Source organism: Melospiza melodia, chromosome 3, assembly GCF_035770615.1.
Source record: "Melospiza melodia melodia isolate bMelMel2 chromosome 3, bMelMel2.pri, whole genome shotgun sequence".
Taxonomy (NCBI): domain Eukaryota; kingdom Metazoa; phylum Chordata; class Aves; order Passeriformes; family Passerellidae; genus Melospiza; species Melospiza melodia.
The window spans coordinates 40,659,755-40,716,994 of NC_086196.1; the positions used below are offsets into that span (position 1 = coordinate 40,659,755).

General features: G+C 42.4%; 1 protein-coding gene across 1 annotated transcript; it reads left to right on the forward strand.

Moving 5' to 3' along the window:
• The first annotated feature begins 14,108 nt into the window (after positions 1-14,108).
• TXLNB (taxilin beta) lies at positions 14,109-50,687 on the forward strand. The gene is made up of 10 exons (XM_063151425.1): positions 14,109-14,304; positions 19,203-19,619; positions 21,550-21,641; positions 25,645-25,815; positions 31,374-31,568; positions 33,106-33,225; positions 38,195-38,269; positions 43,442-43,534; positions 44,656-44,751; positions 45,839-50,687. The coding sequence occupies exons 2-10, from the start codon at positions 19,217-19,219 to the stop codon at positions 46,646-46,648; spliced, it is 2,055 nt and encodes a 684-aa protein (XP_063007495.1). The 5' UTR covers positions 14,109-14,304; positions 19,203-19,216; the 3' UTR covers positions 46,649-50,687.
• The last annotated feature ends 6,553 nt before the right edge of the window (positions 50,688-57,240 follow it).

Below are 57,240 nucleotides of genomic sequence, written 5' to 3' on the forward strand. Positions count from 1 at the left end.
TGCGGGCCCTAGCGAAACTTCTCGGTGCGGATTTGGAAAAGAAGCACACAAACCTGGTGAAAGCATGCCTGTTGGTCTCAGGTTTTATTAAAAAAATTTTTAAAAGAAAAAAAAAGAAAAGTTATATAAACAAGGATTATCCCCTGCTTATCTTGTCTTGCGAGGGGGATTGGAAAATTCCAACATCTGGATTTGCGGAGTTCCTTTCATTTGTTTCATTTTTTAGTCACTCTTTTTTTTTCTTTTTCACTTTTTCCCCAGGGAGATGTTTTCCACACTCAGTTGGATACAAAGCCCTGCGCATCGCTGGTGTTTAGCCAAAGGCTTGTGTCTGTGGAGCCCCACAGAAGTAGTTCATCAGGGCATAGGTGACTTCTGCATCAACATCTGGCTATAGGAGTCGTCCTATTCCGACCTTGTTCCTGCCCTCTTCCTCCTGTCCTCTGCCTCTGTTTCCTCCCGACTGTGTGGGACACCAGGGCTTAACGTGTGAGCTGGTACCCAAGGGGACAATACACCCTTGTATCAGAAACCCCAGCAAAATCGTGGGTCACAAGAACTGAGCAGAGGGAAATGAAGTCAGAAAAAGCAGTTCTTGTCCCTGACCCTACTGCTGTCCCTTTTGAAGCCTTCATTTCTTCAAAAATACTTTGGCTTTACTGCAGACAGGAATAAGAAATGCCAGTGTTATGGATCTGGGCTACACACACCGACCTTAGCCAGATCTATTTCTGTATCATCACTCACAGGGATAGCAGTGTGAACAAGGACTAGGTAACATTGACAGGAGCTGTTTAAATGATAAGACAAAGTATTTTTTAAATAGTCTGGCAGATATATTTGTCAGATAACAGTGCACGTGCAATAAAACTCAGATGAGGAATCAGAGGAATCTGGAACCCGAGGCAGCAGCATTTTCTCAGGATTTCATGTATTCTAAGTGCATCATTTTGTCAGTAAAGAGGAGGTGTTTTACATAGTTTATGAAAATATATTTACACATTTCAATATGGTGTCACTATTGTGCTCACGCACAAGATAAAGCTGAGTCTCAGTAACTGCAACAATAAAGAGATACATCAAGTGACTGAACAGATGAGCTGCTGTTATGGTAGGTTCCCCATTACTCTCTTTGCCTCATTTTAGAAAAAAATTGCAACACCAGGTTTTTAATAGAGTTGGTTCAGTCCCTTTCCATCTGCTGTGCCTCTCCCCCTCTTAAAAAATTACAGAGAGCCAATTTGATCACAGGCCTGAAACAGATTTTGAAAGACTTATTTACCATATAAAAACCAAGCAAAACATTTTCCGCCTTATCAGTCTTCGTGAAATGCTAACTGCTTTTCACACCTTTTTCTTTCACTGGACCATTTTGTTATCTGTCTCTATTGGAGTGTTCATTTGGCAACATATTGCCCATTTTATAAGCAGTGAAGTAAAATAAAAGAAACTTTCAGAATTGTGAAGTTCCTAAAACTGTGTCTGAAGTTATTAGTGCCACTACACAGCCTTTCCTAAGCTCAAAAGCTAATTATTGAGCAGATGCTCATTGTGAGATGAGCATAAGATGCTAAGGGCAGTTTTGACCAAGAGCCTCCTAAGAATTGCCTCATGAGTTTTCTGCTGCAGGCTGCTTTGCTAGCAATAGTGTACTGTGCAGGAGATGGGGACATTTCTGAGAGTATATAAAATGTCTTATCTGCTGCTATTCAAACACAAGTAACACAGGGTATTTCAGATTTCACTCACTCTCTCTGCCAGGATATGTATTTAAAGGCTTGATAGTCGAAATCTTTTCTATTTACTTCAAGTTACATTATTTGATCTAATAAGTGATATTATCTCTGTCTACAAACCTCATACACTTATATGCCCTCCATCAACTTTACATGAAGTAGAGTATGTATTTGAAGACAGAAATGAATTCCTAGGATTTCCCAATGATGGGGAAAGACACCAAGCTTTTGCACACATCTGCTTTGTACAGAAACTAAATAGCTATATTTAGGTTCCTTATAGGATTATAAGGGTTATATAACTATATTTTGGGTTGCTTATCAGCAGGCTGCACTAAGGCTAGTGTGTGATCCAATGAGGAGATGAAGGGTAATGTTCAAATCCAAAGTCTTTCTAAGTAGCAGGCTGAAAAAAATTGGTGACCAGGACACAGAAAGTTTTAGGGAAAAGGTCTGAAGACCAGTAAAGCCTTAACACATGCTATGAACTGGTGCCTATCAGTGGAGTGGTCAGGACAGGCTGGTTTTGCTCATCATGTCTGATGGGGCATAACACTGTATGCCAGAAAAGTGGAAAATTCAGGAAAACATGAGGCATTGACATGTTAACCTTCTTCACAGACCATTATTTACAAGAAAAACCTGAATTTTCTTAGGTGAATATAAGTGAGCAAAGCTGCTGCTGGATGGAGCCAATGAAGCCTGCAGTTTTGAGCACCAGCTTCTCTGCTCTTGAGGGTGGACACAGGATGCATGTCCCTGCTGCTGGACTGTGAGCAGGGAGCAGTCCTGTTCCCATCAGTTGTCACACTGGAAACTGTTGTAGCCAAAGGATGGGCTTGAAGCCTGTGCCCAGTGCTGCTTCTAAAAACCACCTCCTCTCTTCCTAAATCCCCTGTAATACACTATCTCAGCTTTGTCTGGTGGGGCTCTTTCAGGGGCCAGGAAACACCACAGGCCTTGTGCTTCCTCATGTCCTCACCCCAGTTTAATCAGGGCAAACGTAACCACTGGAAGTACTTGGGGCAGCAGCGTGTTTGCTTTGGGATGCACAGCCAGCCATGCAGTGCAACAGTGCCCTGGGATGGTGGTGGGGGGACAACTGGTCTGTCACAAGTCACCGTGTGACTTTGCCCTATAAGGAAAAGAGCAGCCTCTGACAGGGATCTTGCCCTGCCCCTGGCTCCGCAGAGAGGGACCTGCTGCAGGGCAGCCCGCCATCCCATCGTGTCACTTCTTGGTCTCCATCTGAGCTGTTGCCTTTGAGACCTTGCCTGACATTTTTAATTAAGCATTTTATGTGAAAGATGCCAATGTACAGATAATCAGACAGATTTTACAAGGAGTTGTTTAAATTGTTGATACTTACTTGGAGGTGCTTAGTTTCAATTCACAGTTTCTGTATTGAAGCAGAGTCAGTCATTTACCACGACAGATAAAGCCTTGCTGTCACAGTGCTGCGGGAGAGGCTGCAGTACTGGGAGCTTGTAGCTAGGTGTAGCTGAAGCCCTGCCTTTCTTATTGATTAAAGTATTTAAAAGAGCAGTCTTTTAATTTGATTTATTGTATACATTTTAACTGAATGAATCTAGTCAGAATGAGTAGTGATGGATGCTCGTGGAGCAGAGCCTTTACCTACTGCGAGAATTGCTTCTTGGCAATCCCACAATGCCTTCACAAAAATTAGATTAATACACACAGCAACTCTACTAGACTGATTCCTTTAGCCCAAAGCTCTTAGTCCAGGGGTCTTTTTGACATGGTTTTACACGTAAATATTGCAAGCAATTAAGTCCTTTATTAGAGGACTGTGTTGTTTTCCCCCAAGCTCTGTTACCAAGGTGTGTGTTTAAAGGGCGAGATTGGGTCCACAGGAATCAGTGAAGCGCAGCACTTCTAAATTCCAAAGCTGAGCTCTCAGTATTTTGGCCTGAGGAAGAAACAGAGACTACTTTTCTTCCTTGACTCTCTTTCAGATCTCTCCAGCTCTTACTGTACATAACAGCTTTGCCCTGAATGGCATTCTTATAACTGTGATTGTAGATAAGGCAAAGTTCAGGAGTTACAGGAGTTACATTCTATTCTCTCTCTCTTAGGGTTTTTTTTTGTATGTTTGTTTGGGGTTTCCTTGTTTTTGTGGGGGGCTTTTTGTTGTTTTTTGTTTGTTTGTTTTGGGTTTTTTGTGGGGTTTTTTTGTTTGTAGTTGATTTTGGTTTTAGGTTTTTATGCTTAGCTTTCAAAAGACAGTGGTCTTGAATTGTAAAGATTAACATGACTTAACTTTATTATTCACCTATGATTTTTTCTAGATACGCTTTATAACCAAAATCTAGATCAGTGATCTTTGGGTCCAGTTCTGACCTAGGCAACTGCTTGGTCAGTGAAGTCCAAGTCAAAAACCAAGGCCTGACTAATGGCTTATCCAGTATAGCCACAGCCTTGGGATCCTTTTTGGAGAGCAGGCAGTACTTTATGCCAAAACTACACAGCATATTCTTAGTCTAATGCAGCTACTTCAGCTCCCCCAAAGTCACCCCACCAGAATCAGTGGGCCTAAAAGTGCTCAGAGCACATTATTCATTTTAGGAGGACTATATGTTGCTTGGTCAGGTTATACCATAGTGGTGTAAATTAGTCTTGGGTCTTTTCAGTCCATCTTGAGAGTCTGGAGTGGTGTTGCTGGAGATACTGCTGGATCAATTAAAGTGTGGATTGAGCACAGCACTGCAGATGCAGACAGGAACCATCCTCTCTAACTCCAACACCTCATGTGACAGTGGTAATTTCAGGTTGGATTACATCAGAATTCACAATCACTGTGATGATTGAGAGTCTATCTGATATTCTCATTAACTTAATTCAAATATGGTGTCACATATTTGAGTATAACCTTAAAGTGTTTGGGTCAAGAATGGATTAGAGAATGTTCTGATCCATATTTTGCTCTGACATTAACTTACTGGGGTTTATTACTGTTAAAATCATTCTGATAAAGAACTGCTGTGACCTTATGACAGCAGTTTTTTAACTTATGACCTTTTTCCTCAGCCTAAAGTGAAAAAATCTTGAAAATGCCTTCTTTCTTAGTTTTGAGGGTTTTGTATCACCCTGGTAGCAGGTGGTCTTTAACTGCTGAGAAGAAAGGAAAGTAGATGGAAATGTGATTGACTAATATTTTCCTAAATTTTTTTTCTCCCTCACAAAAATGAGCATCTCCAAAGTGCTTGTCAGTGGCTTTGGTCAGCCTCTTTCATTGTGAGGAAATTGCATGTTGCTTTTTAAGGAAGCTTAACAACATTCATGAATCACTTTCGTGTATGTCACAGCTATGGGGTATAGAAACTTCTGGTTTTTGGTGGTTCTGCTAAAAAAGTAAAGACATAGGTGTATATAATATTTAACATCCAAACCAATACCCACTGCGAGTAAAGTATCCATTGTTATCAGGGAGATTTTGTACTTTCCTTTAGAAAGGCAAGTTGCCAGCTTAGGCCTGCTTGTGCCAAGAGTTACCAGATTCATGACTCCTCAGTGTTTGTTGCCTGAGGTGGGTGATCATGCTGAAATGCTGCATGACTTTCTTCTTCCACTTTGTTGATGAAAGTTATGTAGAAGATTGATGATCTCTGGGTATCCTTGACACCTGATGGTCTATGAAGGAACTGGGTCATGGAACAGGACTTAGAAATTGATAGAGCCTCACAAGGACCCAGCTAGTCAAACCTTAGTTGGTGACATAAAAGGAAAGAGAATACAGAGAAAACGAGACTCACAAGAATTGTATTTTCTCCTTGCTTGCTGTTGGCTGGCACACAGGATGTTTCTGAGGGCCTTAATGACTGGTGTGCCCTTCAAAAGCTTTTCCTCTTTGTAACTGGCAAATAATTGAGAAAGGACAGGACTAAAGACTGATTTTTTTTTTTTCCTATTTTGTGGTTGGTAAAACAGTCCACAGTCATATGAATTGTGACTGTCCTTCTTGCCTGCTCTGCTAGCTGATCTAGAGAGAAAAGATTATGGCACAGAAGCCAACACTGAGAAGCCTGGAGGTGCAACCAGACAGTAGGAGCCTGCTGCACCAAGAAAGCACAATCATATAACAGAATGGTGGCTCTGGTGATTTACTCACTGTCTATCTTACAAGACAGGGAAGACAGAGGAAAGATCAAATGATGGGGGGAAGGAAAACAAACCGAAAAAAGGTAATATTTATTAGTCATTAGAATAATGATATTAGAGTCCTGTGATTTTATTTGCATTCTCCTGTGTGGGTTGTCGCTGTCATAACCTCTGAAATTTCTCTGAGATCTCACAGATTTTTTTTTTTAATTTAATGAAAATCAAAATTACTCATTTCCCTGATCATGTGGACTACAGTTCCTTTGTACAGGAATAGATTTGATTGGTTAACATTTAGGCCCTGCAGTCCTATATTTACCTAACAGCCCTCCTTTGTTAAAAGCAATGTGGGTTTTAGACCATCTTTGCTCAAGCTGGCTGGGCTGGTCATATGAATTTTTCAACCTATGTGAACCCTTTGCAGAAAGTGAAGGCACATCAAGCACACAAAAACACAGAACATTTTTGTGAGGAGGACTTCCCTTTCACTCTAAGTATACAACTCTGGTCCTCCTGTATTAAGCAAGCATGCCACAATTAAAGTAGAAAAGAATCTGAGCACATCTTGTTCCCATCTGCATGACCTTGGGTAGGTCCTTATTTATTGTGCATTAACATGTAATGCTTTGTGTGTCAGTTTACCCTTTCAAATAATGAGTACAGTGTGCTTTTTGCAGTTCACTGCTGCTTGATCTTGAAGTTACTGAATAGGTTATATTACAATCTTGCATGCAAGCTACTACACAACTGGAAAACACTGGAAACCACAGAAGCAAACAGTAATTAGTGATATATCTTGCAATGCTATAGAAGCACGGACAATATTACAGATTGCCTGCTGATGAGTTTCCAAGCAAACTAGAATTGTTCTCTCTGATTCCAGGTGGGGGGCTAAATAGTTAATTTTCTTCCCTTAGTTCAGCAATTCCCCATACTCCAAATAGTTCGAGAGTCTCAAATTACATAACTGCTCTGAGGCTATTGAAAAGCAGTGAGATCTGACCCATCCTCTCCTTTAGCATGCTGTTAGAGGAAAAACAACTCTTTAAATTCATAGTAATAGAGTTTTGGAGACACATCTGAAGATACCTAAGGCTAAATATTATGTATGTATCTCTCTGTATACTCCTATTCAAGTCCAGGATCTAAATTAGAGACCAAATTGCCTTTCCCAATAAATATGACTTGCATAGGCTTTTTATGTACACAGAATGAAGATTTACTATATTCTAACAAGTTGGGGACATTGGTGCCGCCTCCTGTATTTGTCTTTCAGCTTAGTAAAATACGAAGCTCACTCTCACTGCTCTTTTCTTTATTCATCCTTTCATCTCTTGGGTTCTCTTTTCTTCTGTATTAATTAGGTCCCACAAATGTTATGATTAATAAGGTGCTTCTGCATAGCTAGAAAACCCTTATAAAAAATCCAGTTGACACCATTTCACAGTTCTGGTCTGCCAGTGCCAATATACCTCTTGCATCCTTTTGCATTCTCCATGTAGTGATTCTCCTTCCATGCATGCCCTAAAATAGGTCATTGGTGTTTACATCAGCAGCAGTTTTAGCCATCACAGGCTTGTGCTGCCAGTTCTGCTGATCACAGGATCATTCCTTCTGAACTAACAGTCCATTGTCCACCCTGTCATTATCCTATAAAATAAGATCCTTATTAGGACTTATTTCACCATCAGTGTCTCTTAATTTTCCCACTTCTTTCTACAGATCTTTATCTTTCACTACAAATGTTCCCTGATTTCCAAGCATCATTTATCTCAATCTGTCATTTTCATTGTGTCAGGCCCTAATCTTTCCTCCGGTATTCCTAGACAGGCTAGTCATAACCTCAGTGTTGTTCAGCCCCCTGCCCCTCTCAGCTTCCTTATGATTATCAGCAGAATTTGGACTTTTCCAGAGAAAGATGCTTGGCTCCAATTATGAGATGCTTTCCTGGCCATATATAGCTCATACAGCTGAGAGATTCAAGCCTTCAATTTCTAATTTGCTTTATTCTCTCTGCTGCTCACAAGCAGGTGCTGTTTGGGAAATCAGTGAGAGCTCCACACATGAAGCAGCTGCAGGACTGAGCCTTTAATGAGTCTTTCCCATTTCTGATTTTTATAAGCCAGTTCTAGCAGCAATCTAAAATAAACTATACATATTGATAATGAAACTGATGCAAGTGAACATTACTAGCAAATGGGAGGATTTAGAAAAGGGAGGAAAAGACAAAGACAAGTACCTTTTACAAAATAATTGTCTACATTTTCATGCCGTAATAATAATTTCTTCTCTATAACTCACCTTTGACCGACATACCACTGGCATTTAAAAGACTTCCCAATTACATTTGATATGTGATTTACAGCATGATCACATCTGAATTGGGCCCAGAGATTTCCCCTGGCAGGCTCAGAAAATGTCTGGGGTTGATGGTTGACTTGGCCCAACTCTGTTCCCATTGTGTCTTGATAGAAGATGATTTTAAGCTGGAGGAGTATAATTTAAAAATGAAATTACATGACAAAAATAGATTGTTTCAGGATTCAGTACCTTTTTTGAAGTTTCATGCTAGATTTGTGCTCACTTATAATGGTGTAAATCAGCAGTAACTTCACTGCAGTACCAGAATAAGAGCAGTATTAGCTGTTTCACTAGAAACAGCTAATACTGCTGTTTCCTTTCCCAATAAATTTCCTTTATATATGGAGAAGAGTTATTTTCAAACTGCTAATATGCATTCAGGTGTGACTGCATGCCTCACCTGAGTGTTTTCTTTACCTTTTGTGTGATTTTTCAAGTGGAGCTATTCTTGACTCTGCCAAATTCTCCAAGTAGCACATAGCATAATGTATGTATGTAGAGTCTGTCTCCTGGGCAAGCTGAAGCGGTGGAAATTGCCTGGAGAAAATTGAAACCCTGATAATTGATTTTGCTAGCTCTTAAAGTTTCAAAAGACTTGAATCTTTCCAAGAATAAATCAAAAACTGTTCAGTAGCAGACCATGGGTATTCCCTCCAGATTCTTAGAGTGGTTTCCTTGCTACACTGCAGAAATTATATTCTTACTGATGTAGATTAAGAATTAAATTATTTGCTTAAAATAGTTAAGTCTGTTGCCTGTTGGGGTTTTCTGTGTCAGCTAATTTGGCTGCATTATTAAGTGCCATTGGTAGTCAGGATCTTTAAGCTCTGGAAGAAAAAAACATGGCAAACATTAGGTATATGACAAACTCTTCAGGCCATAAAATCTTATTAGAAGGCAAATCCCAACCTTCCAACCTTTTTGAGATTGATGTGGAGCTAGGAAATCTGTAGAAAATTGATACAGTGTGGAATGCAAATATATTATTCCCCCTCCCCTCCTTTTTTTCGTATTAACAGAGGACTAAACAGGAGAGAAATTATTCCCAAGAGACCACTATAGAAAATGCCCTATTGGTCCTGGTGTTCACAACGTTTCTATGCAAGTAAATTAAACCCAGTGGAGATTGGTCTTGGCAAACTTTTTATTGGAAAATCATAGAACTCTCCCTATACTGGTTTAGTTGTCGGTGCCAATGGCAGAAAAGACTGCCAGACTGAGCAGCCTTCTGACTTTTAGACCATTCTTCACATGTCACTGTGCTTCTGTGTCTCAAGAGCCATTATGAGAGCTCTTTCTAAATTCAAATTATATGTTTTATGTTTATAGGCATTTCTAAATTTTTCATCAACACTATACTTTCATTATGTATTTTACATACCTGCTTGTTACTGTATATTATCATGTTATAAGTATATTAAATTATTATGTTATGACAAAAGTATATTATGGTCATATTTAAACAGAACAGATCATTGTTATTTCATAGAATCACAGAATCATAGAATCATAGAATGGTTTAGGTTGGAAGGGACCATCTAGTTCCAACCTCCCTGGCACAGGCAGGGACTCCTTCCACTAGACTAGGTTGCTGGAAACCCCATCCAGACTGGCCTTGAACACTTCCAGGAATGGGGCATTTACAGCTTCTCTGGGCAACCTGTTCCAATGCCTCACCAACCTCACAGTAAAGAATTTCTTCCTCATATCTTATCTAGATCTACCATCTCTCAGTTTGAAGTAATTGCCCCTTATCCTGTCATTATCTGTCCATGTAAAAAGTCGCTCTTTCTCATTTATAAGCTCCCTGTAAGTACTGGAAGGTTGCTATAAGGTTTCCCCAGATCTTCCCTTCTCCAAGCTCAACAACCCCAATTCTCTTAATATTTTTTCATATGAGAGGTCCTCCTACTTTTTGTGGCCCTGCTCTGGACTTGCTCCAACAGGTCCACACCTTTTTTGTGCTGAGCTGGGGAGGTGAGGTCTAACAAGGGCAGAATAGAGAAGAATCACCTTCCTTGACCTGCTGGCCATGCTGCTTTTGATGCAGCCCAGGATGTGTTTGGCCTTCTAATGATGTTTATAAAATAACTGACTGAAATAGTGGTATTACAGCAAGTGGTTCTGTCACTGCACACTATAATTTGAAAAACCTGTATCTGTCAAAAAATAAACCAAAAACTGTTCAGGAGGAAAGCCATGAAAAACTCATTCAAATTCTTAGAGAAGTTCCTGCACAAGAATAAAAAATGATACTCTCACCAATACAGAACTGGCACTGAAGTAGCAGACCATGGCAGTCCACTGACGTCTGCATCCCTGTGTGCGACAGGACTGTAAATGCTAGTCTCCAAATTTCCTTCTGCTGCTGGCTAGGGTCATGGAGAAGAGCAGCTAGAAGTTGCAGAGGGGTGCAGACAGCCCTTTCCTGCCAGTGCAGAAGGCAGGAGAACCTCTGCAGCCTCTTTGCCTTCTGTCAAAAGACTGGCCTGCAGGACAAAACAGTCTCTATGGCTTCCAGGGGATATTAGGGCTTCTGCAGAAACTAAGTGTTTGTGTAGGTGGTAGAACAACTAAGGCTTGCCATTGCTTGTGGTGAAAAATAAACCCTCAAAACTTTTTCAAGTAGTTTTATCCAACACAGTACTGCCTTCATTGTTGGCATTTTTTAAAGCCTTTGAGTATTTGAGAGAGAGACTCTAAACAGGAACCATCAGTCTTTCACCTAAACTATCCCACGGAACACAGAAGGAACACACAAAACTCTCAAAAGCAATATTAGCACTGGAGGGAGTGAGGAGAGGAGGGAGCAGGTGAGAGGTGAATGTTGAAGCTGTGGAAAATGGCCTAGACAAAGAAGGAAAAAGGTATTCAGAGGTAGATAGGAAGGAAACCCAAAAGCTTCAATAACATTGACTTAATGATGAACTTGTCCTTCCATTTGGTAAGGCTGAACACGTTCTCTATTATATAGAGCAAATGACCAATACAGGTGGAAGTTTTTTCCTCCCCTGGGAAGTCTATCCTTCAATAGATTTATGCTGCTGATGATTATGTTTAATCCAGAAATAGACAGTTTGTTTATGATATTCCCCATGACCCCCGTGGAAATGCCACTGTGCAACAAAAATCACCATTGATATGCAATCCAGCTCATAGCTGAACACATCTGTAAAATAAACTCAGTTTTGTTCCTGCAAATTCTCAAGGAGTCATCTAGCTTTAATGTGAGGAAGGTACATTTCTCCTCTTTCTCATGTATTAGGGAATGATTTCTTTCTCTTCCCCAAAACAGGGACATGAAATGCCTAAAACATTGCAAAAGCTGAGACCTCACACACTGTGCAGACTCCACAGAAAGCACTTTCAGTCCACTCTCTCCTGAGCTTGTCAGATGTAACCATCCTAGCATGCAGAATCCAAGTGCCAGTCAGTTGGTTGTCCTCAGCATGTAAATTGCCTGCATGGCAGTTTCAACACACTCCTCTAATTTTTTCTCTCTGAGTTTTCCTTTCCATTTCCAAGACAGTTATTTCAGTTCACAACCCAGAATCCAGCAGATCCCTTTTAATCTTCTGAAGCTACACCCACATACTCCCCACAAACTAAGTAATACTGATTTTATCTGTGTTTTTCTATTTCCTGACTCTACCACAAACTGCTTTATTTACTTGCATATTTAGGAACAACTCAGAATGTGTGGCTTTGTACTACTTGTAGCTGACTTTTATAATGATGGCCCCAACTAATTTCCCGTTATCAGTGCACTCTGATGTCTCAGGGACATGACCAAGTCCCCAGTGCCCAGTGAATCCCATAATTTCATTTGACCCATGATAAGGGCTCCCATACATGCTGTGAGGCTGTTGCAAAGAAGAGCTGACACTCGTTTTTGTCATAGCTTTAACCCCAGTGAAAGAGAGCAAAGCTGAACCTGTCTTGCCTTGTGTTTGCCAAGGAGTGAAACTATGCCAGAGTGAGTTTCTACAACTCAGCTGTTGCTTAGCTCCTTGGTACTCAGTTGTGCATTTTGATCTCAGAGCTGATTTTATTTCAAAAGAAAAATGAACAGGGACTGGAACAGGAAAATTCTTCAGTCAAATCAGCAGGAGCGCAAAGAGTCCATACAAACATTCTTATTTTCACTGGTATTCTGATCTCTCACACTGCCCTGTCACAAACATCCCCAGAGTTTTATCTTCTCTCAAAATATATCCAGCCAGTTTCCAACCCTCTCCAAAATATTTTCTACAGAAGCCCTTGACCTTGCAAGCTCATGCCTTTTCTTTGCCCCTAAATCAGTGACTTCCTCAGGAATTCTACCAAGCCACCACCAGTGTCTGCAGAAAATTGGAAGAACTGATTTTCCCTGAAGCCATAACACCCGTGCATACCCAGATTGTAGGAGCTGCCTTTTCAAAGTAGAGAAATAAGACTAATGAGAAACCACCTCAAACATGAACTTTTTGCCCCACCATCTCCACAAACATAGCAAGACTTTAGTCCTCTCCAGTAAAAGTCTGAGATGCTGCTAACATACAGACTATTTCTGAGCTGGTAGTTCTTGATATTGAGCTGCCCCGTACTGCTTTCTCTGACATCCCCTGTAAATCAGGCACAAAGCATTTCTGGCTCTTCTGTTGCCATGGATCAGTCTGAAGCTTACTCCAAATCATTATAGTTTTGCCACCCTTTGTTCTGAGCCTCTTTGTTTTTAAGTGGAGACCAAGTCCCATTTCTCTTCTCACAGCCCAGGCTGCCACTTCAGTACCAGCCTATCATTTCTCCATTGTTAATGCATATCTGTGCATTAAACTGACCTACATCTCCTTCTAGGAAGTGGGTAGCAGATGGTGCTTAGGTGATATGGCATCTCAAGATGGTGTTTGAGTGGCTTGTGGGTCACAGAAGTGGGGAATGCTGGTTGCTGCATAAGCAGCATGCAGCTGAGTTCCCTGGTGAGCATTCTGCTTGCTTGTATCAACAACTTTGGGCCAACGTGATCCAGCACAGTCACATGCAGAAAGTGGGTCAGGCAGGTTATCTTGGCTACAATATTTGTTTGGGAGCTGCTGGGACTGGGGGCAGCTACACCACTAACCTCTTTTAGCATCGCTGCCTTAATGGAAAAGTTGATCAATTCAACAGAGGAGCACCATGGTGGCTGGCACTGGAGCACTTGTCCTGTCAAGAGAGGTTGGATGTTCAGCCTGGAAAAGGGACAGCTTTGGAGGAGATTATCAAGAAGATAGAGACAATCTTTATAGGAGTGTATAGCAGGAAGACAAGAGGTAACAGGCACAAGCCAGAACAAGGGAAGTTAAGGCTAGGTAGAAAGAGAAACTTTTTCAGTGCCATGACAGTCAAGCCAGATAACAGGCTTCCCAGGGAGGTCATGCAGTCTCCATCCACAGAGGTTTTAAAGAGCAATTTAAAACCCTGAGAAACCTAGTCTGAGATCACAGCTGAACTTCCTTCAAGCAAGAGCTTAAACTAAAGACGTCCTGTGGTTTCTTCCAGACAGTGAGTGTATGATTAAGAATCAGTCTGTTTTTTTTTTTAAATGCCCAAATCCCAGGCTGCAAAGGGCAGTCACAGCTGGGAGTTCACATTATGGAAATCTATCCCAGTCTTTGTGGTAGACACAGAAAAATTCAACCAAGTTCGACCAATCCATTGTCAATACAAATTTCACACAGCACAACGCCTCAAGTCATTGAGGGGTTAAGACTTAAATTTGAAGGGTAGCAGCTGTGTAAGTATCCTTCCTTTCTTTTTGGGCCCTCTTTCTGAGGGCCCAAGTCTCTAATCTCTCGTGCTATCTCTGTCAGAGCAGGGAATAGCCAACATAGCTGGCTCGTGCTGCCAGCCAGCAGGCAGCTTCCCCTGCACCTATCAGAGACAGTCCCTGCACAGTGCGCACTCAGCCCCTGCACTGTTTGCTCCTCCTGTGTCACTCTGTCCTTCCCGCCTCACTCCGTCTTCCTCTCTTTCCTCAGTGCCAGGAGTACAGAACCTGTTGCTGGAGTGCCCTTGTCTGAGTTTCTGCCTGGCTTTTTTCCTCTGCTCAGATCTTCTCTTTGCTGCGGTAAGTCTGATGAACAGCTTCCTTGCTGTCACTGCTTGGTGACATGGCACAAGGGCTTTAATGCAAGTACTTCCCTTTGGGAGCGTCAACCTGCATTTTCTAGGAACAGCCCTAGGAAAGTCTGGGCACCCTGTGACATCTGAGGAAAACAGGGGGGTATCCAAGGCTGCTAGTTAAAGAAGAAGTAAGAAATTCTTGTCTCAAGAGTGATCGGAGAAATTACTTTGGTGGCGCCTGTATTGAATTGAGATTGGGGGCCATGAGTGGTTGGCTACAACAGTGGTCAAGGTTCAGGTGCCATGTGAAAGGTGAGGCAGGAGGCTTCAGAAAGCCTCCAAGTCTGGTTCTGAGCCTGTATGGAAAACTGCCACAAAACCTCCAAACTTTTGTTCAGTTTTGTACTAGGAAATGGCACGTAAACCATAAAGCTATTCAAATGCAGTGGGTAGCTGATACAGCTGGTTTTATCTCTGCTTTCTAAAGTAACACATAGGGCACTGTCTATCTAGACTGTAAAAAGGTACTTGTATTTTTCTGGAGGGTGATCAGAGCTACAGTAGCAGGGGCAATTCCAGAGTTTAATGTTTGCTGCTTTGAGGTGTCACTGCAGATCAATCTGGTGTTATATAAAGATAAAAAATCATCATTTCATGTGTTTGCTGCTGCAAATATACGTAAAGCTTTGTTTTAGAGAAATGTGTGTGTATGTGAACTTTGAGCATAAAATGCTAAATACCATCACCTATTTTAGAAGAGCTTAAAATAGCTCCTGGCTGCAGAGCAGGTGCCATGTGTCCTTCTGCTGAATATAGGGGGATGCAAAAGCTAAATATAGACCAGTCTGTAAACCCTCTAGAAGTTAAAGCTGCAAGGAAATCAGGAAGCAAATCCCATAAGAAGGAAGGGGAAGCACACTGTTTATAAAAGATAAACAAAACTTTGTGACAGTCTTCAAGGCAGCCTGTAAGACAAGCTAAGAAGAAGATGCTTAATTTGTGTTTTGGTCATGCCAGGAGGGTGCCTGGGCAGCAATGCCAGCTCCCAGCAGTGAGAGGTGGGCTGGCACACCCCAGCACAGGAGCAGTTTTCCCAGCAGCAGTGGGATGGCTATTTCAGCTCTGCTAAGTCAGTCATTGGGCCTTGCCTACTGACCTTTTACTTTGGAAATACAAAGCACAGTGAAGGCAAATTGTGCTGTAAATGTGAAATATTGAGGGATATAATTGCAGACAAACAAACTGAGCATGTAACCAGACTGATATGAGGCATGCATCTCTTGCTGTTGCCTCTGGATGCAGCTGTGGCTAGGCTGTGTGCTCAGCTATGCTGAAAGCTCCATTTCTGTCCTGAGTCTTCCCAAGTTCTTAACAGATGAAGGAGAAGGGAGAAGAGTCTTCCTCACAGTGGGGAGGCAGCAGCACCCTCTGGCTCTTGGGGGTGTTCCCCACTGAAGGAGAGGAGAACCACAATGACTATTTGTAGGCAGCAACCACAAGTGTCAAGTTTCCATCCAAAACACCAGAGCCAAGAAAGGTGCTGATCTCACAGCTGTGGAACAGGTCCAGGATTTGGGAATGCAGGAGAAAAAGAGTAAACAAGATGCAATGCTCAGACTCAGTCAGAGTAGCCAGTCCTCCCCCTTTCCATAAAACAAGATAAGGCTGTGTTGGAAATTCAGTGCCTGGAGGCAACAGTAATGCTAGTAGGAGTTGCAAAACTGAAAAAGTGGCCAGTATAAAATTGGGCAAGTCTGAAAAACCAAGGAATTCCTCTTCTGGACTCTGTCACCTAATTTTTAGGCATTACTGTGTTTAAGATAGAGTATAATGTAAACACTTTGGGTCTTGCTGAAATTGGCACCAAAAGTCTTTTATGGCCTGATAAGGGAGAATTCCTTGTGTACATCAAGGTTAAGCAGGCTGGGGTACAAGGGAGAACTGGGGCCAACTGCAGTAAAAACTCCCAGCATCAAAGGCTGTAAGTAGGCAACTCCCAGATGCTGTGACTCCCTCAACATAAACTGCAGCACTGTGGAAGCTGTTGTGCAAAACAAGGTACAGAAGTCTTCACAGGCATTGTGTTTGTGCTGGAAAGCAGTTATCAGACCTCTGGTTTAGTCTGAGGAAGAACAAAATGAAACATTAGGATATTTATTGTGTGTGTAAATGCAACTGCTGGTACGACCCAGTGGGTGGGCACCTTTGGGTTAGAAGTTCATTGCTGTGTATTTCTGGGGTTCCTGCCTGCTCACCGTTCTGGGGTGGCGGATGGAAACTCAGCAGTTGTGAATTGCCATGGTTTCAGACTGATTATAGCTAATCCCTTTCTAGCCAGGAATGTATGTTAGGGAAGATTTCCTGCAAGGCCAGCTTGTAAGCATCTTGTGTCCTTGATTCTAATAATCCAGTTTCTGTTTCATTCACCCATGTTTTTCTATTGTTACTGAGACACATCATGGACAGATCAATTGCCACAGTGTATTTAAAGCCTACAGTATTTGGAGACATGCTTTGTGATTCACATTAGAGGAAACCTTTAGCCAGAGAGTGCTACAACATGAGTGATGAAGTTGGGAGGCAGCCAAGGGGAGAGTCGGAGTACAGAGAGAACATCGGCTTGAGCCTTCGTACAAAGAGGGAGAGATAGAAAAGAAATTAATATTTGGAAATGGAGCATTTTGCAGTCCTGCTCTCCCTCTGTGATGAACATATAACAAAAATAGCTGTTTTGAAATGGGATATATAAATATAACAAATATAATAAAACTTTCTGAGTTTTATTCTGCCTAAACAAGAGCTGGTAGTCCTGGACTTTCTAGCTGATTGATTGCCAACTGCCAATTAGCTCAAATTAATGATTGCAACAGTAAACACTAGCCTGAACATGTCAGAGATAAACACATATTTTGTGGAGTGTCTAGTTTAGCCTTTACAACACTCTTACTGACCTTGAATTAGTTGGCAGTCAATTAACTCTAGTTTAAAAAGATCACAAACAGGAGGCTAACATTTGTGCTATCTGGAATTATTTACTTAAATTGCGCATATAGGGTCTAATTTTTCAACGTCAATTAAACTCGATATGACATCAAATCAGATCACTATAATTTTACAGTAATTTTGCACTGATATAGTGACTATGGCACAAGGAGTGAGGAAAGAATGGGACATGACTGTGTGACAGATTTGTGAGACCAGGTCCAGATGCATTCCTAAACCAATTCTGCTGGCAAGTTGTATCTATGGGTGCACTGCAGGGGCATGGATTTACAGCTAACAGCTTTCAAGCACTTCCTGAGCCCACTCAAAGCTTTCAATTATTTGCTTGAGAGATGATAACTCATTTGACTATCTTATCTGCAAGCCTGGTCATATAGCTAGAAAATCAAATCTTCAGAAATGTTGCCTTAGTGATGGCCATCACTGCACTTCCAAACATCACTTTGACTGGGGAGAATTTAAGAACACTGAGTCATTTATTACAGTAAACGACATCTCTCTTATCATATAATACCTTTGGTCATGTTATTTACAGTTTTGAAAGCTGTAGAAATTTAGACACTATAGAAAACATATGTTGCAGCCTGTTTGAGCAGGGAATAAAATGATTTCCAGTTAGCTCCATGTTTTCAAAATCTATTAAAAATAAGAAAGCAATCACTTCACATGCTGGAAAGAACCAACCAAGTAAGTTTCTTCCCCTCTTCCCCACTGCCACCATTATAAATTATATTATTAAGGAGAGGAACAACAATCAGTCTGGAAAAGAGAGAGAAGGAGTCGTGGCTGGAAAGAGTACAAGAGTCTGCAGTCAAGCAGTAGTGGGGGCTAGTTGCAGGTCAAGGTGCAGCTGTGCATTACTTCATGAGGGCAATGCAGAGGTGCCTCTGCATTACTTCATGAGGGCAATGCAGAGGTGCCAGCAGCCTCTCCCTCTAAGGGGAAGGGCCTTCACTACTCTGAGTTTTCCTGGTGCCCAGCATGCTCTTGCTGACAACTTCATTACCAGGTCCTGGGTAAGCCAGAGCAGGAGCACAGCTATGTTGGGGGCTCTGTATTTGCAAACTGGCTGCGTGCAGCTGCTCAAATACCTGAGAAAACAAAAGATTCCCTTTGCAAACTGGGAACAAATTAGCTGAAATTCACTCCACAAAAGACCATGGACTATCCAGCTGTGTTATGTGTGGTTGGGTTTATTTCATTGTGATTTATTCTGCAGTCAAAGAAGCTGTCAGCAGCATGCAGCAAGTACAAGAGAAGGGTGGTTTATAGCTGCTAATCTTATTCTTTGCTGTTATTGTGATGGTACCAAACCACGTCTCTTGTAGATCAAGCACCATGTTGGGCTTTCCAAGGGCACAATGCAATTTTCAGTTGCACTGAAAATATAAATAGTAAAACATTAAAAATATTAAAATATTTTTTGTGATTATTGACTCAAGATGTGTCAACAGGAGAGAAACAGGAAATGAAACTAATGCAGCTCTGAAGTGAAGCTGCCTATATCGGAACCAGTGTTGCAAGTAAACAAATCAAGAAAAGTAAACATGTGGCAAATATTTTATTCAAGGAGGAAAATGGTATAAGTGACTGGGGTGTCATTTCATGTGTCATTGCTGGCAGTGGGAATAAGAGGTTTTCATTTTTAAGTGTTAGATTTGGGTAGGCTTTTCTCTTGGAAAGTATATGATTTGCCTTTTTCCTTGCAGGCAAATTACCTTGGTTATTTATCTAAGTGTGACATATTTGTCAAGCCAGAACCAATGGATAAGCTGCCATCCCAAATTTCACACTAAATCACTCACACGCTGGCCAAGCTTTGAGAACAGCTTGATGGCTAATTCTTTGTATGGCTGGTTCTATGCCTTTAAATTAACCCTCCATTTGTTTTTCTGTCAGGTGCTGCACTAAGCATGGAGAGAGACCAGTCTTCCACCTCACCTGGGCAGGACATCCAGGGGCAGAGCGGGGACAGACCTGCCCCTGGCCTGCCATCCCCTGCTCCAGCCCCCATGGAGCAGCCAGGCAGCTGGCCCCAAGCAGCCGTGTGTGACATCTCGGAGGAGCTGAGCCGGCAGCTGGAGGACATCATCAAAACCTACGGGTCTGCCACCAGCCTGATGGAGAAGGAAAGCGCTGCTGCAGGAACAGACAGGCCTGAGAAGGGAGAGCCAGGCAGCTTGGAGGATGCAGAGTATGAAGATGGAAATGAAGAGAGTGAGAAAGAGAAGCTGGCTCCTGGGGATGCCTCCAAAGCAAAGGAGCCCAGCGGCAACAAGGAGCAGAAGCTGGAGAAGAAAATCCTGAAGGGACTAGGTAGGTATTTACATACTCACACAGCCCTTCTGCAAACACAAGTGAGAACTCCCTGGTCCTTGCTCTTTACCATGTTAAGTTTCTGGTATGGATGATAGGGGCCTCCAGCTACCACTGAAAATTATAGTGATCATTACAATTTTTCTGTAACTGATAATTACTTTTGGCACTACCCAACATGTAGGCTATATCAGATATTAGTTCTTTAAAGAAAAGAGTTGTATCACACAGTACTGATGTACTTCTGAGCCACCCACATTGGTTAGCCAGAGCTGTCAGTCCAATGACACACTGCACAAAGTCACTTAGAAGAAGGAAAACCTAGCCTCTCATCTGTACCTTGGTGCATGTTTTCTGCTCCTGTCTGCTCAGATATGGCTACTCACTGGTCACAACAGGAATAATGGTGCTACTGTGTGGCATGGGGACCTGCAGAATAAATTTACTGTCATGCCCAGGTTATTTTTCATTTAATAAACCCCTTGACTAATCATATAATATAGATGAAATAAGCCAATACATTTGTTCTCTAACACGTCAGCCCTGGCAGAGCTGTCAGCTGAGCTAGAAAGAAGTCTTAGCAAGTTTTTGAATACATGTACTTTCTGCTGGGCAGCCACTAGAGAGCAATGTAGTTACATTCTAATCTAATATAGATGTAAATTATTTCCCTTCCTACATTTAATTCCAGCCAGTCTTCGACCCTCCCCTTTGCATGAGAATCCAAACCCAAATGCAGACTAAGCCTGTAAATTAATCACCATAGACATTCTCACAGACAAGGAACTAAGCATAGGACACAGCATGGATTTTTTCCCTCAGAAATTCTTTGAATGTCCAGAAGAAAATTCCTCAGTTTCTACTGCCTTGGCTTTGGTGCTGTTACTGTACTTCATCAAGCTCTGTGAAAACCCTACCAACACACAATGCTCCATCTGCCCTTGTGACAGTTCACACCAGGATTTGATTTTAGCTCCACTTATTTATGCTGATGCTGTAGAGAGAATTTAGTGTGAAATAAAGGATTTTCTCCAGAGACAGTACTCCTGGCCTGCACTAGAACTGAAAATGTAGAAAATGTCCAGCCCAAAGCAGAAAGCAGATTTTGTCTAACAGTCTCAGGAAGGAGGAGCATTTGGAAAAGCATGTCCAAGCCCCTGGGACCACAGGAAACCTTATCTCCAGGGATGTCAGAGACACTTTGTATTTCATGGACAGCAGTGTTCAAGTCCCAGCTCATACCTGGGGCTGAAATGAAAACCAAGAGGTGTCAGAGGGGCAGCAATACCTGAATGGCTGTGCAGTGATTTGGCTTTGCATGCCCAGGGAGTTATTAGACTCCCTCTGGAATACAAACTTTCTCCACCAAGTCAGTGAAGTGATTTACACAAGTGTCACATAGCCCAGACCTGGCTGGCAGCACCTACCACCCTCTGATTGTTTACTGCCACAACATAGTCTCTATATCTGACTTAATATTCTTGATGTCTTGTGTGGGTCTATCAGCAAAGGAGCTGAATACACCAGACTTGATCCATTTTCACTTACAAAGAGAGCTGTTCCTGAGCCTCTGGGGTCCAGGCCCTTTCTGTCCTATTTCAGTCAAACGTGCCACGTGTCTGACCTAATCATCTTGCAAAGACATTGAATGGAAATAGGATTACACAGGACAAAAGCATCTCACAGACAATGTTATTGTTAGAAAAAAGCCCATTACTGAGGTGTGAAATGGAGGAAATTCCTAGCATGTTTGTTCTCATGGGGCAAAGAAAAACTCAGAAATTTACAGTAAAATTGTTCCTTTCCTTCCAAAATGCCTCATTTCAGCCTGTGTTCTTACAGGCCCAACCAATTTCAAACAGCCAATTTCATAACAGGACATCAACTACAAAATATATAGCATCAAATCTCTGCTTCCTCTTTTTCTAAGGAAAAGAAGCCACCCTACTGATGCAAAGTTTGAATAAGCTGAGTACTCCAGAAGAGAAGCTGGACCTGTTGTTTAAGAAGTATGCTGAGCTGGTGAGTACAGTGTTGGCTCTTTTCTGTACAAACTGCCTACACAAGAAGGTATAAAAAATACATGACATGCAGCATGGTCAAACCTCACATACCAGCAGTGTCTGTACTCATAAATGAGTCCCAATACAGTTGTCATAGTCACATAATTATGGGTAAAAAAAGAGAAAAAAAGTAAAAAGTGAGGAAAACAAGATTTGGGACAGAAAGTTGATGAGGCAGAATATTTGTACTTAAAAGCAAGTCTACCAAACTGACCCACACTGGAGACTGGTGTCTAGGCTCCTGCCTTCACCTCCTGCAAGGAGTTTTGCATGTTTCTGTCCCAGGTATTGCTTTAAATTATGCATTGGTGATTTCATCCAAATGAAAATAATACAGGATTTAGAATAAAGCTTCCTGTATTAGGAAGCAGACAATAGACAACTGAGACTAATTGTAAGAGAAGCCAAAGCACAATGAAATGAAGAGTCAAAGCCCCTGCCACCATAATGTCACTCCTGTAACAGTGCCACCTACCTGACTGTTCTTTCCACACTTAAGATGGGTTATTTTCAGATGAAGGGATATTTTCCTTTGTAGTCAAAGGACTGCATGACCATAAGCTGTGGAAATCTTACAAATGACAAGGCTGCAGCATTTTACACTTTGTGGAGTGCTGAAAAACGTGTGAAGCAGAACACTGACTTTTTAATTGATTTTATGCACAGATGTGTCCATGTCTCATAATAATGTGAAGTGAAATTTAGCTTTCCATTTTTCATGTAAAATCCTCTGATTTCATAAATTGGGTTCAGGCTGTTTATAGCCTATCTCATGCTTAAAGGGACTTCATGCTCTCAGATTAGCTGAAATAGGTCTTCTTCCTCTACAAAGTACTCTCCACCGCATTCAAATGGCATTGCAGCACTGTGTAAAACAGGGGCTGGATTGCCAGTGGCCCATTCAGGAGAAAGGTGCTAAAACAAAAGTACTGAACACTTGTTTCTGACATACTGTGCAATGTCACTGAAATAAATCATTCCTTAAATACAACAAAAACCTTGTTGGAGACAGGCTCACCCTGCTCACTTGAAGTGGCTGAGGGGCATGTGGTGATTAATGGCTTGTCAGCAGTTGGCTGTAGCTGTGACCGCTCTCCCTGCTCCCTCTTGTCCATCCCCATCACACACTTGGGATCATGTCTTGCTTTTGCTGAGCTGTTTTCCAGCCAGATCAGCTCCCTGGTCTGGTGGGCCATGTGGTGACACAAGCACTTGTTGCAGCACAGCTCAGGGGAAGGTGTAGCCATGTGATAGATGGAGCTGGCTGCTTGGCAGTGCTTCCCTCGCTTCAAATAGCTGGAGAGGCCGCCCAGCAATGTTATGTCCCTGCCAGCCCATGCCCTGGCACAGTCTGTACAACTGTGGGCACACTGCAGGCCGGAGCATGGGCTGGAGAAGGTAGAAGCCATGCCAGAGGGGATGGGGAAGCAGGACAGGCATTTGGGCACAAGCTCTGCCTCTACTCACCAACAGAGAACATCTCATTCACTAAATCCGGTGTGTTGGGTTAGCAAAGCAGACTGTGGTTTACAACAACTTTAGCTTACAAACAACTGTCACAGAATTGTTTATAACTGGATTATTTTCAGAGGTCCTGCGATTCTCACAAGTGCTGGGTGCAAGAACAATATGCTAAAAAATAAATACAAGCTCAGACATTGTCTGCAGTGGGATCAAGATAAAACTTCTCTTTCCTAAATTGACTGTTTCTCTAGGACAGCTTTCAAAAGTCAAAATTGCTTATATTTGCAGTTAATTTTAGCTTCTACTTCATTAATTATTCATTAAAAATTATAATTGGGGACCATTTTGGCATTCCTATTTACCAGTGAATTGCCTTTTTCATTGCAAAAGTAACATCATGTCTTAGCTATTCCTGAGAACTTTGAGATATAAGTTTCTAGTGCAAGTAACATTAATGGGGGAAAAAAGAAAAAAAAACATGGAAGACTTCTCATGTCAAGATTAATAACAACTTTATTCTGAGACCCCTAACTCAAGCACAGTTTGAGTGAATTGTGAAATTTGGATAAATCAGTATCCACTGAGCACAGGGTGTGCATGCCAAACGTGAAGCAAAAAGAACACTTTTTTGTGTTTTTCAGCAGAAAAGGGATGTTGTCATCTTATTGCAAAGCTCCCATACCTTCTCGCACACAGCTCCTCACAGCACTGACTCCTTCTTCACAGCACAACCAACAAACTCCAACTCTTTTCACAGCACAGCCAACAAACTACAGCTCCCTTCTCACCCAGCTAACCCACTCTGCTGTAGCACTCTCCTCATTGGACACAGCTGTGTCCTGTTAAGGGCAGGCCTGTTCCTAATCTCTGGTGATTAGTACAGCTGCAACTCCTCGGGGGTGAGATACCTTCTGCACTATCTTTATTTTCTTACATTCTATCCCTCCACAAAGGGAAGGGGACAAAAACAAACTTATGAAGGAAAAAATCTCAGCCTTAATTACAGAAATTTCTTTTCCTACAGTACTAGAAAAATTATTTCAGCTAGTGCAGCTTGACTAGATGCAAAAGAAAGCCGGTATTGTGATCTACAGAAGCAAAAATAGACAATACATGTGTTAAAAGTTGGACATAAACTGTAAATATACTCCAAGCTGGTGGAGAGCATTGTTTTGTGGTACAATTAGCTGTGATTTGATTAATAATACATAGACCTCTCTACTGTAAGCATAAATTACTGAACATCTACAGAAAACACATGAAAGTGTAAAATATGATAATGTTGACTGTCTTGTTTGAGCTGCACATCATTCCCCAGTGCTCACAGATTTTCCCAGTCATACTGGGGCTAATTAGTACAATTGATACCATATTATTAGATAATGTAGTCCTAACAGCAACTGTTATTATTAAGGTTTGCATGTTTAAGCTCATGTGCTACTGTTTTTCAATCAGAAAACATCTGGATTTCAGAAATACCTTGCAATGTATGCACATCTGTGATACAGTGAGGAGGGTTATTGTGTGTTGGAACAGGAGATGAAATCATTAAAAGCTTCAGAGGTGAAAGACTTCTTTGACCTCACTGTTAGGGTGTTAATTTAGGGTACAGGAATTTTTTTCAAAACATCCAGTGATGGACACGCATCTAAAGAAATAACCAGACTGTGCAGGGGTTACTATTAGGAATTAAGTTGCTGGTCCTCTTTGCCCCCTCCAAATCCACCCTGCTCCCTACCAGCCTTCCAGGGAAGGCAGGAGTCATGCACCCACAGAACAGCAGTCTCCCAAGGGAACAGCAGGGACTGTCCCTGTTTCCTCCAGGAATTATATGGAGACAAAGAGCCTAAAAGACGTGTGTTTGGTGTGCCATGACCCACCCCCAGTGATGGCAGGACCTTCAGAAACTCAACTGACAGGAGCCTGGCAAGAGGAGGTGCCGCATTTTGGGAAACTCTTCTCTGAAGAGAATTCTTCTCCATCAGCAACAAAGCCCCCACATGAACAACATTCCTGGTCTCCAACTCCTCTTCTGTTGTTTTGTCCAGCAGGTTCCTGCATATTTAGGAAACTGCTTCTTTTTCAGGAAACTGAAAAATAAAATAGAATTAGCAACCACTGTATCACCTCATGATCTGGAGAAATCTCACCACATAAAGCACTACTGATTGCTCTAGTTCCAAATGTTGAAACAAAAAAAAAAAAAAATCACAGATGTCCTTCAAAGAAATTCAAACCAAAGAAGGAAGAGCTAAAATTGTTAAAAATTATGTTCACCCAACCGCAGTACAGTGCACTTGGGACTGTCGCAGCAAGCAGGCTTGGGAATCTCCAGGTTCTTCTCTCCTATCACATTAGTGCTGGTAAATACAAAAGATTTCCTAAGAGGTTAAAAAAGTTCGAAGACTTTCCCCAGAACAAAAGAACCTATTTTCTTTTCCATCCCACTTGTTTCATTTTAATCAATGTTTCCCTGTTTTAATCCCCGTTTTGCCCAGCTTGAAGAACATCGTGCTGAGCAGAAGAAGCTGAAGTACCTACAGAAGAGGCAGGCCCAGATCACCAAGGAGAAGGACCAGCTGCAGAGTGAGCACAGCCGAGCCATCCTCGCCCGCAGCAAGCTCGAGAGCCTGTGCCGGGAGCTCCAGAGGCACAACAAGAACCTCAAGGTGAGCGGGAGCCTGAGCACAGTACCCAGCAGGGAGGGAAAGGTGATGTTGACACCTTGCCATCTCCCTCTAGTACCAAATCAAAGGCACTTTTGCATCTGCACATGCAATAATAATAATTATATATACACTCTGACCTTGAGGTCCGTTTACACCAAGATCTCTTTGTTTCTCATTTGGAAATATCCCAGCACTTTTGGACACTGGGTTTGCCCACACTGGCTCTAAGACTTCCTTGCATTACTAGGGAGCTTAGTGCAGAGAAGAGCAGTGGGACTAACAGACCATGTCCCTCAGAGTGCAGATGCAAATGCACGTGCATGGACAGAACCACAGGAACACCAGCTTTGCTCCAGTGGACTCACAGGAGGCTGGTGGGTGCTTTCATGTAATTCAAGCACTTGGACTTTTCAAGTGATTTGTGAGGATCAGTCATTCAGGACATTTGTCTAAAGACACAAAACATCAAGACAGGAAGAATGCCAACATTATTTGTGGAAGTTGTTTGGATTACCAGAATCAGTTAAAAGAGAAAATTTTTAGGAATGTCAAAATGCTGGGATCCATACACCATGTCTGCCAATTGCTTGGTGCATCACGCCATTTAAATGTGAAATTTATAATATGATTATTCTCCCAGAAAAAAAAGTATGTTCAAGAAGAATATTTCTGTTGTGATCATCCTTTTTTTTCTGAGTGCATGTTAGTGATAGTGTTGGTATTAGTATACAAAAAGCCTCTGCTTTGATCTATTCAAGCCCTTTCTTTATGGGGATATAGTTATGTATAGAATTACACATAGGAATTGTCAGCAGCAAGAATTCCATCTGATACAACCTCTATTACTGGTAATGCATTTTCATTCACTTCCACCGGCTCAGGAGTTGGCCTTCAGGGTCTTGCTCTGACTTTCCTTGTGTCTGGTAAGAATACAGCTGGGAGAGGGAATAGTCACTCATACACTCAAACTAGTGTGTGCCCTAGTAGAAGGATAAAAGCAGTTTAACACATAGGGAAGCTAGAAGCAAATCTCTCTGTGCTCAGTTATAGTCGCAAAGAACTGCTAGTGAAAATTAAATTTGTGCCTGTCATTTGTTGTAGACCTGAGCCATTCCTCAGTATTGATCCACAGTGATTTACCAGGCCACCTGTGGGTAAAATCTTTCAAAAGAAATACGAGCCAGTTTTAAAGTGAATTAAGGATACAGTGCTTTGCATAGCCTTAACGGATGTTCCTAAGCAAATCGTATCAGTGGAACAAATCAGTGAAGACTGGGGCATTGAGAAAAACTAATTCTATTTGAAAAACATATTTGGAACAAATTTGTTGAATTCCTCATACAGTTTCACAGCTACTTTATGCTTATTAATCTTCCTACTAGAAAGCATGATTTTTTCATTCTCTTTGTATACAAATACCTCTTTGCACATTTCATCTTTACAATTAGGAAAGTCTCTTTTCAACATTTTTTTACCTGTTGGACTGCTTTACTTTGTGACTAGGTTCTCTAAATAAAGCTATCAATTTCAGGCTCATTTCTTATTTTTATTGTGTATCTTTGGCAGGTGAGCCAGGGAATATGCCTGAGGTGATCTGGTATTAGGAAGAAGTGTTTGTATTTTCATCACTTCTTTCTAAGAATTTTGAGATCTTTTAAGAAACCCAGAATACTATCTTTCCTCAGGTTCCCATGCTATCAGCGTAGAAAAAAACCCAAAATTAAATAAGACAGTAAGACAAAATACACTTGCAGAATGCATAAGAAGTAAAGTAATAAAAAAAAACATTTGTTATCTTTATCCAGTTTTGTCTCTCTAAGAATTTTAGCATAGTTCTTGGAATATTTGCCATTATGCTTTAGCTCCTAGATATCTGTGAATGTCCAGAAACTCATGTTCTATTTATTTAAATGAGTGCAATTTTCTTTCACTCATGACTGTAATGAGAGGGCTCAGAACCAGAAAATCTATCAAACTGTATTTTTAAAATCTTATGCTTAAATATTTTTATTTTGGTTTTGGCAGGACAGAGATTCATAACTTTTAGTGCTTGGGATTAGCAGTTTGATTATGTTTCAAAACGTGGAAAATAGAAGCTAGGAGGCTGTGTCATTTCAATAGCAAAGGAGAAAGCTGGCCTGCCCAGATCAGAAACCCCCTCTGACTTGCCATGTGGTACATTATATGCACATCATGTCATGTAAATGTCATCTTCACTCATCTGGTGTGTGGAATTCCCATTAACTGCACATCCGTGCAGCCAAGTGGTGATGAATATGTATTCAATGCAGAGCTGCATTGAAAATCCACAGGGCAGATCAGAGAAAGAAAATTTCTGCTTAGTATTGGATACCAGCCTCAAATTTTCACTTACATATAGTCCAGCTACTCTGATTATTTCCTTGCAGTTACACAGATGTTTAACTCTCCCTCCAAGAAAAGCAGAATAAAGGTTTGTGAAATAGTGGAATGTGTTCCCACTGCAATAAAGAGCAGCTCTGCTGAGAGCAACAGCAACTCATTTCTCTGCATGGAGTTCATGTTCTGCCAATTATCTGACAGTTTGGTAGCTACTTAGCATCTTGTAGTGACATGAACATCTCAGGTCCCTCATCCTCCCTGCCACCAGGCATTAAGCAATGACTTTCATAGAAATGTCACAAAAGTCAACAGCTTTTGCTATGGGCTCAGCTCCAAACTGGCTCAGACCGTGGTGCCTGGGAATAAAGAGCACAGTTCATTGAAAAAAGGATTCCTCACTCATATCATCTTGGCTGATACGGCTTCAGCAGACCAACAGTGCCCCAGAGAGGCATGAGAACAACTCCAGTATCAATCACACTCTTCTGTTCACAAATGATCTCACATTCCTGCGCTAAATCCCAAACTGCAAAATATCCTGTCTTAATTTTAACAAGGTTTTACATTCTTACATTCTTGGCAGCAAAACATGAGAGCAAAAGCAGTATTGCACTAGGACAAGAACATATGTTTGAAAGGGTAAACAGGGAGTGCAAAGGTTCAGAAAGGGCAGAGAAAAGAGAACTAGAGTTTCTGTCTGGTCTCTGGTCAGTGCTTTAGCCACACTGTTGTCCTTCTGCTCAGCTCAGGATTACCTTCCCTTTAATCTGTGACTGGGATCTCAAGGATTTAACAAATGAGGGCCTCTGAGGAGCTCCCCAGGACACACACCAGCCCCCATCCCCCAGCAAATATCCTTCTCAAGTATATTTTTCTCCAAAGCAGAACAGATACAGAGAAATCCTGCATCCTGCAAATAAATGCTTGCTGGCTCAGTGTCTTTAACCATGAATCTTTGTATTGTCTCTGTGCTTTGTATTGTATCATTTTTCTACCCCAGAGGAGCAGGAAATAAGATCTTCTGAGTAACACATATGCAGAGGGTTGGTTTTTTTACATTTTCATGATTGGTAGTCTCAGGATGTCTCCTTTCACCTTGTAACAGAACTGTTTGGTGTGACATATGAGCAATCCACATTTTTTGGTTTATATTCATATAGACTTATTACTCTGGAGAGCTTTAAATCACAGCAGTGACATGTTATAAGGCTACCTGCATTAGAACAATAAAGTGTTTTTGAGGAAGGATGTTTTGAAGCCACAGAGAGACAACTTCAGACATGCAAGTTCAATTTCTCACTCTGACTTCTGGAAGTGAAGCACCTTCCCTCTTCTGCCTGCTCAGGGCTGCACCTATGTAATGGAGAACTAAAAGACATGAGGAGTTTTTTAAACAGTTTATCAGAGATAAAACAGAATTCTAACTTAATTAAAACTACCTAGGAATTCAAGTCAAATTTGGAAAAAGTTTCAAATAAAAATAAAAAGGATGACATTGTTTGTAAACATGCCCTATCAAAAGAAAATTAGATGTTTCCTTTTGGGAATGCTAAATCAATAGATCTAAAACATCTTTTGAGCAGCATTTTTAACTCTGCTTTGGAAGGTCATTCTTCTGCTAAAAGGATTGAACCAAAAAATATCTACAAACAGCTCTATTGCTGGTTAAGCAAAATGTTTCAAAATAATTCTCACCAACTGAGAGAAAAAAAAATTGGAGAGCTTCTCTTTCATCTTGACGCAAATTTTCTGTATGTTTCATTTCTAAGCCAGGTACTGAACCAGGATCCAACCCCCAGGTCATTTGCCCAGTTCCACATGAAATTTTTCCTTCCTATTAGTAGAGAGAGTCCTTCTGGGTTCACACTTTGTATTACTCTTTATGAATACACACACAGGTTCTTGGGTGAACTGCAGAGCACAGCAGGGCTCTGTGCACCAGGGTATTTTTAATTTCTGTGCACCAGGGTATTATTAATGGCTCCATTGCTTTCCTCCCATCATCCAAGGTGTTGGCATCCCTATTGCTCCCTGGACAGCAAAAGGACAAACATGCCCTACCTTGAACAGCAGCTGTCCTAGATCAAGCTCGTGCTGTGCATGCTAAGCAGAAATGGGGTCATTTGGTATTCACTTTACTTTATGAGCAGGGCCCAAATCAACGCCTGCTATGTCACATTCATGATACAAATTATACCTTATTAGAGTCAGCCAAGGCTTTATTCAAATATATTTATAGAAAATATCCATATGCAGTGTTACCAGAGATTTTTATGCAAATTACTATGATAGTTGAAACCTTATTAGAGTATGCCATTTGCATTCTGTGGAGGGAGTTTTCAGCGTGGTCCTGGCCTGATTTGTAAATACAGCAGACATGGTCTAGCAACTCTATATCAGGATTACCTTCCCCAGAAGGGCAGACTGCCCTGGAAGAAAATGAGGAAGGAATAAAAATAGTCTGTATTACTGGATCCAAAGCAATGAATCCAGATTCTTTCTGCATTGCCTTTTATATAAACAAATCTAAAACAGAAGTTCAATAATAGGGAAACAAATTAAATCTGAATGTCTGCTTTAATTCTGTAGGAAACAACTTAAAAGCTTTCCTTGAATTCACTAGCTAGTAAATTAGTGCAAATATTTATGTCAGTTAAAAAATTAGGGAAGGAAAATTGGGAGGGGATTGGAAGGGATTCTTCAGCAAGTGATGGATTTCTCTTAAAAATTTAAATCCCAAAGGCCGTGACTTTGATATGAAGATTCCTTGTTAAATCGAGGCATTGTAAAAGGTGATTTTTTAATTCAGTCAAAGAGAATTTCAATAAAAGAGCTTTCAACTGTTTCCACTAAATATCTTTTTCTAAAGAAGAAGGTGTGATGCAGTATCGTGAATCAAGACATGCATGTATGTCCTCTCCTTCAGGCTTGCTTTGACCTGAAGCTCTGCTCTACATCCATCTTTATAAATGCAAATTCTTAGTTCCCTAATTTTTTTCAAGGCCGCTGTGTAATTGGCTCTGTAAATTTAGAATCTTGCCTAATGCTGGAGCAGATGAAAGCAAGAAAATCTCCAAAGAGGAATGCAAACACGTATAATCCTTCAAAGAGAAACCTTATGCTACTCTGAAACAGTATTTTTTGGGAGCTGCTTATTATGCCTCTCACTTACTGTGTTCTCTCCCATTTAACAACAGGAGGAAACAATCCAGCGGGCACGGGAGGAAGATGAGAAGAGGAAAGAAATAACTAATCACTTCCAGGGCACGCTGAGTGAAATCCAGGCTCAGATCGAGCAGCAGAGTGAGAGGAACATGAAGCTCTGCCAGGAGAACACGGAGCTGGCCGAGAAGCTGAAGAGCATCATTGACCAGTACGAGCTGCGGGAAGAGGTGAGCGGTGCCCCGGCCGCTGCCGGGGATGGCAGCACGCTGTCCGGCTGTCCCGGGGGACCAGGAAGCGCTGCCGGCAGCCTGGCCATCGTTCGGCTGTCTCACGGGGTGGCCCCCATGTGCTTTGCCCTCCGAGCAGGGCCGGGCCTGCAGCAAGGCCTCTGCGGTGTGGGGCTGCGCGGGACAGCGCCCCGCCCGTGGAGCCGCGGCTGCCTTGCTGTGAGGGAGAGGGCTGAGGAGCCAGAGGTGCCAGCTGTCTGCTGAGCTGCCCCAGCCCCGTCACAGCTCCCCCAGACCCCTGGGGACCTCCCCCAGCATCCCTTTCCTCCTCCCCACTAAGCTCCCTCTGGGTACACCCCAGCTCCCTTTCCTTTAGCAGCGTGTTCTGCAGTGTCAACAAAGATATTTTGTTCCCTCCAGAAGCAGGTTGCTGAGAAGGGCTCTGATGTAAACTATTTGACCCTTTCCCAAAAGCAGAAAATTAGGATGACAGATGAAGGAGACCCTTTGAATTTAAATAGATTGGTTTTTTTTTTAATTTTGACGCCAGAAAAAAATCCTCCAGTAAAATCCCAAACTACCTTTTTTTTTTCATATTTTATGACAAACATCAACAAATATCACAATGGGTCTTTTTATAGTTTCTAAATACATTTACTGTGAGCCTCAGTGCAATCAGACAACATTATCATACTGAATAAAACATAAGTTATCTATCTTTACAATCTGGAATGACTGATACAATACCTGCTTTTCCAAATCTGTTGAATCATGTATGAATTTCTATACTGAATGAAGGAAATGTACACTCCTCTCTTGTGGTGTCTATGAGAAGAAAATGTAAACCAGAGGGACACACGCAGAATAATTGCTCCTATGAATTTTATCTAAGTGAATGAAGAGTGAAGAAGGCTATCAGCAACATTTATCTCCTGAAAGTCACCATGGAGGCAGACAATTTACAGGCTGGAGGAGGCCTCTGGTTTGTTTGGTCTTATCTCCAGATCCCCACTCATGTCCTGTCACCCAGGCCCTCCATTGCGCAGGTGTGTCCAGACCAAAGGGGATGTGCTGGGCTTGTATTTACTCAGAGGCTGTCATGGGCTGTGCACATGCTCCCAGTACTGCAGGTGCAAGGTGTCTACACCATCATCCACACTGTGGCCATTTAACAGCTAAAAAAAGTGTGTCCTCAGCACTTTTATTATTGGTGAGCAATTATTTGATCTTCAGTCATACTAGATTGTACTGATCACTGCATATGTAGACCATAGAACTGGCAAAGATGCTAAGGCTTTTTTTTTTCATATAATAAATCAAAATTGATAATGTACACCAGCTTCTCTTCCCATGTTAATTCTGGCACAGTTTATTCTTATCACAGCTGTAACGTTTCAGTAATTGCAATAGGAGTGTCTTCTTGTTTTGCAATGATTTTGTCTTTTAAGTGTTCCAGTAAATACAGTACATGTATAAGCATGAAGGTCTGTGTAGATAATTAAACCTGCACATTCAGCAGATTTTTTTTTTTTTACAGCACCTTGACAAAATATTTAAGCACAGAGAACTTCAACAGAAACTGGTGGATGCCAAGTTGGAACAGTCTCAGGAAATGATGAAGGAAGCCGAGGAGCGACACCAGAAAGAGAAGGAATATGTATGTGCCTATCCTTCTAATTTGTCTGTCTTTCATCTAGCTTTAGGCCAAAACAAGCCCTGCATGCTATTTCACGAATATATTCAGGTCCAATCTGGGGTACAGTAGCAGAGAAGTTTTTATAGCTACCATCAGTGCTCAATGCAAAGGAACAGCCTCTGAAAGGCTGCTTTCTTTGTAATTTACAGTTTTAGAGGCACACTACAGAGCAGTGGGTTAGAGCCCAGACTGTTTCAGCTAAATCACTGTCACTGTGCAGTTGGTCCATGGTGATGTTGTGTCAGGTGATGCCATTGGTTTCCATTTGTCTCTGGTACTTGATACTGCATCTCCCCCCACAATATGAATGCACGCAGCTAAACCATCAGAGAGGAGACCAAGAACGTGGGATTGAAGTGAAATGGCTGAAGGCTGCTATTCCCCCAGGTTCCAGGCTCCCCAGGCATGCTGCTATGGATCCACTTTTGCCATGGAGGAATCCACAGGAGGCACTTGCTCTTACAAAGCCTCCCCTTCACTGCTTCCCTCCTTATACTGGTTTGCCAGTGCCTCTGTCAGGCAGGGTCTGGATCTGTTTAGCAGCTTTGTCTGCTCTGTCTCCCTTTCTGGAGGCAAGGACATCTCTAGCAGGGGGACAAGGAAAAGTAGGAGACATGTCCTCTGCAGGCACAGCGGGGATGGAAGGAGGACACTCCTCCATCTGTAGTCTGACACATTTGTGACTCAATCTGACTAAAATTAATTTTCTCAGACTGCCTGGTATTTTCACAGCAATCCTCACATCCACAAAGGATCAGAGTTCAATGCAGGCACGTGGTCCCTCTTCTCAGTGGAGGCAGCAGCTCTCAGAGGGAGTGACAGGTTCTCATCAGCTGCAAGAAAGCTTTAGTTTTCACCAGTCCTCCAGCTAACTCAGGAGCAGCATGAGAGATTTCTATAGAGAGAACATTTATCCCTTCCCCATATCTGGAAACAGATATATTAGCACAAGCATGGCTTTAATGGGTATCTTAAAATACTCAAAATAGATGAAAATATGGGGCTCTAAGACTTGTTGTTAGAGCCCAAAGGAAACACAGCATACACCTCTTACCAAAAACAGCCCATAAGAGCATTTTTCCTCTTTCTCTGAACTTATCTCTCAGCTGGAACACCCACTCCTGCTCAGGTTTACTCCCTGCTAAAGAGTGAGGATAAAAATGAGCTGGGGCTTCTCGCTGCAAATCTGCATATCACTGCATGACTATCTGTAGTCTAGCTGACTTATTCTCCTTCACTCTGAAACCCACATAAAGCCAAACCCCAAAATTTCATTCATGACCATCGATTCTTGGCAGATTTAAACTCCAAAAATCTCCAGATGTCCAAGAAATCACTTACAATGGCAAAGCAAATATGGGCTTACTTTACTGAAGTCACTGGGAGTTCTGCTAATGAGTACCAGATTTCAAATACTGAGGGGGAAAAAACCCTCAGAACAGGAGATATAAAAGACCAAGCATTGGCTCTGTGGGAAACTGGCATATACAGCCTTGTGTCAAAGAGCTTTCATGCTGCACCTCTCAGAACATGAATTTTAGGGCTGCTTGTCATCTGTGACTGTCCCTGTTTTAGCCAAAACTTCTTTGCATGTATTATCCAGAACTGGTATGCACAGATTTTGTATTTTCATTTCTTTTAAAGCACTGAAAGTCATCACTGTCTACAATTGGGAGTGGAAGATTTTCTTTTGGGCTTTGCTGTGTGCAAAAATTAACAGGTTTGAAAACAAGCTACAAAACCTTTACGCAGTGGGTGTATAATGGTATGCACAGTGTACAAAGAATATTTTTCCCATTGTCCAAATGAATTCTTAAAAATCCTGTCCCTGAGGGAGGCTGGTGATGTGGGGCTAACATCACCTCCAAGCAAGGTAGATTTAGCTGCAGAAATGAAGGCCAAAAGCCATGCAATGAGTCAAGGCTTAATTAGGCATGTCACGATGCATCACGGGCAGCCCAGCACCAGAGAGCTGGCCTACACTCGGCTCGCACCTCCATCCTATTGATGTGCTCTTAGTCCCACCCACCCAGCCATTGTGCTAGTGTCTGTGGGAGTAATGTATATACATGTATGTGTGAAACCAAGGTGCCTTTGATGGAGTTCCCTCACTTAGCTGTAACTCTCTCCAGCTCAGTAATGTGCAAAGTTAGAACAGCTTTCAGAATGTTTCTCTCCATAGAATTTTCTCATCCCTGTGCATGACCTTTGCTGCAGGATTTTGCAAGTGTTCTTAAATGAAAATTATTGTATGCTTTTATCTATCTGATCACTCTTTGAAGGCTCACTTTGATGCCTTCCCATGCACTTCTTCCATGTGGGAATCTTTGCCCCTGTGCAAAACTTCTTTACCTCAGACAATGAGAGGTGTTCCCTCTTGCAGGGCGTGTGCACCTCAGAAGGAGGTCATCTCATTGCTTGCACAGTTCACTCTACACATTCACCAAAGAATGCAATTCCCTGTTGAAGCAGCTAGTGGTTCCTAATGTGTGGTTTTCACAAAGGGACAGTTTGACCTAAGGATGCTATTTTATCACCATCCCACAACTGGTCAGCATGACATAATTGGAATTTACAGAGTCTGACAGCAAAAAGAGAAGTTTAATTTTCACTAAACCAGCCCCTGTGACTGTCTGGGCCTCCAGCAGCTACCATAGCTCTAATAATAGAGTGTAGCATCACCACCCTTCACTAAAGTGCTGCTCTGTAAACATCACATGCAATATTTATTCGTTTCTTAATACTTCAGCCTCCTTGTTACCACTTCACAGTCTATTAATAAATGTATCAGTTCTGATTCATTTTCTCCCAGCCTGGTGTTTGCAGATGACCTCAGGCTGCATAAGAACATGTGCTAATTTGAGCAAACCTCTCTGTGGCTTCCAATACAGAAGACTTTATTAACGCTTGGATTTTTGTTGACTGCAGAAGTTATGTGGGTCAATAAGAAAGAGGGATTTCATTAAGAGGCAAAAGAAGCAACTTTTCTTTGCCTTCTCTGTCCATCTGTTGTGCTGTGGCTGAAGACATGGTGCAGGAGGTGGGACCTTTTCATTATTCCAGTGACATTGGGTATGGAGGTAACCCCAGCTGAGATTGAAGCAATTCAGATAAAAGTCCAGTCCTTGAAAGTAATGACTGGCCTAGGGACTGAGTAGCTCTGAAGGTTTTTGAAGCACATTTCATTAAATCATTCAAGCCCTATAAATTCTAAAAGACACTCTAAAAATTAGATATCAAAGAAAGGTGAAATTTAAAACTCCAAATTTCATCCAGACTTTTAAAAAATTTATTTCATTTTTTGTACATGAAAAGCATACCCTCTTCTGAGAAAATAAATGCACAAACTGATGCTCATTTAACCCATGCCAACTCTTTTTACTGGCCAGGGCTTATACTATTTGAAATTTTAATCAACAAGACCTGAATTAAAGAACTTGATTTATCTCCATGGAATCAAATTAAATTCTCAAAATAAATATTGAGGCAGATATAAAATAAGTACAACACAATTTCTTCATAATTGAGCTGTAAAACATTCTTGTCTAGGAAACTTTAGATGTTAAAAATTCAGTGGGTCCAAATTAAAGGGCTGAATTGATGAAATATTTTTCTAGAGCCAATATACAAATGTTTATATATGCAGCAAATCTAATTCAGATAGTCTCTGTGCCACAAACAGCTGGAGACCGTCAGCATTTTAGGGTTCATCTTCAGCTCTTTTACCAGGTGGTATTTGCATAGTTTACATGTGTTATTTCCAATAAAATGGTTAGAATAAAAGTTTTTACTGGGGATCAAATACATTTTCAGCATGTGCTTCTACTTGCCTTTCACTTCCAGTATAAGATCCCCTGACATACACAGTCCTTTTAATTATCAATATATTTTCAGAGCCCAGCTGTGCTATTTTAAATACAATTTACAGTACAATTTAAGTTCAATTTAGTCCAACAGAGCAAAATCCTGTGGTAAAATAACTTCTTTATGTCTCATTTCTCAAGCTATCATTAGCATTCATTTTCTAAAATATATTTGGCCTGACTAATAAAACACTTTATAAATGTTTGGTAGACGACAGGGACATTTCTTTAACACCCTGGTAAATGTTTCCTGCTTTTAGATTAAACCATTTGCTGAAATATTACTGTGTACTTTGGAAGTGCTGACTCAGAACTGTAGCCAGGAAAGGTCTCTGCAAACCTCATTCCTATGGTTCGTTCAGCCTTGACCAATCCTCCACCTGTTTTATCTGCAGCCTGCAGATCAGAATGTGATTTTGCCAAGCACCTTGGAGTAGGGAAGCACACCTTCCCAGGAGAAGCCAGGGAAGAAATTGCAGTCAAGCTCCTCCTGGGCTGCCTACTTAACCTGAGACATTTATCACCCTGAGCTGGAATTCTCCGCTTGCCAGGGCAAACAGAGCCCAAAGATAACAGACAGCAGTAAATGTATGACATTTGCTATGCACTGGATTGCTGAAAACTCCCAGATTTTTTGATGCAGGTCTGACTGTGACCATCCCCACATAGTAACTCAGGGTCGTTAATGTGACAGGAAATTTGCCATTCACTGACAGCAGGAATTTGGCTGGAGCTGTGCTGAAATGAATGTGCCAGAAAGTACCATAACCATTCTCTAGAAGTCTGGTGAAGATGTGGTTAAATACTGCACTTTTTATAGCCCACTGTACTGCACACTTAATTCCAAGTAGGTTTTGAACTCCTATTCAATATGCCTTTGGAATGCAAATAGCCTGTCCCATGTCTCAGGATAACAGTAAATAGTCTGCCTTACCTAACTGCTCTAACTGTATTCACCTGAAAGTTAGGCCACTCCTTATCACAGTAACATGAGGAGCTGGAGCATGAGGATTTCCAACTGATAATCTAGGGACCTAACAATTTTTTCTCTGTTGCCCAAAACACAGCTCCTGAACCAAGCTGCAGAATGGAAGCTCCAGGCCAAAATGTTAAAGGAGCAAGAGACTGTCCTGCAGGCACAGGTGACGTAGGAGAGGTGATTGCATGGTGTGCCTTTGTTTGCCAGTTTTTAACCCATGAGGCACATCCCAGGTAAAGTATCCAAACTGCTTTCTGTGTATTCCTTCTAGCCTCATTCTACATCTCATAGACTATTGCAAAGGAAGCAGGTTATTTTCGAGCCAACTGTAAGGTAATGCCCACACTGCAAATCATACTCTGACATGTGGGTTGTTTAGTCTAAAGAAGAGAAGAGGCCCTTTTTGCAAATTTTTGGTATAAAAGAGGCTTACAAAGATGGAGAGAGATTTTTTGCCAGGGCATGTGATAGGACAAAAGGTAACAGTTTTAAAGTGAAAGAGGAGAGACTTCTTTTACATATGAGGAATAAATGCTTTGCTGTGGGATGGTGGGACACTGGAAAAGGTTGCCCACAGAGAAGTTGTGGATGCCCTGTGCCTGGTAGTGTTCAAGACTGGCTGGATGGGGTTTGAAGTAACCTGGTCAGTGGGAAGTGTCCCTGCCTAAGGCAGAAGGATTGGACTAGCTGATCTTTAAAGGTTCCTTCTGACTCTAATAATTCTAAAGTGCTGATTTATGAGTATTTACAGCGCTCAACCACAGAACAATGTGTGTGCCTTGATTATTCACCATAACTACCCTTCAGGCAGGTCACTCTTACAGCAAAGCACTGGAGTACATACACATCAGGAAACAAGTTTACCAAACTGGAGCTGCTGTGCCCATATGCTTTTCTGAACTGGGGTGCAAAGGCAGCATTTTAATTAAATTTAATAGGAATTCTGTCTACTAAGGGCTTATAGAGAGGGGTCTCTAGGATTTCAGTGCTTAACTGTAATTTGAAACTTTCAATAAAATAAAATTACTTGCCAAAATTACGCCAGGAGTCAAGCTGGAGTGAAAGGCAGTAAAACCAAGCCATAGGCAGAATATGGGAGCAATTTGGGAGCAATGCAATAATCACCTTGAATATTCAAGTGAGGCCTTGAATCAATGAGTGAGAACACTAGATGACACCAGAAAGAGAGAGTATCAGTAAATTTTTCTAGATTTAAGAAACAATTACATAGATTCTTTGACCTGTCTGTGAGAAAGATTTCCCCAAGCAGAACCTTGAGGGGGGTGCTGTCAGTCTGTCAGTCCCTCTTGCAGCTGCCCATCTCCTCTTCCATCAGAAGTGCCGCCCAGCCCTTGCTCACAGTTAATCATACAGGCAAGTTGTCCCAGCTTTTTCTTTGCAGATGATCTAATTGCTGCCTCTTGAGACCTCAATAAATTTCAGTGTTAAACTGATAACCTGGACACCTGCTAAAAGGGGTTTAATTTTTAGTGTGTTTTTTCAGAGGCTGAGATAAGCCAGTGGCACACCAAAGAACATCATATAAACTGCTGCTGACAATAGTTTGACAGGTTCTGCAATGAAACCTCCAAGGCCTCCAACTGAGTCTGTCCTGTCTGCAAACCTGCTCCCAATTTTCTCAGAGTGGTTTTAACTAAACTTTTATGATCAACCAGAAGAAAAAAATTATGCAGGCAGACCTCGGTAGCCATCTTAATGAAGCTGGAGTTATTGATAAAAAAATAGAATACTTGAAAGAGAAAAGGTGTTTTTAGAAAACACCAGTCAAGTCTGTGAAAGCATTGAGAATACATGTGCTCCTCCCAGGCTTGTGCAGACAAAAATTTTATTTGCTTCCTGAAATGAAATATGCAGTTAAGTGTGTTGCTCAAGTGTGAGAGCTCTGTCACTTACATACCAGCCTTCATTTGGAATTACCAGGGATAATAACATTATTAATATTATTTTAAAAATTTTTTATTATTTCCAGTATGGTAGCACCAAAGGACCTCCCTCATGGGCCAGATGCTGTAATGCAAGGTGTTGTGCAAGTGCAGAACAGAAAGAGCATAAAGGGCTCATTGACACAAACAACACAAAGCAATAAACAGATATTATGTCCATCCCTGGAAGTGTTCTAGGAGAGGTTGGATGTGCCTTTGAGCAACCTGGTCTAGTGGAAGGTGTCCCTGCCAGTCTTTGGGGTCCCTTCTAACACAAGTCTTTCTATGATTCTGTGATTAACAGAGGAACTGCTGCATGGAAATTTTTGAGAAGATGTTGGGTCAGTGAGACAGGGAGAAGCCATAATACAACCTTCACAGTGAGATATCACTCTGCTTCAGAGGAGGTGATGAACACCCACTTCTTCCTTGAGCTGGAAGGAACTGGGGACATCATATTCATGCCAGCCGGTCTCTGGATGGCCAATGTGGCAGTGACAGCCAAATCTGGGACTCCAAATGGTGACAGGGGTCTGGCACCAGCTGAGGAGGCACACCCAAACTGTGGTGGTGCTTCCCAGGATGCTGCATGCTCTCCCCAGGCATGATGCTTAGGCAGACTATTTTAGCTTCACGCATTGAAACCAAATAAAAAGATAGAAGCTGGCCAAGACCTTTAATGTTTGGTAGCCAGCACAGGGCAACCACTAAACCATGGCAACCAAGAAGAACACAACAAGGCCAAAGAGGTGTCCCCATGGTAGCACCCTCTCAGCATGGCAGTGCTGAGGAGCCCCCACTTCCCACAGCCTTGCACTCACAGCAGTGCTGCCTCTGTCCTCCCTTCCCACACAGTACTGCTGGATGCAGCAAGGCAATCCTCGTCTCCCTGATCTTGGAGCACAAGTGCATGGTCCCAGTGAGTGACATCTCTCACAGCCTGTTCCCAGCCACTGTGAAAACATTCATTTATTATTCAGTTTAAATTGCAGATGCTATTCTTAGTGCTGTGGTGCTCCTCAGGGACCCCGCTGAGGTCACAGCTTGCCCTGTGCAAATGGGAAATGTTTTTGACCTAATTAAACAATTCGCAAAAATTGGAAGGAAAAGCAGAGACAGAATTGAGGTGAGCTTTCTTAAAACAGATCTGGGCTAGGAGGCTCAGTTCGCTGACTCCCACCTCTGCTCCATCACCTGGCTTTGGGAAGCTCAGGCATTTCTCTTTAGAGCTGTGACATCTCTTCCAAATGTCAACATTCCACTACTACACCCGGTAGCAGTGTCCCACCTAGGCTGTGGAACTTGGGCTGCTAAAACAAATCCCTCTGAGTTTTTGTTTGTGCCTAGGTCACAGCTCTGGCTACAGCCTTGTATAAACACAAACATGCAAGCTTCATGTCAGCTAGCTCTGACAGTGGCACCACGGAGTGCTCTGTATGGGTTAACATCCCGCATCTTCACCCAGCTCGGTGGGGAAGGGCTGCAGCCTGTGCCCTCCTCTCAGCCTCCCAGGCCCTTCCAGCCCAGGTTATACCTGCTTGGAGCCCTGCTTTTGTGGCTGTGGCAAGGGGCACCATAGCATAACAACCACCTAGAACAAGCATGATACATAACATAACTGTACTCGATGTCAAAGTCAGAATGAAACCCACCCCACTATTAGCAACGTTTCCTAAATCTTCTTTCCCTCAGTGACTTCACAGAAGTATCAGGGGTGAGTTGCCTACACCCCCTCTACACTAAAGAAAATTTCCTAGGTAATCCATTTTCCAGCTCTCTGCTGGTATGGAGAAAGAAGGAAACCTGCTTCCACCCACTGGAATACTGCAGGCTGCTCTTGACCCTCCCAGAGCTCTGCAGCCACCCTGCCTCAGCCACCACATGTGACACCATGTGACACTTTTCCTAAGAGCTGCCAGGGTGGACAGATGAAATGTCTGATGACCTAAATATTTCTAGGGATGTTCTGGCACCAGAAGGAATGGAACAAGCTGGAGCTGGTCTTCTTTTCCAAAAGGAAAAAAAACAGCAAACAAACAAACAGACAAACAAACAAACAAACAAACAAAAACCAACAAAAAAAAAAAGTACAACAACAAAAACCAAACCATGCAGGAAAAGCTGAAAATGAGAAAATCTTACAGAAACACTAAACTCAGATCTTTAGAACATTTGTTCCTCCAAAACCATCTGATGATTTTAGATACAAAAAATTGTAATAATGAAAAAATACAGCCACAGATAAACTTAGACATGGCCAGGTATAAACTGATAGCAAAATATGGAGCCCTGGTAGTCTGAAATGCTGGCACACTGCAAGAGAATTTTATTCTGCTCTGCTCCTCAGAGTGAAGTGAAACTGGCAAAAGAGGCTGGCTGGGGATGGCTTGCTCTGTCTTTGCTGGCCTTGCCTACAGCTGCAGTCCAAAACAGAGCTGACAAGGTCTCAGCTGGCTCAAGCTGTGGTGCAGGGATGCATCCTGAAGGAATCCAGTGCAGATTCACAGCAGTGTGAAAGTGAAGGGTGGGCTTTGTTTGCATGCCAGTTAACACAGAAAGTGAGCAGTGACACTCCTCTCCAACAGGGGAGTGCAGTGAAGCACATCAAGCACTGCCTGTGCAGCTCCTGGCCAAGCCTGAGCCACCAGGTGGAAAGATGGAAGAAGGGAAACCACGACTGCAGCGTGGTGTGGGGATGCCTCTCCCCCAGCTCACTTGGACATCCAAAGCATCCTAGCCAGGGCAGCACCCAGGTCCCAGCCTGGCTGGAAGAGTGCTCAGAGAAATCCCCAAGGCAGGTGAACAGCCAGGCAGCCACGCAGTATTGACCTCCTCTGCCAGGGCTGAAACCCCCAGGTTAAAGCTGGGAGTTGGTGACATCTGTGAGGTGAAGCAAGGCTTGGAGCTCAGGCACAGCTCTGCTCATGCTGGCTCTCACCTTGAGTTAATCACACTGAATGGTCCTGCACAGCATCAGTGCTTGGACCAGCTCAGGTTAGTCCTTGCCCATGGAGATGGGCCAGGGATCAAAGCAAGGGGAATGTTTTCACAAATCTTGATATCTACAGAATTACTTTTCTTCTGGACACCCTGTATAGGGATACCACAGCTGCAACATTCAGGAGAGGAGGGCATCCATAACTCCAAAGTCTTTTTAAAATCACTTGCCTGACTCTTTCTATTCTTACTCATCTTTCTGCAATGGAGGAATCATAATAGTTTGCAACCATAAAAAGTTGCAAAGAGTTTCTGTGCTTTTATGGTCTCCAAACAGAAACTAATTTCCATGCCCAAAAATAATATTTATTTTATTATCTTCTACCAAAGTAGAAGTTTGCCATCCTGGATGTATTGAAATTAGTGAGGTTTTTTTTCTCTCTCTGTTAATACAGATCACTCTCTACTCTGAAAGATTTGAAGAATTTCAGAAAACCTTGGCCAAAAGCAATGAAGTGTTTGCCACATTCAAACAGGAGATGGAAAAAGTGAGTAGGAGCTCATGCCTGAACTCTGTAATTGATACGTTCCTTTTAGATTTTGATATTTCTCACTCTAATAATTCTACCTGAGATGGGACCATCTCTGCACATTTTGAAGAATATTTTCATCAACATTCAAATAAGATTTAGGACACACTCAGCCACGACTGACAGCAGGTTGGATTTCAGCTTTGCAAGCTGAACAGCAGAAAGGAGAGTAGAAAACTCCATTTCAGCTAAAACTGAAAGTGCCTGGAAGAATAAATATTTTATTTAAAATACACTGTGGTGGTTGGGTACAGATCCCTGAGACATACCAGAGGGGGAGTCTGGAGCCACATTTATCAGACCATGTTCCCAGGAGTGCATAGAACCTTCTGGGTGACTGACACTGGTACAGACAGTTTGACATAGGCTACATAACTTTTACTAGAGTGTGTAGGCAGAGCTGAAGCCCACCAACCCCTTTACACCATGTGGAAACCATCCAAGAGACTGTTTCCTTGCAGCTGGGGTTCTTATTTCCTGTAATGAATGGGAGTTAAAAACCAAACACATCTGCATATTGTACATATTTGTAATAAAAAATGTTCTGCTCTGCCACCAAGGCTCAAAATCCTCATGCCCTGATCCAGGCAGCACCTAATAATTCTTCACAGAGAGTCCTGCCTGCACAAAATCATCAGGAAAAATGGTGCTATTTAGCTAGTGGTGTGTTCTGGGGGTAGTATAGAGGGGTGAGTCGTCCAGGGGGAATTTCCCTGGCCTTGAGGGCTCAGAAGAGCCCCTCTTTAACTTCCCAGCAGTCTAACACTGTAGTCTGGTAAAGAGACAAACAGAATCCACCAAATTCTTTGCCTTTTGTTTTTGTGGTAGTTTGTATGCTGGAAGTTGGCTATAATCAACTGGTCCTATTGTTGGGACTACAGACTAGAGGCTGAAAGTGATATAGCAGCTACTTCAAATGAAATCCATCCCTCAACATAAATTATTACTTAGCACAGACACTACAGCTGCTGGTAGCAGAGCTCTGAGCAGGGCCAAAGACTTGAATAAAGGGGCTGCCCTAATTTCATCTTTAGCTTGGAATTTCTGTTGTGATGTAGCTTTTCTTCCTAATTCTGTAGATGACAAAGAAAATGAAGAAGTTAGAAAAAGATACTGCTACATGGAAATCCAGGTTTGAGAACTGTAACAGAGCATTACTGGACATGATTGAAGAGGTGAGCAGTCTTTCCCATCTCAAGATGCATCCTTTTCCCCACGTAAAACTTTAATTAGGAGATGAGATAATCCCAGAAATCAGTAAAAAAATTCTTCTTGAATCTAAGGGTCTTTCTTTCAAGCTACCTTGATAATTGGATGTCTTTAGAGAAAAAGACAATCCCAGCTGGTAGTGCTTTTAGATTGTGCAGGCATCCACTACATCCATGAGAAACTGAATTATGTAACTCTGAATTTTAAGTGCTCTAAAAATGGGTGATTCTCAATGCTCTCCCATACAAGCAAATTGGCATTAGTTCACTTCATGCTACTTTCTGCATAAGAGCATCCACCCAGGGAATTAACGTGTTCTAGCTAATGAACTTTAAAATCATGCCTTTCATGAACTTCCTGTGTAGTCAGACTCTAAGAGTCAAAAGCAAGTACTGTGTCTCTCCATACTTTTAAATGTGCTGTCCCAGGGGCATTGCAAAGGAAGTTCATAAGCACATTGGAACTCATTCAAAGAAGATAAGAGGCTGCCTGAAGTTTCACCCCAAATATAAATTGAACTGAGACCAGCTCTTTCTGGTTAGCTTTGTAGCTCTGTGCTATTGCTATTTCTATTTTTATGGATTTCTGTATCTCTTGTTTCCTCACTGGGTGTAGAAAATGTTCCAATTCAGGATGCTCTTACAGAGCCCAGAAACAAGATAAACAAATAAAAAAAAATGCAGCTCATTTGCTTCCAAATTCACACCCACACCAACCAAAAGTCTAAGCAGGCTTTGGGTTGCTTGTCTGCATGGACATCCACTATACTTTTCCATTTTTCCAGAGCATCAGCAGGTACTCCTGCAAATATATTTGAGTGAAATTGATCTGAATATGTATCCAGAATGTTAATACATTGTAGTTACAGGGATGAATTTCCTCTTGAATCTTTGGTCCAAAACACCATAGTTATTGAAGAGCAGTTGGTGAAAGCCAGCCACCTGGCAGCATCCTCTGAAGGCTGCTCAAATAATTTCCTAATTGCCAGTTCCACTAATGAATTGTATGCACTCGAACTGAGCCTGTACCTTTGCCTGATGTCTTTGACTACAGAAAGCCATGAGGTCCAAGGAATATGAGTGCTTTGTGCTGAAAATCCAGAGACTAGAGAACCTCTGCCGTGCTCTGCAGGAAGAGAGAAATGAATTGTACAAAAAAATAAAGCAAGCACAGTTCCCAGAAGAGGTGAATGGAAATGGCATCTTAGAAGAAGAAGAAGAAGATGATGAAGAAGATGATACTAAAACAACACCTTCCCCCTCTGAGCGGGAGAGCATTGAGCTGCATGAGAGTGACAAGAGGATGCTGAAGCAGCTGGCTGAAGCTTTCAGGGTGTCCCACAGGGCAGAGGAGTCCCTCCCAAGCAACAGCAGCAATCCAGAGCCCTGTGACACTCAAACATGTAATGCCATCCTGGTGCCAGAACCTCCTGCTCCTCTCACTCCTCATTCAGAGGCTGGGAAAACCTGTGAGCAGCCCAGCACGAGCACACCAGCACCCACTGAACACACAGCAGCATCCACTGAAAGTATGACAGTGCCCACTGAGAATGGGTCAAAGCCCACCAAAAGCACGCCCTCCCTTCCAGACAGGGTGCCAACACCCACAGAAAGTGTGCCAGTGCCTCCTGAGAGTGTGCTTGTCCCCACTGGGAACATGCCAATGCCCACTGAAAGCATGCCAGCAACCCCTGAAAACGTGCCAACCCCCGCACAAAGCACACCCGTCTCCCTTGGGAATATGCCAGTACCCATTCAGGGCCCTCCAAAAGCTGCAGAATGTGTGGATGGCCCAGCAGATAGATCTGTCCAGGGGCAGTCTGGGAAGCAAACAGGGGACACAGACATGGAAGCAGTGGATTGAAGACACCATGTGCCCAGGCTTGTCTTCTGCAAACCAGAGCTCTGCTTTGTCCTCTAAATTGATACTTTTTTTTTTTTTTAAGAAACAAAAATTGTTTCGTAAAACACACTCATGTATTTGTATGCAAATGTAATGCACTTCTCTTTGCTACCACTATCCAGTAATAATGGGTCTGCAAATTTTGCAGTCCTTCATCTGCTTGAAGTATAATACTTTCTTAATGACATGGAAATACAATGAAATCACAGGATCTCTTTTTCCCAGGCATGATGAGTCATCTCATTCAGGAAAATAATTTTAGTGTTGCACTTCCATGTTTCAAAAAACAATGCAATTCTCATGCATATATTTAAAGACTCATAATTAATTTTATCTATTTATTTTGATATTGCATAAAAGGTGGCCTACTTGGACACACTATGATTTTAATAAATGAGGTGAAAGGAATCTGTAATTACAAAGTAAAATACTGAAACCATAAATGTGGTCAGCCATATCCAAGGAGTGGTGCAACAGCCAGAGGTGAATTTTTGGGCAAGGAAATCACCACTCAGCACTGTAACCTAAACACCCACAAACTTTCAGCCTTACCTTCCATTGATCTTTTCTGCTCAGTCTTCTAGAATAGGTTTTGTTTTCAACAGAACTACAGGGAAAGGGAAAAGATCTTTTCTAGATTCACATAAAATAATTGAAAACAGCAATTTCCAAATTGATGGCAATTTCCAAGGTAGGCAGTCACAATTCTTTTTCTACATCCACCAGAAAATTGCTACATTATCATACTATTTGGAATCACAAGGCCAGCAGTGGGGATCATGCCTGTTTCCAACACACGAATAAGGTGAGAAGATGAGAAGCTGGTTGCAGACCCCAGTTTCTAGGCAAGGAGCAGAAAGCAGAGTGGAAGGTACCAGGATGTATTCCAGAAGAAGAGAGATGAATAATCCTGAGATCGTGCTTCTGGATGGTGCTGTCGCTCCCAGTTACAGCCACATGAACCACAGCTTCCTCCTGGCACTGCTGCATGGGCCAGTGCTCCCAGGAGAAGGATGAGGACTCGCCTGTCACCCCAGTCTGGAGGCAGAGCACAAGTCAATAAGCCAGAAGCAAAGAAGAACCAGGAAAGCAGGAATCCCTCTCACAGATACCTCCAGGGGCTGGCTACATCCCCATCCCCTTTCTTGTCTAACCGGCTCTTCCCACCTGCCTGCCAACAGCCATTGCTTAACAATGCAGCCACCTTGTCTGAAACTGGTTTGTTCTGGTGCCAAGAACAGCCATGAAGGAAGGAGGCAAGGGAGGATACCTACCCAGGCAGCTCTACAGACTCAAGCAAGGAGACTAAGTAGGCTTTTTAGAAGGTTGAAATGTCCCCCCAGGAATGTCCCCCAGGATTATTTTAACATTCTGTAAGCCCAAGTAGGCTTAAAGACGGTTAAAATAATCCTGGGGGACATTCTTTGTTTCTCATCTCTTTCCTCTGAATTCCACCCAGGCCTTTCAGAGCCTTAGCTGGACAGCTTAAGAATTTGAAAAGGGCAATTAAGCAAGATGTTTAGAGGTTGGAAAGAGAAATCTTACAATCAAAGAAACCCATGTTTATAGACAAATCCCGAGAAGACCCCAAAGACAAAGCAACTTGTTCAAGCCAAAGTTGAAACACAGGTGAACCAAAAGAAAAGACATCACCTTTGACACAGTCTGGGAAACAGTGGCCACAGAGTCCTTCCAGCATGCCACCCTCCAAAAATGGGGTTTGAATCTCTGCTTACTGCCAACATGGCCCATACCCTGGTTAAATATGTCTGTGAACTGCTTGGTTACAGAGCTGACCCTGGGAGTTTACAGAGCACAAACTGCAAATGTGTCTTTGGATATGGCCTGTAGCTATCATTACTACAGTTTTCAATTGTGAATGCCTTATGTTAGATAACAAGACCTACAGGATTTATCTCATGTCTTTAATCATGTGAAAGTAGATAATTTGAGTCTTAGTTATCTTAAGCTCCTTTTATAAACAGTGGAGAAGGAAAAGCATCTTTTGAGGACAAGTTATCCCATGATAAGACTGGCATCCAAGTCAGAAGGAATTACTTTCTCTCTGAAGATGATCTTTCTCTTCAGATGCTAGAGCCAGCCTAAGACAACTAATTTAAATTTAATATGTCTATTGTTAGGTATCTAAATTAGGCAACATGAATTCCATCAAATATTCAGATTCAAAGCCCTAAGTGAATGGCCATCTCTGAAAACCAAGCCAGTTATGTGCCTGTGAAAACATTAATGTATAACAAATCTGTATCCTAAGATAAACAGTTATACTCACCTGATAAACTTATTTTTAGTTTCCATTGACTTAAGTTGGTAGAAATATAGTTTCTGTTACAAGTTTTGTTTGTTATCAGGGTGACTTTTAAAATTAATGCAATTCATATACTTGTTAATGTGTTGGGGGTTTTAATTCTTGATCTTGTTTGATTCTGTTGCCATTTTAGTAACCACCTGCATGAAACAAACTCCTTTTTCTTTAAATATGCCCTTATTTTTCTTCAAATAGCCTTCAGATGTTGATGTTTTCTTATACATTCGAATATTTAATGCAATAATAATGGCCTTACAACTTTAGGTTGGTTCCATTTTACATAATCATTATGGTCACATCTTTAATTATGTAATTCATGTCTCATACCTTCCAGCTTCAGCAAGCAGGGAGACAAGAATCCTGCAGATAAAAACTTCCTACATAGTTATGATTTATTCTTACAGCATCATTCCTCATGAATAAATACACAGCCTTCTGGGAAAATTACTCCCACTCTCTTCCACCTTCCTCATTTTTGCCCTTGAAATTCTAACATTGCAAAATTCTAATACTCAAATACTTGCAGCTCCTATTACTATGAGTTTATCTCACATACCTGTTGCTTCTCTTCTTTTCTCATGTACCAACTGTATTTTATCCCAGCAGTTTCCTCCTCATTTTCAGTATGTATATGCACACATACAATACTGAAAGCACAGAAGAGTGACCTCCATAGCTTTAAGTTTCAGGATTTGGCTTCATGTGTTTACAAGAGATGAGAATTGCAGGGAAAATTCTGGCTGATCCCAGGCTCCATGGAGTATTTAGTCAAACTATGGAGATGGTTTATGTAATCTCATGGCCTGTAGAGCTGTGGAAAGCTAGAGTACCCTCATTAGAAGTGGAAAATCTGTAAAATTTAACCAAGCACCTCTTTATCATCCACTGCATCAGACCAGAAGATTAAATCACCATCACAGATTTCTGTGTGCTAACCTGGATTCTCTCATTCTTCTTCAACATTAATTCCTGGCCTCCCTTGCTCTTTTCTTCCACTGGTACCCAATATAAAACTGACTATGCACAGTATCCTAGTGAAAAGCCTTTGGGATGGCAGTCTGCACAACAGCTCTGCTGCTCTTCCTCAGGTGCCTCTGCACTCAAGGCACAGAAGCCCACGCTTCTGTGGGCTTTACACTCATTTGGAGGCAGCAAGTGGCAGTGAGACGCACCTCCCCAGTGTCCATTGTCATCATCATTATTCTAATCTGGCAGTGTCATCAGTCCTGGTGTGTTCTGTGGTTGCCTCCCTCAGTCTTGCTTTTATTTCACACAGTTTTTCCCTTATCTCCAGGCACAGATTTGGGGGAGAGGAGAGGTGGTGATGGCAGCTATTTCTTCCTTACTAAGAAGCAACAGCTTTTTTAAAATCAGCATCTGCTGACATTCATTTGGTTTCTGGAATTTCTGTTTTCTCAGGTTAGGTGGTCCAGGTACCCTATGGCTGACACTGGAAAGTTTCAGCCCTCACATTGCCAGCTAGTTCAGGTTCTGAAAAACAAAGTTGCAGGCTGAACACACCTCCAGTGTCACAGCCAATCCCACACAGAAATGAACCTTAAGTCGCAAGTGTCAAGTGCTGCTAGTCATTATGCTATCTCTTCCCATGTGTTCCACACCAATTTCCAGAGAAATAAAAATAAAATGCCATCTCTGGCAGAAATTTGAGTTACATCTTGTCCCCCGTGCCCCCATTCAAGGCATCACTCCCACTCGGATGCTGCACCCGCTGCCCTCACCAGCGTGCATGGCTGCATTTGAATTGGGTCACTCAAACAATTCAGGTTAAAAATACACCACCACAATCACCAAGAAGAGCTAATTTTAACTCAGATCATTGCAGTGATCCCACTGGGTTTTTGTTCTGATGGTATCTAGGGAAACATGACCTCAATTATGGTCACCATAATTGCTAATTGAACTCCACCCATCCTTTGCTCATAAAGGAATCCACACTTTTGGATGTTAACTCTGGAGGATCATGTTGTTCTCAGAGTTAATGGTAGCCTTTCCATTGACTATTTTAACAGACATATCCAGGAGCAAATACAGAATTTGGAAAGTTGCATTTTAAATCTCAGTCTGACCACCACACAAAAGACAGGGAAGAACAATGTCCAACGCACATCAGTAACAACCAGCTGCAGCCTTTGGAACGGTGTGTTACATCTTCTGCACACAAAGAAAGCTCTCACACTCCCATACAGACACCCTGGCTTCTCAAACAGGAGAACAGGTCAAGTGCCAGCAGCAGGGTGATCACTCAAACTTCAGGGATCATGTCTCGGGTCCCAGTTGCTGTGGTAGAGGCTAATTGGCAAAATGACTCAGCAATACGCATGCATTGAGTTTCTCCTTCTCTCTCCTCTCCTCTCCTCTCCTCTCCTCTCCTCTCCTCTCCTCTCCTCTCCTCTCCTCTCCTCTCCTCTCCTCTCCTCTCCTCTCCTCTCCTCTCCTCTCCTCTCCTCTCCTCTCCTCTCCTCTCCTCTCCTCTCCTCTCCTCTCCTCTCCTCTCCTCTCCTCTCCTCTCCTCTCCTCTCCTCTCCTCTCCTCTCCTCTCCTCTCCTCTCCTCTCCTCTCTCTTTTCTTCTTATTTTCTTACAAATGTTATTAAATCAAAGTTTATAGACCACAGCATCCCAGGCCACAAGACTCTGCTTCTGTTACACTGGAGGCTGAATGTAATGTCAAAAAAAGATGCATTTTTCACAGAAAGAAGAGAAACAGTGAAGAAGTCCATGTCATTTTTACTAGAAGCAGCCTCTATTTGTGGGTTGGTAATGCAGGGTTACCTCCTGAAATCCAAGGTCATATTTGAATTACATCAACTGAAGACAGTTTTGATTTTAAGTTTGTGCTTCTAGACCATCGCTAGACTGCCAGACCATTGCACAAACCCACACCTTTAACTGGTGCTGTTCTGCACAGCTAGAGAGTCTGTTCAGAAAAGTCTTGATGACAGAAATAGCAGCTTGACACAGTCAGAAAGAGATGGACCTGCCACCATGAGAGATGTCTTAGCAGCAGGTCTCTCACCTGCCTCGGTCAACCCATTTATCTCCCCTGGCATTTCCTGCATCATTAAATACACCCATAACACTTTGGATGAAAATAACTGCAGTTTACCAGCATGGTTCACAACAGCATGGCACGTTCAGCTGGCTCCTCAGAAAGGTGTCATGGTTTAGCCCCAGCTGGCAATTAAATACCATGTAACCCCCTCTTCACTACCCTCATCCCCACAGTGGGATGGAGAGGAAAATCAGAAAAGGTAAAACCCATGGGCTGAGATTAGAACCGTTTAACAACTGAGATAGATTAAAATAGAACAACAATAATAACAATAACAATAAAAATAATAATTATAAAAGTGATGAAACAGGAGATAACAAAGAACGAGAGAGAGAGGAATAAAACGGAAGAAAGATGAGAGATGCCCAATTCAGTTGCTCACCATTCACTGACTGATGCCCAGCCTGTCCCTGAGCAGCAATCAGCAGCTCCTGGCCAGCTCCCCACAGTTCATATACTGCACATTTCACTCTGTGGTGTGAAATAACCCTTTGGTCAGTTCTTGTCAGCTGTCCTGGCCATGGTCCCTCCAGGCTTCTTGTGCACCATGTGCTCGCTGACAGAGCATGGAAAACTGAGAATTCCTTGACTTAGAATAAGAACTAGAGAGCAAAACTAAAGCATCGTTGTATTATCAACATTATTTTCATACTGAATCCAAAACACAGCACTGTACCATCTACTAGGGAGAAAATTAACCCTATTCCAGACAAAGCTAGGACAAAAGAAGATTGAACTTCTGTAAAAGATCACAGTGACCTTGTGCCTGCAGAACAGCAGCTGACAACCCACCCACCCCATCTTTAGTTTATTATGTTTGCTGTTATCTATGTCTATGTCTCTGTTACACATATAAAAATAAAGAATCTTAATGAAGCCCAACTTAAGCCACAGTTACTGGTGAATTGATAGATACCACACTGACATCCTAATCATGTATTAATGTAACATATCAAATGGTGCAGGTGTTTTGTTACAGACCTGCAGAGCTGTAGTAAGACATTTTAGTGGTGTAAGCCTTGCAACACCACAGCTGCAGGGACACTGCTGCTCTGCTTGGTGCCCCTCTGCTCCAGAGAGGCCCTGGGTTTCTTGCTGCACCCTGGAGAACCCCACAGGTACCAGCGGATAGCAGGGGGTAGAATGCAGACACCAGGTGGTGGTGGTACACCTGAACTCCTGCAAAGTTTGCACTATGATCTCTGTTCTTGAGACCCTGTGTCTCACACAAATCAATGACCTTTCTGCCTCATATTGCTGCTTGTAAAATATGGGTAGTGAATGTGGTTGTGAATTATTTTGAGTACAAGTAACATTTACTCCTCAGTAAGACTAATTGCTTTCATCTAATTTAAGATGCCATTAAAAATTTGCACTATGATCTCTGTTCTTGAGACCCTGTGTCTCACACAAATCAATGACCTTTCTGCCTCATATTGCTGCTTGTAAAATATGGGTAGTGAATGTGGTTGTGAATTATTTTGAGTACAAGTAACATTTACTCCTCAGTAAGACTAATTGCTTTCATCTAATTTAAGATGCCATTAAAAATTATAATAATGTAATATCTTATATTGGTAGGGAACTTTAGAGATCACCTCCCCTTCCTAAGAGAAGCAGGATCAATATTGAAACTACATCAGGTTGCTCAGGTCCTCAGTTCTGAGTATTTCCAGGGATACAGACTGCATGTCTCTGGATACTTGTTCCCATGTTTGATTTTTCTTCACAGAGAATTTTTTTTCTTTCCATGTAGTCTTCCTTGGTGCAGCCCATGTCCTTGGCCTCTCTCCTTGCCATTATGCATCACTGTCTTCTCTATAGCCTCCCATCATTAGTTTAAGATTCCCTCTGAGACTTCTCCAGGATGGAGAAAACCAGCCCTTGAGATGACATGGGACATTCTCATTTCATAGCAAGAGAACCCACATGCATATTTAACTGCAGCAGTGTTCACACTGCTGCTATCCAAGTAAAGCAGCCACCACTTCCCATTCATTGACCAGTCTTCCCAGTACCTCACCACCACAGTGGAACCCTCACCTATTTTTCCAGCATGGCAGCTCATGTGATCATTTTCTAACCCAACCTGCTGAAAATGCCTCAGGCAGCTTTAGATTGTTATGGAAATGCTCGAGCAAACCAAATCATTTTGAATTGGCTTTGCTCAGGGGATGACTTGTAGGCATCTGTGCCAGATGAGCAGAGAAAAAACTGTTGGCCAACAGGTGGGTTCATCCAGATCCATTGGGAATGCAAAATCCTCATCCCCCTGTGGCTGCAGCTCCCACAGGATGAGTGGCACAGCAACAGCTACTTGAGCACTAATTCCCACAGGCTCAGGCTCCTGTGCTTGATAGAGTTTTTCTCCTGAGGTTTTGTCAAAACTTTCTGAGTCCTCAGCAGAGCAGTAATTGTTAACAATAACATTTACACAGGTGTATGAACTTTCCACACGTACTGTTCCTGCTTGCCAAGCAAAATGTTACAAGGATCAAGAAGAAGAAAAATGCAGCAGCACAAGAACTTAGTTAAAGCACACCCACACGTGCTATGTTCAAACAGAGAAAGCAAAACAAGCAAAAGTCTCTCCTAATCCTTAAAGGTTAAGAAGCTTAAGTCAGTTTTGTAAAGATATTTTGTCTTGTCGCACCAGCCTGTTACTGAGGAGCCACTTTAGACAAGAGTAGAGTAGCACAGAATAGAAGAGTTCAGTTGGAGGGGACCTACAATGATCATCCAGCCTAACTGCCTGACCACTTCAGGGATGACCAAAAATTGAAGCACTTTGTTAACAGCACTGTCCAAATGCCTCTTAGATACTGACAGTCTTGTGCCACCGAGCACTCCTCTAGGAAGCTTGTTCCAGAGTTTGACCACCCTCTTGCTAAAAAAAAAAAACACCAAACCTTTCTAATACCCAGTCCCTGTCACATTTTTGGACCATTCCTATGCATCCAGTTACTGGATTTCGGTGAGGAGAGATCAGCAGCTCCCTCTCCATGTCCCCTCCTCAGGCACCTACAGAGAGCAACAAGGTCAAAATTCAGCCTTTTTCTCCAAACTAGACAAGCCCAAAGTCCTCCTCCACTCCTCCCCGGACATGCCTTCCAGCCCTTCCACCGGCTTTGTTGCCCTCTTCTGGATGCACTCAAGGACCTTCACATCCTCCTTAAATTGTGGGCCCCAGAACTGCTCACAGTGCTCAGGATGAGGCTGGTGATGCCGTGTCTGATGCACCCCAGGATACAGCTTTCCCTCCTAGCTATCTGGGCACACACACTGCTCACCCACACTGAGCTGCAGCACCCCCAGATCCCTCTCCAGACTCTCCTCTCCCAATGTATACTGGTACCTGATGTTACTCTGGCCCAGGTGCAGAATCTGGCATTTGTATTTATTGAATTTCATCCCATGAATCATTGCCCAGTACTCCAATCTATCTAGATCCCTGTGCAAGGCCTCTCCTCCCTCAGAGTCATTAGCACCTCCCAGTTGAGTGCTATCAGCAAACCTGCCAACAGGACATCAACTGCTGCATCCAGATCATTTTAAGTGTATTAAACAGAAACATACCCTACAGGGCAACTCCCAGAGGTTCTCCAACCACCAAAGTCTGAACAATGTATGTGAGATAACCCTTTTGAAGCCTGTTGGATGTCTACTTTTGTTTTGAAAACTGCTGAAACAACTTAGCTAACAGTCATGGCCGGTGAACTGCGTAACTGCAAGGACTTGTAAGGCATCAGCTTGGTCCCAAAAGACAGGGGCAAGGTTAAGTCACTATGATGAAGCTCTCACATGGCCTGTGCTAGGGCTGGGCCCTCCAGCACTCCTCTCCTGCCAGCACATTCTCATCAGAGGCCAGACATGAAGCACATCAAAATCTACGCAAATAACAGAACTCCAGTAAGGCAAACACTGCAGAGGCAAGAGCCAGTGTGCAGACGCCATCCTCATCAGCAAAAGCTGACTGCAACCCACAAACCCCCATCCCACGGTGTCTTTGCATTAGGCTGTGACCACTGCTATGGGTGGTGACTACCCCAGCTCTAGTGACCTTAATGACAAGACAGACCCTTTGTATTTGAACGAGGTTTCTCACCAGCTAAACTTTGTATTACAAATAAACAAAATGAGTCATCAAACAGCTTGAGTGAAGCTCTCTTATTCTTCACCAAAGTGCTAATTCCACCTCTCCCCCAGTTTGTTGAGTCAGAATGTCTCTCCCTCCAGCCCTGCTCTGCTGTACACAATCCAGAGAGGAACTGCAGCGTTAATTCTCCCATCACTTCTTTCATGCCTTCAGCCAAATGTCCTCACCTTACCGTTTGAGTCAGATTTCTGATTCATTTCTTCCTGTGAAAGGGATTTAGCAGATAAACCCTCATTAGTACTATAATTCTTATTAAGAATTCATTGCTAATGAGAGATCTGCCAAACACATGACTAGGCTATTTTGTACAGTGCTTGTTCTCAGCAATACCTGCACTCTGAAGTTCTGGTGTCCATCAATTATCCAAAGCACTAGTACAAATCTGGCATAAACAGGCACCACCCCATTTTCACGGACTCCAGGAGACAGAGGAAAACTACATGCCAAGATCCTGTCTTGGCTTCCTAGATCTGCTGCAAGCTACTCATTTCTCACTTTTTCCAGCCACAAACAGACAGCTGCTGAAACCTGCTTCTATTAGGATCTCCCCACAGAGCAGAAAGGTGGGTGGGCAATCCTGCTCCACCTGCTGCAGAGCTGGGCTGCCCCCTGTCCATGGAGCACTAAGCAGTCACACACACCATGGCAGGGACAGCCATGTGCTCCCACCAATCTTCCAGTGCACAACTAACAAGCAAGGACCCTCTCCAGACCCCCTCCACCTACATGGTGCAGGGAACTTGAGCAGGCTCATGATGCTTTAGGTTCTCTGCATAACAGGTCTCATATCAATGATGTGTAGCAACAGGAATGGCTAAGTGCTGCTGTTTTTTGCCTTGCTTTTCCATGACAGACTCTTAGATAAAATAGTTCTCAGAAGTTCACAAGCATATCAGAGACGCTGGAGACAAAATGCAGAAGCAAAACAGCTCAGCCATGTCCATGCTGACTCTCTCCAAGGCTTCCAACTCTCTGCAAGCACTAAGGTGCACAGAGCCA

Excerpts from the sequence above, each read along its gene's own strand:
- TXLNB (XM_063151425.1), top strand. The coding sequence starts at position 19,217 with ATGGAGAGAGACCAGTCTTCCACCTCACCTGGGCAGGACATCCAGGGG. Across the intron at positions 38,270-43,441 it reads AGACTGTCCTGCAGGCACAG|ATCACTCTCTACTCTGAAAG; the intron begins GTGACGTAGGAG and ends CTGTTAATACAG. Across the intron at positions 43,535-44,655 it reads TCAAACAGGAGATGGAAAAA|ATGACAAAGAAAATGAAGAA; the intron begins GTGAGTAGGAGC and ends CTAATTCTGTAG.